Below are 72,089 nucleotides of genomic sequence, written 5' to 3'. Positions count from 1 at the left end.
TGTTTACATTCTTTTTGCTCAATAATTGGCAAGTGCCAGTGGACATCGAGTCTGTGGTACCCACCGCTGGTCTCCCACTGTGTGTAATCACAGCAAGCCGCTGGTGGCATGCCCCCTAACTGGAAGAGCTGGATCACGTATATATGTGATCTGCTGCACTGGTGCTGCTGTCCTGTAGCAGTAAAACTGCTATAATCGTACCTGAAGTAATTTCAAATAATGTTCTTTAGCAATAAACATAAATTCCACATTAATAATTATGCTACCAAAATTACTGTGTTCTGTAAATTGCCTCCAGCTTTGCTCCTGTTTCTTCTTGCTGGAGGCTGCCATTTTGCTGAGGCCCAGAGCCCCTGAGCAGCAGTAAATCTTTAGGCTGTCAGCAGATTGGCCTCTATAGATTTCAGCAAAGTGCCTAAAAAATAGAGCGCAACTGAGCATGTGCAGAGCATGGATTTTCAACAGCAAAAACAATTATTTGTAATGTTTTACATAGCTTTACCTGCAAAAGGGGCCAGCCTGAAGTGATATAGCAGGACTTAATTCTCTGACTAAAGTTCCAATTTGAATAGGTTTCACTCGGAGGGTGCTATGCCTGCCAAAAGTGACAAGGGGTTATACTTCCTGGCACGGCAATGACACATGTACAACTCCCACCGCTGCCTCTTAAGCTTAAGGGGGAGCAGCTGGGTATGAGAAAAACGTGACTCAACCATGAGTCATAAGAGGGGGAATGAGTAATAAGAGGGCTAATAAGAGCTGCAGAGCTGGAGGTGTGCCTCTGTGTGTCTGTGTAAATCCAGGAAGTGAACAGGCAACAGCTTCAGCTGCCCACAGTTAAAATGGCTGCAGCCAGACTCAGTAGAGAGAGATTTCTGCAGCATATTTGGCAAGTACAGAAACCCAGTATATATAAAATAATATGCAAAGTGGTTGGAGGGAAGCTTCAGAATGGCAAAGATGTTTTTATTACAAATTATGTGAGCAGACTGCAATTTCTCTTTAAATTATTATAAAGCATAGCTAAACTTTAATACGATTATAAAAAAAAAAAAAAAACTGGAAGAAATTTAGTTAGCATTGTTTTCAACTTTTTTCCATACATTTTTGGACCTTAATACTGCTGATTTTCTGCAGCATCTTTGCAACCTCTTTGCAAAACAAAATAAAAACTCCAGTAATGGCTGCATGGGATTTCCTAAGGCTGTTTTTTTAGATGTTGGTCAACCCAACCACCTGTACAGTGGTATGACTTTTTGAAGCTTCTGTAACATGTTAAAGTGTACATCTATTAAAACAGATCTAAATGCGATCACTAAAATCTTATAAAAGCTTTAAAGAGATATTAAAGGCTAAAAAGACACACACAGCACTGGTAAGCCCCACCCCACTCCCTCCTCACTGGATTTTGGCTGACAGGAACAGGAGCCTATGGCTCCCTCTGCTGCCAGTGTCTCCTCTGAGAAGAAGAAGCGAGGAGAGCAGTGACAGAAGTCAGGTATGTGTTTAGGGAAGGGGGTGGGTAGAACCATTGTTGGGGTGTTTTTTACTTTATTTCAGGGACTGCATTAACTGCATTCCACATGCAATATACCCGAAAGACCACAGTTCAGGGTAAAGGGCAAATTACAGCAGCCCTTTACCACATGATCAGCTGTGTCCAATGACAGCTGATCACCGATGTAAACACAAGCCGGATATCACCTTTTCTTTCCTCGTGCTGACAGCGCAAGGAGAAAAGAGAGCTGATAACCGCCTTGTGTTAAAGGGACATCAACACTGATAATCAGAGCACCGATTAGCAGTATAGTTCCATCAGTGCCCACCAGTGCTGCCAATCAGTGACCATCAGTGCAGCCTATCAGTGCAGTATATCAGTGCTCATTAGAGCAGTATACCAGTGCCCACCAGTGCTAACAATCAGTGCTGCCTATCAGTGCCCATCAGTGCTGCCTATCAGTGCCCACCAGTGCCACCTTTCAGTGCCAATCAGTGCAGCCTATCAGTGCAATATATCAGTGCCTATCAGTACAGCCTATCAATTCTCATCGGTGCGCATCAGTGCCGTATATCCGTGCCCATCAGTGCAGCCTATCAGTGCAGTATATCAGTGCCTATCAGTACAGCCTATCAGTGCTCATCAGTGCCCATCAATGCAGTCTATCAGTGCCCATCAGTGCTCATCAGTGCAGCCTATCAGTGCAGTATATCAGTGCCTATCAGTACAGCCCATCAGTGCTCATCAGTGCAGTCTATCAGTGTCCATCAGTGCAGCCTATCAGTACAGTATATCAGTGCCCATCAGTACAGTATATCAGTGCTCATCAGTGCAGTCTATCAGTGCAATCTATCAGTGCCCATCAATGCAGTCTATCAGTGCCCATCAGTACAGTAGATCAGTGCTCATCAGTGCAGCCTATCAGTACAGTATATCAGTGCCCATCAGTACAGTATATCAGTGCTCATCAGTGCAGTCTATCAGTGCAATCTATCAGTGCCCATCAATGCAGTCTATCAGTGCCCATCAGTACAGTAGATCAGTGCTCATCAGTGCAGTCTATCAGTGCAATCTATCAGTGCCCATCAATGCAGTCTATCAGTGCCCATCAGTACAGTAGATCAGTGCTCATCAGTGCAGTCTATCAGTGCTCATCATTTGTGGGGAAAAAAATGATAAAAAAACGTCACTTGGGTACGGTGTATCATGACCTCGCAATTGTCATTCAAAGTGTGAGAGCTCTGAAAGCTGAACATTGGCCTGGGCTGGAAGGGGGTAAAAGTGCCCAGTAGGCAAGTAGTTAAGGTAAAAAAAACATTTTGAACCACTTAAGCATGTAATTTGTTTTTTTTTTTCAATCTTCTCAAATCTGCAATTTTCATTGAAGGCCCATTGATGGCTTTTGATGCATTGATGCCCCTTGCATTCAATAGGCCCATTTAACGCAAGGGGCATCAATGCATGAAATGTGTCCATTGATTTTCCATGGGACCCTCAACTTGTGTCGATGGCCCAAGAAACGTTCTTGATTTATTTTTTTCCAGCATATCTCAAGGCGGTGATTGTATTTTTTGCTGCATACTTTGTGGTGCGTTTTTACTTTTATGCATACAAATGCATTGGGGTGCCATTAATATCAAAGAAGTGTGCATTACACAGTGCATACACCGTTTTTGTATGGGGCATTGTCACACATTGACACACACGGGAACTTGTGCTATAATGCACATGTATAAGTTAGTAAATGTGTGAAAGACTACCCAGCGATACTTGGTGGTCCTGCCATGAAAGTCCTTGTTCAAGGCACTTACTGCAATGGGGTGACAGCGGTTTTCTAGTCCTGCTCTTGTGTGGTCACCCTGCTACAGACAGTTATTACCACTTAAAGTTAGAGTTGTATCTGCAGGTGTTTGCTCCCTGAAGACCGCTTCACAACACAATTTCTACGTTCCAGATGCGTTTCTGCATGCGTGCTTTTAACGCGTTTTTGATGCATTCTAAATACGTTTTTTTATACGTTCTTGATACAGTTCCAGTGCATTCCAATACATTTTTGATGCTTTTTGCCACGTTCCTGTTGCGTTCCATACAGAAAAAAATGCAACATGTTCTACTTTTGTTGACTGCACTGGAATGCACTGCACTGGTGTGAACCAGGCCAATTGAAATCCATGTTAAACACAGTCCATGCATTTTTGAAGCAGAGTAAAAACGCACTGGACTGCATCTGGTGTGAACCCGCCCCTACAGATGATTTTTTAGCACCGAAGTCTGCAGTACTGACACACAGGGGTTGATTTACACACCACAAACACACACTACAGATCCGTTCCGAATGCGTTTCTGCGTGTGCGTTTTTGTTACGTTCTGGTGTGTTTTTGATGCGTTTCTGGATGCATTCCAGATGCTTTTTCTTTTCTTTTTTTTCACTGTACTGGGGTCTGGTACACTTTTGATGCATTTTTTATGCATTTGAGAGTATTCTGGTGCATTTTTGATGCATTTTACCGCATTCCAGTACAAGATGTAGGGTGGCACAAGGGTTTAGTGGTTAGCACTTTCGCCTAGCAGCAAAAGGGTCGCTGGTTTGAATACCAACCATGCCACTACCTGCCTGGAGTTTGCATGTTCTCCCTGTTCCTGCGTGAGTTTCCTCCGGGCACTCCGGTTTCCTTCCACACTCCAAAGACATAATGGTAGGTTTAAAAGTTTGTTACCCCAGGATTTCATATTCCTGATAGGTGTCTGCTGTACTTGTATGGGAAAGTATGTTATTCTCTTTGTATTGCTTCCTTTTTGTGAAATCCCTGGTGTTTCTGCCAGTTACTCTGATTTGCATTTTTTTTTAAACTGACCACACTAAGCAGGAGAACACACCATCGTAAGTTCTCTAGCAATGCTGGGAACTCAGCCTGCTCCCCTTCAATGGTCAGACTTGGCCTGACACGCCCCCCCCCCCCCCCACCCACACAGCCATTCACTGGGAAGCTCAGTGTGCTGTTGCTTCTCCTCCTCTAGCTCTTATGCAACTGAAAATGTGGTCACTTATAAAAACAAAAAAAAGGATTTATAATTATTATTCACGATTATTATTATTTACGATTTATATAGCGCCAACAGTTTACGCGTATATGTATAGAGGGGACAACACAATTACAGTACAATACAAAAGGTACAGGAGGGCCCTGCTCGTAGAGCTTACATTCTAAAGGGAGGGGGTGGTGGTACAAAAGGTAGTAGCTGCAGAGAATGATTTGATGGGGGTGGCTCAGGGACAGTTAGGTGGGTGTGAGATAGGCTTCCCTGAATAAATGAGTTTTCAGGGAACTCCTAAAGGTGGACAGGGTAGGGGCTGAGCGGACAGACTGGGGCAGGGAGTTCCAGAGGATGGAAGAGGCTCTGGAGAAGTCCTGAAGGTGAGCATGAGAGAAGGTAACAAGGGAGCTAGAGAGCAGGAGGTCCTCGGAGGAGCGGAGGGGACGATTTGGGTGATATCTGCAGATGAGGTTGGTGATGTAGATGGGGGCGATGTTGTGGATGGCCTTGTATGTTATGGTTAGCATTTTGAATTTTACATGGTGGGGTAGGGGAAGCCAGTGAAGGGATTGGCAGAGAGGGGCAGCAGTCACGGATCGATTAGTGGGGTGTATTAGTCTAGCAGCAGCATTCATAATAGACTGAAGGGGGGGATAGACTGTGTAAGGGTCAGCCATTAAGGACAGAGTTGCAGTAGTCAAGGCGGAAAATAATCAAGGGGAGAATAAGTTGCTTTTTGGTGTCATTAGTCAGGAAGGGTTGAATTCTGGAGATGTTGCGGAGGCGAAGGCGGCAGGATTTAGCCAGCGATTGGATATGGGGGCTGAAGGAGAGGTCAGAGTCAAGGATTACACCCAGGACCCTGGCATGTGTGGAGGGACCAGTGGTTGTGTTGTTGATATTAATGGTGAAGTCACAGGGGGGATCCTGAAGGAGGAAATATAACAAGCTCAGTTTTAGAAAGATTGAGTTTGAGAAAGTGGTGTGACATCCATACTGATAATAAACTTTCATTAAAATTTTTAACTGAATGGGTTGTTTTACAAGCTCATCGTTTACAATGACTTTAACCACTTGTCGCCCGCCATATAGCAACATGACATCGGCAAAGTGGTTGCGATATACTGACTGGATGTCATAGGACATCCCTTGGAGAGCACATCGCGGGGATCGTTTTGGTGTGTCAGTCTGACACACCGCAACTCCGATTTAGGTAAAGAGTCTCTGGCGGAGACTCTTTACCACGTGATCAGCCATGTCCGTTCATCTGCTTTTCCTCACTCACGTCTGTCAGACACAAGTAGAGGAGAGCCAATCGGCTGCTCCTCTTACAGGGAAGACTGTGCTGATTATTAGCGCAGCCCCCCCAAGGATGCCCACACTGGACCACCAGGGATGCCACCACTAGTCACCACCAGGTATGCCACCCATGGCCACCAGGGATGCTAAACAGTGCCCACAATGGATGCCAGTCAGTGCCAAACAATAATGGATGCCAGTCAGTGATGCCCATCAGTACCATCCACTAGTGTACATCAGTACCTATCCATGCCCATCTGTGCTACCTATCAGCCCCCATCCGTGCCACCTATCAGTGCCCATCCATGCCGGCTTTCAGTGCCTATCAGTGTCAGCTATCAGTGCCTCATCAGTGCTGCATATTAGTGCCCATCATCAGTGCCACCTTATCAGTGCCTGTCAGTCCAGCCCCATCAGTGAAGGAGAAAACGTACTTATTTACAAAGTTTTGTAACAGAAACAAAAGTTTTCGGTCTTTTTTTTTATTTGTTTAGCAGAAAATAAAAATACCACCCAAAGAAAGCTCTATTTGTGGGAACAAAATTATAAAAATGTAGTTTGGGTACAGTGTAGCATGACTGCGCAATTGTCATTCAAAGTGCGACAGCACTGAAAGCTGAAAATTGGTCTGGCCTGGAAGTGCCCGGTATTGAAGTGGTTAATTAGATCCTGGCCCTAGTATGTGTATGAATGAATGTGAGTTTGGCACATTAGAATGCAAGTTCCTTGAGGGCAGGGACTGATGTGAATGTACAACATAGTTGCCAACTGTTCCGAATTTCCCGGGACATTCCCGGGATTAGGACATTTGTCCCGAATTAATTTTGTCACGGGAAATTCGGTTTGTCCCGGGAAATTGAATTTCCCGTTTTTTTGCCGCCGGCCGCTAGAGGTCTGCCATTTTTAAGAAGACCAGAAGCTGGTCTTCAATAGAGACTAGCATTGAAGTGTGTGTGTGAAGTGCAGTGGGCGGCGCCACAGTTGGTTCAAAGTCTCCGCGCGGGTTGACAGGGGGCCAGTGAGTCTGTGGAGGATCAGGATCATGTCGGGGGCCAGTGAGTCTGTGGAGGATAATGTCGGGGGCCAGTGAGTCTGTGGAGGATCATGTCGGGGGCCAGTGAGTCTGTGGAGGATCATGTCGGGGGCCAGTGAGTCTGTGGAGGATCATCTCGAGGGCCAGTGAGTCTGTGGAGGATCATGTCGGGGGCCAGTGAGTCTCTGGAGGATCATGTCGGGGGCCAGTGAGTCTTTGGAGGATCATGTCGGGGGCCAGTGAGTCTGTGGAGGATCATGTCGGGGGCCAGTGAGTCTGTGGAGGATCATCTCGAGGGCCAGTGAGTCTGTGGAGGATCATGTCGGGGGCCAGTGAGTCTGTGGAGGATCATGTCGGGGACCAGTGAGTCTGTGGAGGATCATGTCGGGGACCAGTGAGTCTGTGGAGGATCATGTCGGGGGCCAGTGAGTCTGTGGAGAATCATGTCGGGGGCCAGTGAGTCTGTGGATCATGTCGGGGGCCAGTCTGTGGATGACGGGGGCCAGGCTGCGGATGTCAGGGGCCAGTCTGTTTGCCGGGGGCCAGTCTGTGGATGTCGAGGGGCCAGGCTGTGGATGTCGAGGGGCCAGGCTGCGGATGTCGGGGGCCAGTCTGTTTGCCGGGGGCCAGTCTGTGGATGTCGGGGGCCAGGCTGTGGATGTCGGGGGCCAGGCTGTGGATGTCGGGGGCAAGTCTGTTTGCCGGGGGCCAGTCTGTGGAAGTCGGGGGCCAGTCTGTTTGCCGGGGGCCAGGCTGTGGATGTCGGGGGCCAGGCTGTTGGCCGGGGGGCCAGTCTGTGGATGTCAGAGGGGGCCAGTCTGTCTGGATGTCAGGGGGGGCAGTCTATCTGGATGTCAGGGGGGCCAGTCTGTCTGGATGTCAGAGGGGCACCAGATGTTAGAAGGGCTGATGGGGACACCGGATGTGAGGAGGGCTGCTCTGATGGACTCCGGATGTGAGGAAGGCTGCTCTAATGGGGCATCTGATGTAAGGAGGGACTCTGCTGGGGGCACCTGATGGCATCTAGTGGCAGGCAACGTGGCTAGTGACACACTCAGGGCTCCCACTGATTTTGCATTATGGTGCGTTGAATGATTTCATTTCATATTACAATGTAATAATAGAAATAATGCTCTTCAATCATCCTGACACCATAACAATCATGGCGTGGGATGATTGAAGCGCTAACACCAGGTATTTGGAGTATCTTTATCTGCTGATTGTCAAACTCTGGAAAACACATTGCTATTGTGGTGTAGTATCGGGGGGCTGCTGTCCCTCCACCCTCCCCCCTTTCATTTTCCCTCTCCATCCAGCATTCATCTCAGACACTAACCACACCCCTTTGAGCCACGCCCCATGTAAGCCACGCCCACTATTTATGAAAACCACACCCATGTTTTGCCGCATTTTATCCTTTTCCTAGGCCACACCTATAACACCATGCCCCGCCCTCTAATTATAACACAAATCCGCCTACTGCCAAACAAGTCTCCCGAATTTTTTTTTTACAATGTTGGCAACTATGGTACAATGTACATGTAAAGCGCTGCGTAAAATGACAATGCTATATAAGTACCTGAAATAAATAAATAAAAACTGCTTTCCATGCATTTTTGATGCAAAAAAAATGCACTGGACTGTTGCAATGCAGTTACTACAGGACTTATTAAATGAGGAAAGATTCACTTACCCAATCACATGTAAGGAAAATGAAAAAACAGCAGTTTTGCTTGCACATGATTGGATGATGGACGTCAGCGGAGCTTCTGCTCATTTACTAATCTCTGGAGCAACTACACTTTGCAAAGTGCACGGACTATTTGCCTTTAGTAAACCAACCCCATAGTAAAGCATACATAGTAGCCAGCATCTGGCATCTGAGGCATCCCACATAAAGCCCAGCTGGTGATGTGTAAATGAAATCCTGGGAACCTTTGGCTGCTGTACAACATTACATTGTTCACTTAGCTATGTCCGCCTGTGTTCACTGCGATTGTCTAATCATCTGCGAAGGAATTTTAAAAGGATTTTCTTTGGCCATGGCTAGATAATGAACACGGTTAAGTGGAGTAAAATTGTACTAAGCCAGCCCCAATGTATGCTCATCATACACCTATTTATTTGGAAAGGCTCCACATCACTATATAACCAAATATTGGATGCTTACTGAGCTGTAAAATAAAGTAGATTTGTTTGTGGGGGTTGACGGCTTGACCTCGTTGGTTTAAGCACAAGGCTCTCGGTTTGGACAATATATGGGCATCCTGGAGCTCACCCCAGTGTTCCTATGTTATAGTGTCCCAACCAATAATTCCCCACAATTCTCAACTATCCTCCTATCAGAACCCAGAACCAATGTCCTCCTAAATATAAACTACCCCAGACACACAGAGGGAACTGTTGTCCAACCAAATCGTTCTCTTCCTTCCTCCTCCCAAGACCTTAGCTCCCTTGTTACCTCATCCCATGCCCGCCTCTTGGACTTCTCCAGAGCCTCTCCCATCCTCTGAAACTCTCTACCCCATTCTGTCCGGATATCTCCTGCTCTGTCTACTTTCAGATGATCTCTGAAAACTCATCTCTCTAGAGAAGCTTATCTGGCCCCCACCTAACAACTGTACATTTATTTTTTCCATCGGCTCATCCCCCACAGTTACCTTTTGTATCTCTTGACCCTCCCTCTTAGATTGTAAAACCCTTTACCCCAACACCTATTGCTAACACCCTGAAACTGGACCCCGACACCTAACCCTTACTTTGGCATTTGACACCCTACCACTTGACCCCCCCCCCCCCCACGCACACAATGCCCTCACCCTAAAACCTAACCCCTCACAGAAAACCTCACCCTAACACTTGACCCCTCACACAAAACCCCCACCTTAACACTTGATCCCTGACGCAAAACCCTCACCCTAATACTTGACCCCTCATACAAAACCCTCACCTAACTCTTGGTCCCTCACAGAAAACCCTCACCCTAACACCTAACCCCTCACACAAACCCTCACCCTAATACTTGACCCCTCATACAAAACCCTCACCTAACTCTTGGTCCCTCATAGAAAACCCTCACCCTAACACCTAACCCCTCACACAAACCCTCACCCTAATACTTGACCCCTCATACAAAACCCTCACCTAACTCTTGGTCCCTCATAGAAAACCCTCACCCTAACACCTAACCCCTCACACAAAACCCTCATCCTAAAACCAAAACCCTCCCCCTAACACCTAACCCCTCACACAAAACCCTCACCCTAACACCTAACCCCTCACACAAAACCCTCACCCTAACACTTGACCCCTCACACAAAACCCCCATCTTAACACTTGATCCCTGACGCAAAACCCTCACCCTAATACTTGACCCCTCATACAAAACCCTCACCTAACTCTTGATCCCTCATAGAAAACCCTCACCCTAACACCTAACCCCTCACACAAAACCCTCATCCTAAAACCTAACCCCTCACACAAAACCCTCACCCTAACACCTAACCCCTCACCCTAAAACCTAACCCCCTCACACAAAACCCTCACCCTAAAACTTAACCCCTCACACAAAACCCTCACCCTAACACCTGACCCCAACATATAACCCTCACCCCAACACTTGACCCCAACATATAACATTCAACCTAACACTCGATCCCTGATGCAAAATCCTCACCCTAACACTTGACTCCAACATATACTCCTCACCCTAAAACTTGACCACAACACATAACCCTCATTCTAACACATGACCCTCATACAAACCCATCACTGTAACACTTGACTACTAACTGCTAACCGCCACCCTAACACTTGAACCTGACGCCTAACCCCCACCCCAACACTTGACTCTTGACACCTAACCCCTACCCTAACTTGACTCCTCACACCTGATCCTCAACCTAACACTTGATCACTGATACCTAAACTACACCATAACACTTACCAAAACCATAAAACATGCACTTTACCCCTGCCAGATAACCCTCACCCTAATATTACATCCCCGACATGTAACCTTACCCTAACGTTTGGCCCTTCATACCTAACCTTCACCACAACACTTGACTCCTGACACCGAGCCCTTACCATAACACTAGGCCCCTGACTTTTATCCTAACACTAAACTGTCAAGCTCTAACTCTTAGTGTAACACTTGACCTCTGACCTCTACAATAACACTTAACCCTCTCCCACATAACAATTACCATACACTTGCCCCAAACACTTAACCTAGCCCCTGAATTGAGCCCTTACCACCTAACCTCCCCCCAAACCTAATTCCCCCGATGCAAATTGTGGCACCAAGTCATGAGCACTCATAACTCCTGATGTGGTAAATTTTGAAATTTTAAGGAATAATCGTTTACGAATAGTGTTTAAAATAAAAAGTCCAATAGAATGTGAATGGAGAGGTATTTTATGATAGCTGTTCTGTAGTAAATCTATCATATTCCCAGGTACAAATGTTCAATAAATGGGATGAGCCCTGGAACTTAGAAACAATGAGCAGCATTGACAGAGGTGAGTTCTGACAAATGTACTAAAGACCTTACCTACAAAAGTGTGCCTTCCACCCTGTGTTACTATAAAGGTATATGTTGGTTTACTGACAGAACTACTAACCTTACAGCCCACACAGCTGTAATATGAAGGGGGAAGGTACACCTATCTATACTATATTGCCAAAAGTATTGGGGCACCTGCCTTTACACATACATTAACTTTGATGGCATCCCAGTCTTAGTCTGTAGGGTTCAATATTGAGTTGGCCCACCCTTTGCAGCTATTCCCTTCCAAGGTGCATTTTTATATACATCTATATAGATCAGACCAACATTAGGGACAAATGAGGGGGGAATGAGGGACAGAGGGACATAGCTCAAAATAAGGGACAGTTGGGAGCTATGGTGGTAGCTAACAGTCACAGCTCTCCGCTCTAAGTAGACCGAGAACTTTCAGTGGTCATATTTCAGTCTGAAAGGCCTTGGGACAGCTGCAGCATCAGACCAATGCTGCAGCATTTAGGTAAGTATGTATGTTTTTCAAGTCCATACTTCTCATTTATGAACAAAACATATCCCTCTATAGTGTGTACTTGTCTCAATTAAGAGCACTAAGTGTCATTTCTGCCTGCTGCTTCATTCCTCTATCAGCATTAATCAATTCTGACAAGAGAAAAAAGGTGGACAGGGGAGGAGCTCCAGTACACAGCCTGTGATTGACATCCTCAGCTCTGTTCCTGTGCCTCACTGAGTTCTGCAGTGTGTAACTATCCACCCCCTGCCTTCTGAAAGCTCAAATGAGCTTTATCAATTCTGGACTTTGAACAGGCTGTAGATCAGCTGTGTATCCTCTGAGGCCAGTCACTTCACTTGGTATATGTGAGGTTTTACATCTGCATAACATAAGGAAGTTAGGAGCTCACTGTAATTCTCAACGGACTCAACGCACTTTTCTGTCCTCGCAGCAAGACAAAATGTGAAAAAGTTTCATGTATTCCTGAGATGTACTGAATATGTTTTATTTTTCCCCCCCAGACACACCAATAAGATCTTTATGGAGAATTTGGTTAAGTTTGAAAAACAAAAATTTGCAGGTTGCTTATCATTCAGATTTGATCAATACAAGGACATAAAAAATGAAGAAAATACACAATATTTTCAAAAGTATTGGAACGCCTGTACACGCACATGAACTTTAATGGCATTCCAGTCTTAGCCCCTGTACACACGGTCGGAGATTTCGACAACCAAATCCGTCAGATTTTGTCCGTCGGATTTTGTCCGTCGGATCTTGTCCGAAACTGTTGCATACACACGGTCGGACAAAGTTGTCGAAAAATCCGATCATTCAGAACGTGATGACATAATTTCGTTACGATGGGACTACATTCAGGCTAGTAGCCAATAGCTTTGATGTAGGAATTTGATCTGAGCATGCGTGGCACTTTGTCCGATCGGAATTCTCTACACATGATCGGAGTATGTCCGATCAGCCCAGATGGTCGGGAAATATTTCCAACAAGTTGGAAAATTGGGTCCGACGGAATCAGTCCGATGCATACCACACACAGTCGGATTATCCGACAACACGGTCCGATAGGACACATTTCGATGGAATCTCCGACCGTGTGTACAAGGGCTTAGACTCCATACACACTATTAGATTTTCTGCAGATTTTTGTCTTCAGATTTACCAAAACCATGTATTGCAAGGGCCTGTCTGATTGCATACACATTGAAACTATCAAGGTTTGACCTCATATTATATGGTTTTGGTAAATCTGAAGATAAAAATCTGCAGAAAATCTAATGCCGCATACACACATTTTGGTCGAAAAAAGCTCTGATGGTTTTCCCGACGGAATTCCGCTCAAACTGTCTTGCCTGCACACGGTCACACCAAATTCCGACCGCCAAGAACGCGGTGACGTACAACACGTACAACGGGACTAGAAAAATGAAGTTCAATAGCCAGTAGCCAATAGCGTCCATCTCGTAGTTGAATCTGAGCATGCGTGAGTTTTTGTGTGTCAGAATTGCATACACATGATCGGAATTTCCAATAGGAAGTTTTTCCATCGGGAAAATTGAAAACATGCTATCAAATTTTTGCTGGCGGGAATTCGGCCAGCTAAATTCTGATGGAGCATACACGCGGTCACATTTTCCGATGAAAAGCTCTCATCGGTCTTTTGCTGGCCAAAATTCCGATCGTGTGTACGCGCCATAATAGTGTGTATGGGGCTTAAAGCGGAGTTCCACCCAAAAATGGAACTTTCGCTTTAAGTGCAGGTGACCCCTGACAATCCACGTTTGGCATGTTATTTTTTTTGGGGGAGGAGCGGGTACCCAATTTTTACGGGCACCCAGCTCCCACTTCCTCCCTTTTGCTCTGCGACACAGGAAGGAAGATCACCTTCCCCTCCCTCTCTGCAATCTTCTGGGACACGTCACAGGTCCCAGAAGATTGGCTGGCCATTCACAGCACACAGCACGGCTGATGCACAGTGCGCGCCCAGCTGTGAAGCCACACCCGGGCGCCCACAGTTAGAATGCCGGCACCTTGGAGAGGAATGAGGCTTCCTGCACCCGCATCGCTGGACCGTGGGACAGGTGAGTGTCTGATTATTAAAAGTCAGCAGCGACACTTTTTGTAGCTGCTGACTTTTACATGGGTGGAACTCCGCTTTAAGTCCGTAGGGTTCAATATTGAGTTGGCCCACCCATTGCAGATATAACAGCTTCAATTCTTCTGGTCTCTATGGGAATGTTTGACCATTTACAAATTATTTATCAAAATCCTAACTGTTCAAGTGTCTGCAAAGGTGCCACATCCCGATGTATGCAAAGAACAAACTGGATAGCGGAAGGGACTAAAGCCACCAACAAACACTATGGCATTGGAATATATAAAACGTTTTTATTTTAATAAGCGTGTTAAAATTGGGTTTGAATAAAACATAACGAGGTTCAAATTATAGAAACAAGTTCTGACATATCCTATTCAGATTTAGCATAACATCATATTGATGCCCCAATATTTCGACTATAGAAAGTCTTCTTCTGGGGGTTCTTTGTGGAAGAATGCAGTGAATAGGCAAATGTTTATGTAGTGAGATCAGATTACACTCCAGTTAGTAAATTGGATATTCTGGTGATAATGGCAAGGCAGAGGAGGACACTGATGTGCCTTACCCTGTGGAGGGGTGAAAGGGGCACAGGAGGAGGAGGAGGACACTGTCACGCTGATGTGCCTGTGGACTGGAGGGGTGAAAAGGACATAGGAGGATACTGATGTGGAGAGGTGATATGAAGAAGGACAGAGGAGGAAACTACCCCCCTATATTAGTAACCCCCCCACCTTAGTGTATTCACTCTGCGGAAGGTGGTCTCTAGTCACCAGAGTGCCCCTACATCAGAGTTACTGGTATTACTCTTTACATAAGAGTCTGCGAGATTCCCCCCAAGGGCGATTCTGCAGTCCCTGATGTATGTGGGAACTCTGATGTAAAGGGAATGCGTTGGACTCTGATATAAGGATAGAGAAAAATGGACTTTAACAGCATGTATAGAAAAATATAACACATTTTAATAGTTCACATACATTAACTACATATATAGTGTACATTCAATAAAACACATTTAGATATTAAATACAAAAAGAAGGAACCATTGATCGACCCGAGAAATGGATGCCACTTGTATACTTCCTGTGGCGCTATACTTGGTATAAATCAGAAATAGCCCACACTGAAATATGGCATTCGCTATTAGGGTGTTCAAAGGTCCTTGAAGGGTTAAAAAATGCTCAACATGTTTCGCGACTAGGGTTGTCGCTTCATCAGGAGCTTCTGTATCTCTGATTAGAGAAATAGATTGCAATTAGAATAAGATATAAACATTTTAATATATAGTTATTGTAGTCTATATGCCTAACCATATATGTAAATTGTGTAAACTCACCACACTTGGTGTTGATGAAAATCTTAAAGCCCACCCCTGCTGGTGGACCACTGCTACTGACCAATGTGTTTTATTGACTGTGCACTGTGTATGTAGTTAATGCATGTGAACTATTAAAATTTGTTATATTTTTCTATACGTGCCGTTAAAGTCAATTTTTCTCTATCCTTCAATTCATTAATGTTAGAATGTGACACTTGTATTCTTGGGGTGTTTTTGATTGCCACCCCAGGGCACAGCAATCATTTTTTCTCGACTCTGATATAAGGTCATCTCTGGTCACCAGAGTCACCCCTTACATCAGAGTTCCCCCTTAGATCATAATCTGCAGCTTTCCCCTTTACATAAGAGTTCCCTTTCACTCTAAGGGGGACTCCTGCAGACTCTGATGTAAGGGGGAACTCTGTACTGGCTGGGTTATAGTAACCTGACTTTCATGTAAATGGAGAAAGTAATTTTTTTTTACTTTTGTTTAACTTAACACATTGCTAATAACACTAGCTATATGTTTATAGTTTAAATATTAATATTTTGCACTGAAAACTGTCATTTTAGGTACTTTTTTGTAGTGTCAATTTAAAATGTGTCTCTGTCAGTAAATTTCATGATTTTTTTGCCAGAAAAAAACTGGTGCCATTTGTAAATTTTAGCATTCTGCCAATAAATTTCACTTCAGGGGGTTGGCAACACTGGTTTTTATGGACCTTACTTTGTGCACTGCTCCAAATCATTTGGTGGAGGGGGGATTATGGTGTGTGGGTTGTTTTTCAGGGGTTGGGCTTGGCCCCTTAGTTCCAGCGAAGGGAACTCTTAAGGCGTCAGCATACCAAGACATTTTGGACAATTTCATGCTCCCAACTTTTTGGGAACAGTTTGGGGATGGCCCCTTCCTGTTCCAACATGACTGCGCACCAGTGCACAAAGCAAGTTCCATAAAGACATAGATGACTGAGTTTGGGGTGGAGGAATCTGACTGCCCTGCACAGAGTCCTGACCTCAAACCAATAGAACACCTTTGTGATGAATTAAAGCAGAGACTGTGAGCCAGGCCTTCTCGTCCAACATAGTTACATAGTAGGTGAGGTCCAAAAAAGACACAAGTGACAAGTCCAACCTATGTGTGTGTGATTATATGTCAGTATTACCTTGTATATCCCTGTATGTTGTGGTTGTTCAGTACCTGACCTCACAAATGTGCTTCTGGAAGAATGGTCAAACATTCCCATAGACACACTCCTAAACCCTGTGGACAACCTTTGGGGTTGCCTCCTCATCCCTTAAAACACTGAGCACATATTAATTACACAGGTTCTGTGGCTGAATTAAACTTACTTGGTGCCTTATCTGAATTACCTGAATTAAATTAGCCTCAGAACCTGTGTAATTCATATGTGTTCGGTTTTAAAGGGATGATGTGACAACCCTAACAGCCTGAAGCTGTTATAGCTGCAAAGAGTCAACGCAATATTGAACCCTACGGACTAAAACTGGGATGCCATTAAAGTTCATATGTGTGTGTACTTTTGGTAATATAGTGTATGTTACATGTACAAAATGATAGAGGCACACTTGCTCTATAGGGTGTTCATGATCATAATAGGAGGGCCAGAAGATCCAGCCACAGTGATTATTCTAGTATAGAATGATCAGGCATAAACATTTAGGCTTGTAATGGTAGAGAGGGTTGTGCAGACCACCCTGTCCCCGGCCTAATCTTAGAAGAGGCGAAGCGGTCGGCCAGGGCAATCGAGTCTGGACAACGTCTTCTGCCTTCAAGACTGGTGGGTCAGAGTTTGTATGGCCAGGTCTTAGAGGACCCACAGACACCTTTACTCCTATATCACACTATCAAGGATGACACGAACATTGTTTGCTGGTCAGAGGAGGAACCATGAGTGTTGAGTCTCCATGCTAATCAAATTAAGTGAAAACATATTTACTCTAAAGATATGGTCAGTGAATGAGTTCGCTTAGACCCAACCAGGTGTTACAGCTTACACATGGCACCACCGGAGCACGTGATAAGCCGATAAAACAGAAGATTTTCAGGGTGACAAAGAGAATTATGCACAGCGCTAATCTTTAAATGGGATCCATGCTGGTGACCATGAAGTTCAAAGCTTCAAAATCCTAAAGTACATTGGCCGATATTATCTTCTGTGAGGCCTGCAGCTTTCTCAAGGGGATGAGCCTTTGTTCAGGGTGCCGACAGCTGCATTAATATGCAAAGTTTCAAATGAAGTTACTCTTACAAACAAGGCCGCAGACGCACCTCTGCTTGGAGGAGGATTGCACTGATTGTGGCCCCCCAATGCACGCCGGCTTTGATCATTCCCCATAATCGTCCCGACTGCACTTTTCAACAGCATTTAAAGCATATCTGATGGGGCTTTTGTAAAAGTGATGCGTTCAATAAAGCCATCATTAACTAAATTTTAAAGCTGAAGTTTAATCTGCTTATACTTTGCCTTCTCCCCCCCCCCCCCCATCCTTTTTATCAAATGATGAATTTATTTAAAAAACCTTTCTAGCTTTATTACGTGCCTTATTTAGATCCAGTGATGTTATTGCGTGGACTCAGTGCTTCTCTATGCAATTCAGGCAGATCATGAATGGTGGGAGGGGCCGGCAGGATGGGTCTTATATGCAAATATCAAAATGTCTTGATGGGTTGGTGTCAGTCTGGAGGAGTGGCTGTGTTTAGGCAGGCTTTATTTACATGCAGACTCACCTAATTAATCCCTTCAGATCTGCGCTATAGCCAAATGACGGCTACAGTGCGGATCTGCTTTGCCGGGAGGCCGTCAATAGACGTCCTCCCCTTTGCATACTAGCCACGCCCCCCGAAGGGCATGCTGTGATCACCCGAGTCAATGAGACTCGGGTGATCACAGATCGGAGTAAGGGGGCGCTTACCACGTGTTCAGCTGTCAGCTAATGACAGCTGATCACACATGATGTAAACAGAAGATCGGTAATCCGTTTTTTTTTCTCCTCATACTGACAGTCGATCACCGGCTTCTGTTGAAGGGACATCGGAACCAAAGAGGAAGAGGCGACCACCTCATATGTGCCCCTCAGTGCTACCTGCCAGTGCCACAAATCCATGCCCACCTGTACATAAGTGCCAGGAATCAGTGCCACCTATCAATGTCCACCAGTGGTGCCAATCAGCACCACCTAGCAGTGCTGTCTATCTGTGTCACCTACCAGTGCCGATTATTGCCCATCACTGCCATCCATCAGTGCCCATCACAGCTATCCATCAGTGCCACCTATTATTGCCCTTCAGTGCCGCCCATCAGTGCCACCTCTCTGCCCACCAATGCCACCTCATCAGTGCCCACCAGTGCTACCTCATCCGTGCCCACCAGTGCCACCTATTAGTGCCCATCAGTGCCGCTAATTGGTGCCCATTAGTGCAGCCTATCAGTGCCCATCAGTGTAGCCTCATCAGCATACATCAATAAAGGAGAAAAATTTCCTGTTTGGAAAATTTATTAACAAAATATAAAACGGTTTTGTATTTTTTTTTGTTTTTAGCTTTTTTTTTTTAATTTTAACAAAAAATAAAAAACCCAGAGGTGATCAAATACCACCAAAAGAAAGCTCTATTTGTGGGGAAAAAATTATAAAAATTTCATTTGGGTACAGTGTTGTATGACCGCGCAATTGTCATTCAAAGTGTGACAGCGCTAAAAGCTGAAAATTGGTCTGGGCAGGAGGGGGTTTAGGTGGCCAGTAAGCAAGTGGTTAATGACCACATGTGATGCTGAGCCTCTATGATTGAAAGAACTGATTCCCAATGAAAGGGATGGAACAGAAACCGTCAGGCTGATGAGGAGTGCTAGATGATGTCGGAAGTCTTCCAGCCAGGAAATGAAGTAGGCTGTATGTGAATTGCTGCAGCTTCTAATGCACCCTGTGAGAAGCTCCCAGTGTGCAGCGAAATCAGAGTAAGCAATTTCAGTAAAGGAGAGGCGCTGGTACACCTGCGTAAGACTAAAGGTAAAACCAGCAATACATGGTTTAAAATTTGTCTGGTTTGGCAGGGACTGGCAGAGATTCAATCTGTTTATGGGTAGGCTGATTTTACCCAAGTCAATCCGCCTGCCCATACATGGATTGAATCTCGGCTGGTCCCTGCTGAACCAGACTAATCTGATTTTTTTGCATGTGATTACTGCCGGCAGCTATAGCTGCCGGCAGTAATTGTGTTCCTCTGAACAGGAAGGCTCCCTCTGCTGGCAGAACACAATTGAACTGCGGGAAGCATTCCCCCATCAACACTGACTGACTGTGGTGATGGGGGGAATCAAGCTATTTCCTTTCCTTCTACCCGTGGTGGAAGGAAAAAAAGATTGAATCATCTATGGGCTGCTTAAGGCTGGAGTTCAGATTTAAAACATATCTGCAAAGGCTGCAATCGATTAACACAACACAACCTCACCACAAACACATAAGGCCCCTTTCACACGGGCTTTTCGATCAGGTCCGCCTGTTAGTTTTTCAGGTGTATCTGATTGGACCCTCCATTCACCCCTAGGGGGCAGCGGATGTTGGCATGGACATGTCCACTGACACCCACTGCTATCCGATCCGGTCAGCGAAATCCAGATGGATTGTGACCCTATTTTCCATCCATCTGGCGGATCGACCTGTCCGTTTTTATCAGATCTCCCCATAGAGCAAAGCAGGGCTCTGACAGGTCCGTCTAAGCACAGTGAGTGCAGACCTGTAATCTGCCTACTCAGCGAGGATCAGCGGAGCAATCCCCCCACTGAGCAAAGCGGAGTCCGCCTGTGTGAAAGGACCCTAATGCAGAGAAACCCTTCCCAATACAATTAAAATATATCTGAACCCAAAGTTGGTTAGCTAGAGTTGGGATGGCTGAAGTCCCTGTTGAGTTTTTATGGGCTTTTTTTCTACTGTCTTTATCCCATTGAGAAGATTTTTCTTCACTTCCTGTCTTGGAGACAGAACAGGAAGTGAGTGAGAGAACTCTCATTTTGAACAGTAACCACTGAAACAAGTGTCCTCATTAGATGATTTTCCCCTCTAGAATCTTTGAGTTTCTCTCCTTTCCAGTCTTGGTGACATTGGCCGCCAGGAAAAAGAAAGAATGAATCCCCCCAGTAGGGACACAGACAGCAATAAAAATCTGAAGGAGCTCTAACCCCTCACCACTCTATCCAGATCTGCATTCACTTATTCAACAGAACGTCACTGTACCATCAAGGTTTGAAGTCCATTTTAGGGAAAAGTGTAAGGATTAGGTTAGCATAAGAGCTAGGAAATATGAGGTTTAGCTTAAAGAGGAAGTAAAGGCAAAAAAAAATAAAAAGCACACCCTATAAGGCAAAGGCATAATGATTTAGTATGCATAGCATACTAGCTCATTATAAATAACTTACCTGAGAACGAAGCCCCCGAAGCGGTCCTCCGTCTTCCTCTTCGCCGCTGCCATGTATCCCGGAGCGACTTCCGGGTCTCGCTGCTCCGGCGCTGTGATTCGCCGGAGACGCAATGATGTCACTCCCGTGCATGCGCATGGGAGCCGACACTCGCGGCATATCGCCTCGATCTGCGGCCTGCCCAGTGCACCTGTGCGCCGCTCTCTATGGAGAATGCGCCGTAGACAGCGGTGGCTGTCTTCGGGTAAATATCTCCTAAACCGTGTAGGTTTAGGAGATATTTCTTGGGCCTACAGGTAAGCCTTAGTCTAGGCTTACCTGTAGGTCAAAGTGGTTTGTAAGGGTTTACAGCCACTTTAAAGCAGTGGTCACCAAACTATGGCTCAGGGGCCGGATGTGGGCTTTGGTTTGCCTTTATTTGCCTCTTGGGGCACTATTCCACCAACTGACACCATCGATGGGGCACTGTTCTTCCCATTGATACGGTATTAACAATGGAGCACTATTCTTCCCAGTGAAGCCAACAATGGGGCACCATTCCTTCCAGTTAAACCAAGAATGGGGCATTGTTTATGCCCACTGCTACCAGGGCATTTTCTTCTCTCACTGGTCACAGTCCGGTCCCCCCAAAGTCTAAAGGACAGCAAACTGGCCCTTTGTTTAGAAAGTTTGAAGGTCCCTGGCTTAAAGTCTAAGTATAACCAAAACTTTACTAATTTTAACGTTTCAGATAGAGTAGGGAACTGGAAGTTAGAGGAAATCCCCCAATATGGGGTGCCCTTCATGCACGATTTCCCCTCACCTATTCTTGTTCAGGGGACACATTGAGAATGTTTAACCTCTTCATTGGGGACACAGACAACAATAAAAGGCCAGCTCTGGTCAAAACCTTTTCCTTAGTTTTGTTTATTATCACACACAGACTACAATTATTTTATTTTTTTATGGTAAATTGAGAACGAGAAGTTCACCCCATGTACTCAGCCAACACCTACCAGCCAAAACGGTAAGTTCAAGGGCTGGCCAATGTCTTGCCAAGTCTGTGCACATGATCTATAGAACACGTCCTTGAGATCCCCCCTGCTGGGCGTGTATCCTCGTTGTGTATATTGATTGATAAATACACATTTCTACAATGGTACTTTCTGTACAGTCTAGTGTAGGCACCATGTCCTCTGCTTGTTGAGGAGCTGCAAAACCCAAACCCATTCATTGTAGATTTGCATGTCTCTCCCCCAGTCAACTACTGCCCTAATACACACACATCTTTTATACCTAGGAGGATGACGATGAAAGAAATGCAATTTGGCCTTCACCACTCCAGTTGAAAGGAAAGGGAATCATGAGGAATGCCTTCAACCATACAAGGAGCAATATCCAGATCTGTGGGAGGTAGTCTCAGCACCTGTCTGACCCACCTCTAATATAAATGGGCTTCTAAACCTCACAAGGGCCCTCAAGCCTACACAAATAATATGTCCACCCCTGATCTGTATATTTGAATGTCACCCTGCACCCCTGATCTGTATATTGGAATGTCACCCTGCACCCCTGATCTGTATATTTGAATGTCACCCTGCACCCCTGATCTGTATATTTGAATGTCACCCTGCACCCCTGATCTGTATATTTGAATGTCACCCTGCACCCCTGATCTGTATATTTGAATGTCACCCTGCACCCCTGATCTGTATATTTGAATATGTCATTCCTAATTAGAATCCTGAAAAGTGGCATAGCCAAGGTCCAGTGTTTCTCAGATGTGAGGCTCCAATGTGTCTTACCTTAGAGCCGGCATCAGTAGGACCTTTTCAAATGCAATGACTTCCTAATAAAGCTAGAAATGTGTCGGTCCTCGGGCCAACCCTGAAAGTCTTGTGGGAGGGTGGACATAGGCCTTCTGGCTTGGTTCGCCCTCCTCTTTGGGGGGTCTTCCTTCGGGGGGGCCCCTACCCTAGTACCTGGGTGGGTCTGTTTCGGCAGACCTTCCGGAGAAAGGCGGTCGTCTGGCTTCGGTCAGATGGGCCATGTATTGGTACCTCGGTCCCCGTCTGGAGCCTAACGCCCTGGGGGATCAGGGTAAGGTCCTTCCTTGTGGAGGACAGCAGACACCCGTTGCACGTTTTTGTGTTCACTCTTGATGTGTGGGCACTTTTTTTGGCACCGGGTGGAAGTTTTTGGGTGTGTTTTGCACGCTATTGGCTTTTAAAAAAAATAAAAATAAATAAAGCTAGAAATGTTAACGCCATCTCTGAAAGATTAGTACTATAATGTGTTATCATGTCTTAAGGCCAAGACTGGACCATTCTGAGCTGGTCTGCAGTTGGTAGTGTTGACTTTCCTGCACTAAGAAAGAAGCGCACCTTCCTGCATGAAGAGAGGTTTGCACCTTCCTGCACTAAGAGAAAAGAGCACTTCCTGCATTAACAGAAAATTGCGCCTTCCTGCACTAAGAGAGAAGTGTACCTTCCTGCACTAAGAAAGAAGCACACTTTCCTGCAATAACAGAGAATCACACCTTCCTGCACTAAAAGAATCGCACCTTCCTGCACTAAGAGAAAAGAGCACCTTTCTGCACCAACAGAGAGTAACACCTTCCTGCACTAAGAGAACAGAGCACCTTCCTGAACTAAGAGAGATTCGCACCTTCCTGCACTAAGAGAAAATTGCACCTTCCGGCACTAAGAGAGATTCACACCTTTCTGAGCTAAGGTAGAATCACACCTTCCTGCACCAACAGAGAGTCACACCTTCCTGCACCAACAGAGAGTCACACCTTCCTGCACTAAGAGAAATTTGCACCTTCCTGCACTAACAGAGAGTCACACCTTCCTTCACTAAGAGAGATTCGCACCTTCCTGCACTAACAGAGATTTGCACCTTCCTTCACTAAAAGAGATTCGCACCTTCCTGCACTAAGAGAGAATCGCACCTTCCTGCACTAAGAGAGAATCGCACCTTTCCGAGCTAAGGGAGAATCGCACCTTTCTGAGCTAAGGGAGAATAGCACCTTCCTGCACTGGGAGAGAATCGCACCTTCCTGCACTAGGAGAGAATCGCACCTTCCTGCACTAAGAGAGATTTGCACCTTCCTGCACTAAGAGGGAATCACACCTTCGCACCTTTTTGAGCTAAGGGAGAATCGCACCTTTGCACCTTTCTGAGCTAAGGGAGAATCGCACCTTTTTGAGTTAAGGGAGAATCGCACCTTCATGCACTAGGAGAGAATCCCACCTTCCTGCACTAGGAGATAATCGCACCTTCCTGCACTAGGATAGAATTGCACCTTCCTACACTAGAAGAGAGTCACACCTTCCTGCACTAAGAGAGATTCGCACTTTCCTGCACTAAGAGAGATTTGCACCTTCCTGCACTAGGAGAGATTTGCACCTTCCTGCACTAGGAGAGATTTGCACCTTCCTGCACTAGGAGAGATTCGCACCTTCCTGCACTAACAGAGATTCCCACCTTCCTGCACTAACAGAGATTCCCACCTTCCTGCACTAACAGAGATTCCCACCTTCCTGCGAAAAGAGAGAATTGCACCTTCCTGCGAAAAGAGAGAATTGCACCTTCCTGCACTAAGAGAGATTTTCACCTTCCTGCACTAAGAGAGATTTTCACCTTCCTGCACTAAGAGAGATTCACACCTTCTTGCACTAAGAGAGATTCACACCTTCCTGCACTAAGAGAGATTCGCACCTTCCTGCACTAAGAGAGATTCGCACCTTCCTGCACTAAGAGAGATTCACACCTTCCTGCACTAACAGAGATTCGCACCTTCCTGCACTAGGAGAGATTCGCACCTTCCTGCACTAACAGAGATTCGCACCTTCCGGCACTAGGAGAGATTCGTACCTTCCTGCACTAGGAGAGATTTGTACCTTCCTGCACTAAGAGAGATTCACACCTTCCTGCACTAAGAGTGATTCGCACCTTCCTGCACTAAGAGAGATTTGCACCTTCTTGCACTAAGAGAGATTTGCACCTTCTTGCACTAAAAGAGATTTGCACCTTCTTGCACTAAGAGAGATTCACACCTTCCTGCACTAGGAGAGATTCGCACCTTCCTGCACTAGGAGAGATTCGCACCTTCCTGCACTAGGAGAGATTTGCACCTTCCTGCACTATCAGAGATTCGCACCTTCCTGCACTAGGAGAGATTCGCACCTTCCTGCACTAGGAGAGATTCGCACCTTCCTGCACTAGGAGAGATTTGCACCTTCCTGCACTAGGAGAGATTCACACTTTCCTGCACTATGAAAGATTCGCACCTTCCTGCACTAACAGAGATTCGCACCTTCCTGTTCCAAAAAATGCTCTGCAGGAAAATGCATAGATGTGAATAAGTTTCATAGAAAATAATGTAAAATGGATTGTTGTACGTTGTGGATCTTCAGCAAACACACTCCAAATCCTACTGGTGGCACACATTGGGGTCATGTGACCAGTATGGAGGCTCATAGTACCATAGAGTTGTGGACGGGGCTGTCCGGTGCAGTGTGGCTGAGCACGGTATCCATATTCATCAGAGATCTGAGCTGTAAAAGCAGAAATGAGGAAGCCGGTAGATGACTCCGCCGAGCCTGCATCCACTTGTCAGTCAGTCCAGCCCTGCTACTTAGAGGACTAATTACACTCCCATTTGTCTGGATAAGTCAGCCATTACCCAATTACACTGTAAGCTCCCTCTGTAATAGAGGCATGCCTGTACCTCCCACTGCGACTTACTGAGATCGTCTATAGGAAGCTTTGTACATGGATGCCGCTGTCATAAACATCATAGGATGGCAGGATTATTGGGTTTAGTTCTAGGACCAATGTCAGGAGTCCACATTCATGTAGAGCTAAAGACAAAACTTTGTTGTTTTTTTTGGGGGGGGGGGGGGGTATTCGTTTTGGATGGAGTGGAGAAGGTTTGGAACCCCTATCAGTTTTTATTGCTGTCTGTGCCCCTGTTAGGGAGATTCACCCCCTCTATTTATCCTGTTTACCCTTATCATTGAAAGTGAAGGAAGATCCCAAATTTTGGGTTGTCACCAGAACAGGAAAAGAGAGAAATCTCCCAATTGGGACACAAGTTCTGGGGACAACCAGGGATTCACCCTCTTTGGAGGGATTTTACTCTCACTCTTCATGGTTTGGTGATGGGACAGGAAGTGAAGGGAAATTTTCACAATTGGATAGATGCGTTACAAGGTCTCAGGTGTGAATGGGGAGCAGGGGTGTTAAATTGGGTGTTATCGCTCTCACTCTCTCATACTAGTCACTGAAAGTTCAACGTGGCACCTCGTGGCAAAGAACTCTTTGAGGATATGAAAAAAAGAATTGTTGTTCTACATAAAGATGGTCTAGGTCAGGGGTCTCCGAACTACAGACCTCCAGCTGTTGAGGAAATACACATCCCATGAGGCATTGTACAACTCTGACATTCACAGATATGACTAAGCATGATGGGAATTGTAGTTCCCGAACAACTGGAGGGCCATAGTTTGGAGACTCCAGGTCAAGGCTTTAAGAAGATTGCCAAGACCCTGGAACTGTGCTGCAGCATGGTGGCCAAGACCATACAGCAGTTTAAGGACAGGTTCCACTCAGAACAGACCTATCAGAAATCCAGCAAATTGAAAACCTTACCATGATGCTGAGAGAGCAGGAGGACAAATTTTGGAAAGTCTGGACGCCCTATATTAAATATAGGGAACAAAATCCCTAAATTACCAAAACTGAGTAATATCAAATAATCCAGTGGTGCTCATTTAGGACAAATACTGGGGGTGGTAGAGGAGGGTGGAGGGCTTAGGGCAGAATACACTGAGACCATTTTTGTTTTTTTGTTCTCATTTTCTTTGATTTGGGTAGGTAGAGGAGGAAGGAAAAGGGAACAAGGGTATAAAGTAAGCGGCTATAGAGGGAATAATACAGTAATGAGAATAACTGATGAACCAGTTTAAAGACAACATACCAGTACCATAGTAATTTATCCTTCCAAGAGGAAGATTGTGATGAAATAGGATATGTTGTATGGATGTATTTAGGTGTAATGTTGTAATATTATCCTTTTCATAAAAATAAAGAATTTATAAAACAAAATATGATGCTGAGCATGTGCACTCAACTTCTTTGATCGACCAACAGTGAGGCCTGTTCTGAGTGGAACCTGTCCTGGTAAACCGCTGTATGGTGTTGGCCACTGTGCTACAGCTCAGTTTCAGGGTCTTCTTATAGCCAAGGCCAGTGATGGCGTAGCTTAGCACCCCCAGATGTTTTGGAACTACGTTTCCCATGATGCTCACCTACACTGCAGAGTGCATGAGCATCATGGGAAATGTAGTTCCAAAACATCTGGGGTGCCAAGGTTCACCATCACTGGCCTAGGCAATCTTTATGGCAGAGCAACAATTATTTTGTTTAGATCCTCAGAGAGTTCTTTGCCATGAGGTGCCATGTTGAACTTCCAGTGACCAGTATGAGAGAGTGAGAGCGATAACACCAAATTTAACACACCTGCTCCCCATTCACACCTGGGACCTTGTAACACTAATGAGTCACATGACACCGGGGAAGGAAAATGGCTTATTGGGCCCAATTTGGACATTTTCACTTAGGGGTGTACTGACTTTTGTTGCCAGTGGTTTAGACATTAATGGCTGTGTGTTGTTATTTTGAGGGGACAGCAAATCTACACTGTTATACAAGCTTTACACTCACTACTTTACATGGTAGCAAAGTGGTATTTCTTCACTGTTGTGTGTGTGAAAAAAAAGAATGATATATATATATATATATATATATATATATAAAATAAAGTATAAAAAAAAATAAAAAAATTGCATATCAATGCAATAACACGTGTCAGCGCAAGCAAAGTGTGTTCATGTGCAAGGCATAGCGCAAGTGGTGTGTGCATGCGGCCTGGGCCATGCTTTTTCCTGCACCCTGTATTTCTAGCAGTCCATGCAGTGCACTCAGGAATCTCTCCCTGCAGACACACACATGTGACAGTTTGACCTCTGGGCAACCACATGAATGAATAACTTCCCAGCCACCGGCCCCGCCCACCATTCCCTTGTATGGAGTATCCGCTCAGTTAAAGAGCCTCAGCTCGCCACCCGATTGGTCCGGCCGCCGCTGATTGACAGTCCGCTAACTTCCTCGTTCCAAGCTAACATCAAAGGAAAGGGGCGGGGCGCATGCAAAATACAAGCTACAGCCGCCCAATGGGGGACCGGGTGCCGCCGGGCGGGGGCGTGTCGGTGGCTCCTGGGATAAAGCTCGCGTTCCCCATTGTTAAGGAGATTTAAAGGGGCCGTGTGTGCGCGGCCAGCGCGAGAGAGAGAGGCCGGGCGGAGGGACGCAGGAGGCGGCCGCGCCCCGTGGGAAAGGCCGGGGATCGTACACTTGGGAGTAGGCCTCGCTCGAGTGGATTGTCATTGGGTGAAGCAGCGACGTTGGTTGAAGATCCCGGGTACGGGGTGGGACACACACCCCGCATATACCGGACTATGGAGCCGCCGGCCGCTAAGAGGAGGTGTTCCGGCCTGAGCCCCCGCTACAAGCCCGACTCACTGCTGGATCTCAGTGCTAAGAAAGTGGCCGAGACCTGGGCCTTCGAGCAGGTAAGACACCCGGGCCGGCGAGGGGGGTGATAAGGGTGGCCGGACATCACAGATCGGACGATGTGTGGATCGGATATGACACCGACCGATCAATCATCGAACGTACTGTGTGTCCGCACCTCCCCCACCACCGATCTCTATACATCATGTCACATTATAGACAGGGGGGGGGGGGTCATGTGACCGAAAACTGTATATATATATATATATATATATATATATATATATATATATATATATATATATATATACACACACACACACTATTATATATTCGTATGTATTTTTTTTTTTTTTTTTTTTGTGTATAATTTGTAACGTTCTTGTAGTATTATGTACGTTATATACAGATTTACCTTTTTTTTTTAAACCATCATTTTTGAATGTTACAATACAATCTACATATAGGTGATGATTATTATTGATATTAGTCTTATTGGAGATGATGATGATAGTAATACGAAGGCCCCATTCACATATCAGGAAGAAGTGTTCCTGTTTTGTGTTTTTTGTGAGTGATTTATTTTTTTTCCCCACAATGCCCCTTGTTGCTCACGGGTCTGCCCATTGACTTTTGTGTAGGGTGCTCAATGCACTTATTAGTCCTGAGGCAGGTGTGATTTTTTTTTTTTCACACGCATTTTGTCACAATTCGTGTGCATCTTGTCACATGACTGTTGTGGCAAAAATCGCACCAGGTTTGGCGTGCCGTACAGGATGAATGGCACTCAAATGCTCGGGGTGTGTTTTTTGCCACGATTTTTGGGATCCTGAGCAGAATTGGTGATTCCTAATTGTCCAAGTGTGAACAGGTGGTAGTAGTAATATCAAAACTACCAATAGTGCCACCACCAGTACGTCCACCGTTACTACCAATACAACTACCACTACTACCAACAATATTACTACTGCAAATACCACCACTATACTACTAACCATTATATTACTCCTGCAGATATCGCCACTACTGCTCCTACCAATACCACTAATAACATTATTGATATTACTCTGGGCATTGCCACCAATCCCAGCGCTATTGCTACTAGCAATAATTTTATTCCTACTAATACTACCACTACTAGTAACAATATTATTATTCTGGACAATACCACCACTGTTAATCCTACCAATACCACCACCACTACTACTGCTAACAATATTACACCTGCTAATACCACTACTCCTGTCACTACTACATACAATTTTACTCCTACCAGTACTACTAACAATATCACTCTGCCATTACCACCATCAATACTACTAACAATCTTACTCCAGTCAATACCACCACTAGCAGCAGTAATAATATAGGTGCTATTTATTGGTGGTAGTAGTGGTATAGGTGCCGTTATTGGCAGTATTATTGGAGGTTGTGGTGGTATTGGTAGTATTGATAGTAATTGAATAAGTGGTGGCAGCATTACCAATATGTAGTGTACAGAATTACTGTGACATTCAAGAAGTAGAGGAGTGTGTGTGTGTATATGTGTGTGTGTGTATATGTGTGTGTGTGTATATGTGTGTGTGTGTATATGTGTGTGTGTGTATATATATATATATATATATATATATATATATATATATATATATATATATATATATATATATATATATATATATATATATATATATATGTGTATGTATATATATTCACTCAGTGTATTATATATTTCCTAATAGTGTAAAATTTTAATAGTTATGTAGGGTTGTGTTTTATCATGTACAGAACTAATTCAGATACAAGATGACAATATCTTGTGCATTTATCATGTGATTCATGAAGAACTAGTACAATCGCTATTAAAATATAAACTTTTTTTATGTTTCACTACATAAAGTTAATGGATTTTATTTATGTACTTTTTCTTAAAAAAAAAAAAATTTGAATAGTTACAATAATTATGTACTCTACATCTAGTCAATGGCATTTACTACAAATGGTAAAGGAGGTATATAAATAGTATGTGTAGCTTGGATGTTGATCATGTGATCAATAAAGAACTAATATGGCTACATCACGTTGTATGGTGTCAGTTTTATGCCTTCTATCTAGCCAGGGCCTATGTAACGATACATATATACACATGGATGGGTTGGCAGCATTTGTTACATTGTAGAGAATTGGCTCAGTTCCCAAATCCTCCACAAAAAGTGAAGTATCTTTATTTCAGACATGTGACTGTCACTTCACACCTCATTGGAGTCCACTGAAAATAACTGTCATTCTGTCCCCTGGTGTGGGAGCTTTGTGAGTAGAAGCGGATCCTTGTAACCCATGTATCAGTATGATCAGTGTGAGGAGTTACTAATGTGTCTGTTATATAATTTTTCTTATTATTTTTATTTTTTATTTTTTTATATCTTTATCCTAATTTTTTGATTTGCTATACCAGACTTTATTCATATTTATTATTATTCAATTCACCTGATTGGCTGTTATCATTTTTGTATTTCACATGACAATTTTTTTTTATTGTCTATTTGTTTTTTTTCCTTTAAAAATTGGAATGTGTACCTACTCCTGTGATTGGGGCTGGATTCAATGTTTCACCCTCTGATGCTTTTAGCTATCGAAATCTATGGAGATGTGTATTGACCACTCAAAGACCCTTGATGACATTTGTTTTTTAAAATCAGTATTTTTGCGAGGAAAAAAAGATATAGATATTACATTTTTATTTCTAGCAGAGACCCTAGAGAATAAAATGGAGATCATTTTAACTTTTTTTTTTTTTTTTTTTTATTATTTAAAGACTAATTTTATTTCTATGATGTTATGCTGAATAAGTAGAGACCTAACATGTCATGCTTTAAAATTCCGCACACTCATGTGATGGCAACAAACTATGGTACATAGAAATCTTCATAGGCGACTTTTTTTTATTATTTTTTTTATTTATTTTCCCGGTTACCTGTTTAGAGTTGGAGGTCTAGTGCTAGAATGATTGCTCTATCGATTGCGGCGATACCGCACGTGGGGTGCGACTTGTGTATGCGTTAACTTCTGAGTGTGAGCTTGGCGGGCCGGGGATTTTTTTTTTTTTTTTTTATAAGCTTGACAGGTCCTCTTTATTGCAGAGGACCTGTCATGCTTATAACCCCCCCCGCTATGCCTAGAAAAGTGGTCCTGTGGTGAATCCGATGCCCAGACCACTTTATCAGACTCTGAATTGCCCGCTGTTTAAAAAATATATATATATATATACCAGGGTTATGGCAGTTAGAGAATTATTGATGACTTTAGTGATCAATCTCTCCACCTCCATTAGGATTAATTGATCTATAAACAACTATTGTAAGTTATTGATTACATCTGTCTCCACCATGTGGTCTCATCTGATCACTCAAAATACAATGGCGTTTATGAATAAAGTATCTTGGTGCTGCCGATTTTGATGCAGAGCAATTGATCATATGCCATCAAATCCAGTCTAAATCAATTGGAAAGGAAGTTGTGGCTGACTGTTTGATCTGATCAAATTGCACATCAGATCATATAATCTTTCATCGGAGCCCAGGCACACAGGTGCTGATCTAACCCCCCCCCCCCCCCCCCCCCCCCTTATACAATGGTGTAGATTAGAATGTGACACTCGGCAGGGAGTAATGTGTGTCCTGTGTGCTATTTCCACACGCTGAGACTTCTTAGTGAATTGATGTGTTTGTTCATGTCATTGTGTTGATCATAGTATCGTCATGACCTCACCATTCCTCATAACGCTCCACCCTCCCCGGACTCTCCCGGCATGCCATCACCTCAGGAGTGTCTGTCACCTGTCGCCTTCCTCTACACCTGTAAGGATGCCGCTGGGCAATTTCACCACGTAGGGGAGATTGCTGATCCAAAATTAATTCTCCTGCGCTAAATCTGGCGACCCAGGGTTAGATCGGTCACATGGCTGACTTGTACAGGCGTCAAGCCAATGCGGCTACAAATGAAGGAGCTTGTAGGAAACAGTGGTTAGTTTGTTGATTGACCGCTGCTTGTGACCAGTGGGGATTGTGCCACGTTCAGCAAGTAATCACTGGTACAATACCTTTTTTTTATTTTTTTCTTGCAGTGCAATTTGAGCAAATACAAAATGAATGGGGCTCAAATCACATGTCAAAGTCGCATGTTATATGAGCATGGTGACTTCAGCCTGGGTTCACACAGGAGCAGTGCAGGAAACCGCATGCAATTCAGACAGGAATCGCACCACATTTGTGTTCAGAGCGCATGCAGTTCTTTGCAGTACAACTTAAACCTATTCATTTTGTGTGGGCTCAAATTGTACCGCAAAGGTATCAGTTTTGGGTACTGGAGCACTTGCACGAGAACTCTGTATCTGCACCGATATCGGTGCAACTTTTTTCTAACGATCCCCATCCAGCGTGGCCCCGAACATCCATTTCTGGGGTCCCTCTGCGACTTGCGGCTCCTCCCCGCATTAGATAACCCCCTTGGAGAAGTGCTCTTCCGAGGTTGTTACCTTGCAGGCGTGCTCCCGAGTCCAGTATTCGTTGTCAATAGAGGCTGAATGCAGGACTAGGCCCTGGCGCATGTGTCGCTAGATTTGATTGACAGCAGCACAGCAATTTGCTCCCGCTGTTCTCAATCTATCCAATCGGGAGCCGTGGAGAGGGGGCGTACCGACAAATTCAGGGCTCAGGTAAGTATAACGGGGGGCTAGGGCACTGCTGATTGCAAGGTGTTTTTTTTTTTTTTTTTTTTCTTTCTTTCACCTTAATGCATCCTATGCGTTAAGGTGAAAAAACATGAGCCTTTACAATCCCTTTAAAGTACGAAGCCAGAGGTTCAGCATGATAGCCAGGCACCTGACATTTTCAGAAAGCCAGCCAGAACCACTCCCACATTTGTTTAGCGTGGAGGTCTCCTTGCAGTATTTTTGATGCACTCTTCTGCCATTTTGGGGGGCTTTCCCATGCCTAGGTCAGTTAAGAGTATTGAGATGGCTGCAGAGGAGCTGCTTTCATGTCCAGCAGTGCGACTCCTAGTGACTTGCCATTGAAATGTTAATGGAATACCGGCGAGGAATATATCGCCTGCTCAGTGTTGGTTCATGCAGTGTTGATTTGCATGTCCTTTACCTCAACACAGCAACGGCTGCCCTGTTTGTGCCAAAAGGTGTGCTGAAGTGATCCTTCACATGAGGATTTGGGGAAAAACTCTGGAGGGTTAGGAGTGTCCTTTACAGAATAAAGTACAGCTATGACCTGTTCTTGGATTTACCTCATAAAACATTCACAAACTGCTGTGAAACCCAAATTATTATTATAACAAATTTAAACATTACATTATAGACAAGGCCAAGCTTGTCTAGCTTGAAATGGGTTACTATTCCTGACAGGTGTTTTTTTGCCAGACAGTACCTCCATTGATATGGTTTCCCTCCATTTCCTTTTCTGGTCACACAACAGGAAATGAGGAAATCTGTACAAAGTGAAGGGAAATCCTTTCCTCTACAGGTGTCCCCATCAGGACTCTGCCCGCCACTTCCTATTCCAATAGCCAATGTAACCTCTTTTGGATTTCCTGTCACCAGGACAAGTAGAGATGATAAATCTCCAATTGACAAAAAGAAAGAAGCCAATAAACATTTTCACCCTGTTTGTTCAGTCAAAAAAAAGGCTGGGATTTGATCTTTTAAAGCAGAATACCAATTTTTACTTTATGTATTGAAGGGGTGAAAAAAATATTATAAGAATGTACACTTGCACAGCTCTTCTAGGGTGCCATTCACACTTGCCATGCAACTTTGGACATCAAAGTTGCATGAGAAATCGTTCCCCAGGTTTTTCAATGACTATTCCATATATATGTGCGCCCTAAGTGCAGTAATTCATGCACTACTTTGGTCCACTTTTAGTTCAACTTGAGGGCCATAGACTTCAATGTTGACCCTCAAGATGCATGAAAAAAAGTACCTGAATTTTATACAATGCAACAGTTGTCTGTCATCATTGGTCAAAACCAACGTCGTATCCAAGTTGCACCTATCCAAAGTTGCACTCCAAAGTCGGCACAACTTTAAAGTCATGCAAGTGTGAATGGAGCCTTAGTGAAAGTGTCTACCGCCCTATGAAAAGCAACCTGACCGTCTGCTGATTCTTGACTGACTGGTGTTTTTTGTGTGGTAAAAAAAGTGTATGTATATTTATATATTATATATATTTTTTTTTTTCTCATCTCCCAATGGGTTTTTTGTATAGAAATACCTCACCAGTGTAAGTCATGTGTTTTTAGCTCACGGTTGCTATTTGGTCCATCTGACAGGTGGTGATGCCTGTCGTACTCTGAAAGCCAAGTTGTAATTGCTATAAAGCAAAGCATTCATGGCATGTGTACATCCCTGACAGGCTGCAATGGTGACTTGGGGATGCTTTCTGGCAGCCTTCATAAAAGGACCTGTAGTACTGCCAAAACTGAGCACCACAGACACAGCTTTACGTGAGCCATGCACAGTTGACAAGGAACGTTGCCGCTCCGGTGACGGTCAGTCTTTCACTTTGAGAAAAAGGTCCAGTGGTGCCCCCGAACATCAGTGCGAGGATGTCTTCTGCACCATTTTAGTTGGACTGGAATGGAGAATGGAGTTATACTGGATAACTTTGTTTTTGGAAAACTAGCATGTGCGCTCACGTGATGCACAATGCTTTACTTTCTGAAAGTGAGTTACAATGATCAAAGGCCTTGCCTAATGTGTATCCAATGGTTAAACAATTGTCAGGTTTTTGCTTATTTTTGTTCTTGCTGTGCCCAATTAGCAGGGCTGCCCCTTATTTCCTGCCCCAGGAAACAGGAAGTGAGTAGAACCAATCTCCCATGATAGAAATGGACTCCCCCCCCCCCCCCCCCCCCCCAAACTTCCTGTGCCCATAACATTCAGCAGGACGGAGTGAGTGTGAATCGCTCCAGTAGGAGCACAGGCCACAGTATCAGGGCTTCTAACCCGTCTATTGCTTGTGATCAGGATATTGAGCAAACTGTCTCCATTGGGGGCAGATACAGCCATTTAAAGCTTAACTCCAGATATGATTTGTTTTCTATTTCGTCCAATTAGAGAGCATATTGTATTCATTGAATTAAAACAAGATACAAGGTGTGCTCTAAATCGGGGGTCTCCAAACTTTCTAAACAAAGGGCCAGTTTACTGTCCTTCAGACTTGAGGAGGGTTGGACTGGAAGTTGAAAGTCTTGATGCCAGTGGGCATAAACAAATGTTCCATCTTTGGTGTCGGTGAGAGGAATAGCATCCCATCAGTGTCAGTGGGAAGAATTGTTCCCCTTTGTCATTGGGCGGTTTTCTGCCCAATCTCTCATTGGGAGGAATTGTGCCCCATCGTTGGCATCAGTGGATAATGGTGCCTTAAGGGCCAGGTAAAAACAAGCAAAGGGCCACAGTTTAGAGACCACTGCCACTAGATGGCAGTGCCAAGTAACCACCTGTGTTCAGAACCTGGAGATCAAGGTTATCACTGTAGTAATGCCAACTGCTCAGTGATTATCCACTTCCCTAATGGGCTCTCAGGAATGGAATATGCTGGACCAATGTGACTGTGCAATAAACAGCATACCTGGACTTGTATACATATCCAGGTATGAGATACACACTCACTATAACTATATAAATAGAAAGGTGAGGGCTTATTGCTGCCGGTGTCCATAAAAGGGAGGTCCCCTTACTTCGTTTTGGTTAGCAGATGTAATCTCTCCAGCAAGGACACACATGGTGTTAAAACACAGAGATCGGAACCATTCCACTTGCTATCAAAGACCAAAAGTTACATACTGGGTTAGAACTTATTTCAGCCAGTGAACTTGTAAAAGATCGTAAGTTGGAGGGTAAGGATAACGGCCAGTCAGCTAGCATTTTCAGGTCAACCGTGGAAGCCCCTGTCTTTCCTTATGAAGAGTTTACTAAAGGGACTTTGAATTTTAGAGCAATACATGTCTCAGAGGTTCTGGGACTTTATACTGGTCATGTCTGGAGAGTCTTGGGACCACATACTGGTCATGCACCAGAGACCTGTGAACCGCCAGAGACCATATACTAGTTTTATTGCAGGAAAACTGAGTACCAGTGATCAGAACTGACGTATGGTGGCTCACAAGGGGGGGGGGGGGGGGGCTCTACATGTGATTGTAGTTTTATTTTTCTTTTTTTTTTTTTTTATCATGTATAGAGGATTCTTGTTGTTTACTAATCAAGATTGCATCTCCCTAGGTGGAAGAACGGTTTTCCAGGGTCCCAGAACCCGTCCAGAAACGGATCGTGTTCTGGTCATTCCCACGCAGCGAGAAGGAGATCTGCATGTACTCCTCGCTAGGGTACCACCCTCCAGATGGCGAACGTGACTCTCGGGTGCCCTTTAACCGCGGCCTGCAGCTCTTCCAGTCCGGAGCAGTGCAACGAGTGCTACAAGTCGGTAAGTGTTGACACAAGCCTGCCAGAAAGTCCTGTTCTTGCCTGATCCTGTGTTCGCTGCCCCCCTGCCTCAGTGACTAGGCTTTTATCTGGTGTACAATGAGTACAATCTGTTATTATTGTGCGGGCTTTAGATAGCATTCACCATGCCTGCATGTCCCTCAGGGGCCCAGCCATGCTTGCTGATCAGGTTTAACAGAATTATTTTGAACACAAACATAGGCCTCTGTATAGCAGGTGCCAAGTTTTGTCTGTCTGTGTGCGTATGTACACGAAAGCAGCTTTTATTCACATACAGAATGCTGAAATGCTTGACTCTTCTATCAATGAACTGCATTGTCGGATCTTAGGGTCCCACTTTGGTTCCGTGTGACACCCTGGCAGCCAAGAGCAATAGGCCGGAACCGCAAGTGTCTGGAGGCTGAGCAGTTGCTGTTGCCTTTTAATGGTCTGTTTTTTTTGGTGTTGGTTTGGCACTTTACACGGCTAGTATTGGCTAATTGGTTTCTTGTAGACATCAAGAACTTTTGCTTCCTTCGGAGACATGTATACAGCACAAGCATTAAATATTTCCAGGTTTCCTTGCTTTTATGGGTTCGTTCAGACAGTCAAGATGTACTGCCTGGATGAGGGCTCCTTTTTTAATGTGTATTTAAACGCAAACCTTCATTTGGGGTTTTTGGATGATGTGTAGAAGGGATAACCCCCCCAAAGTCATGTTTTTGATGCTATCTGCTTCTGATGATTGGGGCTGTGGGGGAGAGGGTGTCACACTTTGTCCTAGTTGGAGAAAAGCCAAACATTTGAGTTGTCACCAGAACAGGAACAGAGGGGAGTTCTTCCAATGGTGTCACTTGTCCTAATGACTACATCTGAGGGCTTTTACATTTAATTTTGGAGAGATGGTCTCTAACTTCTGGTCCTACAGACACAACAGGAAGTGAAAGGAATTATTCTTCTTACTCTTAAAATATACTTGAATTGCCCAGTGTTGGCAAAGTACAGGTTCATGTTCTAAAGAAATAGTATAACCACTTAGGATTTTGGACTCTAGTTTTCACATTGGTGTGTGTTGTGTAATGCATTATTACAACACATAACGCTCATTATTAATGGGGAAAGGTGAGGGCTTCTTATTGCTGCCGGTGTCCATAAAAGGGAGGCCCCCTTAATTCAGGTTTGCTAAGCAGGAAGGGAAGTGAGATGTAATATCTCCAGCAAGGAGACACAACGCTAAAACTCAACATTGACCCTTCATTCAATTCTAGTTTACAGCAGTGAGTTGTGTACAAATGCTAACATGCTAAATTTCTACGCAGCGTACACGTATGGGAATTTAACATGTGCCTTGTTCACACCAATCTCCTGGATGTGGCATAACCCTATGTCTCTGAATACTCGCCCTATATCCTGTAATTTGCAATTAGGAAAGCAATTGTTTACTATCTGCCCTTACAGTGATCTAGCAATGCATCGCAAGGGACATGTGAGCAGGCCCCTTTAGGCTCTGTGATAGCATTTCCCCAACCTTTCTACCTTAGAGGAACTCTTGATATTTTTAGGTCTTGGAGAACCCCCTGCTAAAGTTAATTCATAGTTCGCCAGTGTGGAGGCTTGGCCCTCCCATAATGGTGGTGGCCAGTTTTGGGAATGTTGGGAAGAATTCTGCCCCCCCCCCTCCCCCAATGGTGGTCAGTGGGGAAGATTGGACCTCTACTTATGTTAGTGATCACAATGGCTACAAATGGCTAACAAGTACATTTGTGTCCATGCGGCAGGTTCTGCCAAGTGGCATTGAACCAGGAACTATGTAGGCACCATCAGATAGGAGGTTAAGGAAACCCAACCAGAATTCCTAGGAACCCTGGGGTTCCTCTGGAAGATGCTATCCTGTAGAGCAGGGATCTGCAATTGGCGGACCTCCAAGCTGTTGTAGAACTACAAGTCACATGAGGCATACAAAGACTGAGCCAACCACAAGCATGACACCGACAGACATGATGGGACTCTTAGTTTTGCAACAGCTGGAGGTCCGCTAATTCCATATCCCTGCTCTAGAGTCTAGATTTTAGGATAGTATCCTCCAGAGGAACCCTGGGGTTCCATTGAAGTCTGGTTGAAGAATGGATGCTCCTATATAGTTCAGGTACCACAACACATGAAACGTAATGCAGTGTACATGCATAGTAGATTTATTTATAGTGATTGCAGGAGTAATCGGGATGGTTTCACCTGTAACTGTCCACACCTGACATTGCAGGCAGTGACTTGTCATGCAGATGACAGTTGGTGACAATTATCACATCACACCAATTTTATTTTCCCTTTTGTCCGTCTGACTCAGTGGCCTGAGAGCTGTGGCTTGCCCAGGCCTGTTGCCCTGTATTTAGTCAGTGGGCACGTCTGTGCATGTGCCAGAGCTCTGCAGGAACCCAAAATACGATCTGCCTAGATTAGACGTGATGTGTGTGTTGAAGAGCCCGGTCACACAGGTTGTGGCAGTTTGTGAATCCCCAACAGAAAATGTAACATCCGTATTTGTTCTAAGTATTAAATACCAATTCTATGCTATTCTTATGCATGCCTGCCCTTCTGAATCACACAGGATTGAGGTTTTTTAAAACCATACTATGTATAGTATGTGCACTATGTTGGTGTAAATGCACCCAACCTGTGGAGGCTGTTTGACTTTAATATTTGGTACATGTATAGCACCGTCCATTTATGCAGCGCTTTACATTCTGAGACCAATGGAACTCTAATAAAATACAAGGGGAAAATTTTCCCAAAGCCTGGCCACATGAGCGACCATGCCAATTTACAAGGCTTTCTTGGGCCCCTTTAGTAGCATAGTGCAGTGATTGGACTGTTTTTCTAGCTCATTGCAAGTCTGTTATACTTGCCATACGGGTGGCCTTTTCAGCCAGCTTTTGATTGCTAATGCAATTTAAATTTGATTTGAAAGAGCAGTGCTTGCCATTAGCAAATTCGACTAGCAGATTTTAAATCTATAACGCTGATATAATGGATTTACTCTTACTTGAAAAATAGTTGAGAATTGAATAAAAATCCTTTAAAAATAAAAATCAAATGACTGCAGTTTTAGCTCTATAGTGGCCATAGGTTTGCTGGTGTTTCTTAGAAACTGACAGGCGGGGAAATATCTAACCTTGATGGGTGCCATTGGCAGTACATTGACCTTTCCTCTCTTTTGCGTTGGGCCTGGCACACTGATAGGGAGATTTCATTAAAGTTGCTAAATGTTTGTACAATATTGGTGCCTTTGAAACACTCAATATCACCCTTTTAGGAGTTCAGCCTAATAATTGTAATACTCAGAATTGCAAGCATTGCTAGAAATTATTGGGCCCTCTATAACCACCCATTAACCAGACAGTGTGACCTGGCCTGTTATTTAATCTCCAACTGTTCAGCCAGGCTATTTGTACTGCTGATATACAGATGGCCACTAGAGGGAGATTTAATGGACCAATTTTGGATTTACAATTATAAAAAAAATATACCATGATACTAGAGATGCACCAAAATTTTGCAGAAAATGGCACTGACAATGCATGCTATTGCTGCAATTTTACTATGCTTATAGTGTTTTTCATAGGTCACATGACTCAAACGGCATCAAACTTGACGTGTGTAATTGATGCGTTCTTGCTGCGTTTTTCAATGCATTTCAACGGGGAGGTGTTTTGTTTTTTTTTGGTGCGGGGCTTTTTATTTATTTTATTTTTTTATTTTATTTTTTGTACTGACTAAAAATGCAGCAAGCAGGATTTTCAAAATCACAATGGAAGCACAACAGACCATAGACATTTTAAAGGGATTTTCTTGTGTTAAAGGTGACAATAATATCATATTCGTTAATGGCTTCAAAATTTTCATTTGGCGCACCTCTACATGATGCATTAGGCATTTAGTAGTGTAAGAGTTAAATCGGAGAATTTGGGTGACATTTTTAAAAACTGCGAATGTGTTCAAGTTTAAAAAGAAAAAATCGGGCTGTTTACTTGCCTTTCTGGTGGCCATGCCTTCTACTTTGTTTCCAGTTCAGCAGCTTCTACCAGTCTCCGTCTTTACAGTTTGGGAGTGTTGGATGCCTGCATCCCCTGCCACACACTGTAGTGCTATTCTCTAACCCCCTACAGGACTGGAGAAGTCGGCAGTGATGTTAGATGGTGGAACCATATTATGTGGTTGGCGTATGTTGGCATCAAAAGCCATCTTTTATTTATTTTGTAACCTGACCGATTCCTTTAAAAGCTATCCATGCCTCCATGCCACAGCTGTTACAATTTTTATTTATTTTTTCTATTGGAGAAGTATCACCTGATGGACGATATAAGGTGGCAGGTAGGGTGAGAAGAATGAAGGACTGATTTGCTTGTGTTAGACCGGCCTGCAGCATTTTATTTTTTGTGTTGAGGCAATTTCCCCATTGTCAGCAAATCTATGAAGATGCCAGACACCCCTCCCCCCCCCTTATCCCCTGCCTATTTGGGTATAAGTCTTTATTAGGATATCAAACCTGAAAGACTAATCCTTTTTTATTCATATTTTTTTTTTTTTGTTTTGTTTCCCTGTTCTCTGCATGGACGGACCCCCCCAGGGAGCCCCTCCCTCATTCGTGATTGTGTTTTGTATACAGCAGATAAAAGTCTCATTGACAGAGAGGGGCCCGAGGCGTGTGACTGAGGACAATACCAGGCTGATACCCAGTCCGTCATGCGTCACAGATCCCACACATGTCCTGACCGTGGAGACCTGAGACAGACTGAGAGCCCTCAATGGCTTTATTGAGGGCCCAGCAAGCCTGCGCACATCGCTGCCCGGGTTATATTACACTGGATTGAGCACTGGCTGGCTATTGGCAGTAGTTAATAAGATTATATATATATATATATATATATATATATATATACTCCCAAGTTCTTTTTATTGACTCTTCTATCAATGAATTGTGGATGTTTTGGTTTAAAGAGTTCCTGACTCTGTGCCCATTATGTAGGGTTTCCACCAAGGTTGGACAGGATGTTCTAAAGAACATGTTCACAGTAACCCCTTTTCTCACATTACAGAACTGCCTTTCTTTTGTAGATCTATGCATTCAGTCACTTGACATTTCAGAACTGTAGAAGATGTTGGTGCTGGAACCTGGTAGCTATATGTCATTGTCTCCTGAACGTGTTGTGACCAGGGTTGGCATGGTGAAGTAGGTCCACTTGGGCCACCATCTCAACATGGCCTATTAGTACTGGTCTAATTCAGGGGTCTCCAAGCTGGGCCCCTTGGGCACTATTTTCACCCACTGATGCCAAGAGTAAGGCATATCCAAACCACCCCCCCCCCCCATTTTTACCAATGAAGGGGTAGAATTCAATGAAACCAACAAGAGGGAGTCCTCACTTGACACCAAAGATGGGGCATTGTTTATTCCCACTGACTTCAGGACTTTTTCTACTCCAAATGACCACAGTCTTTGTTTGGAGACCCCTGGTTTAATAGTAGTGCCCCAACTATCCTCCTCCATGCTCCCATTCTTCCTTTTTTTTGCATTCTCCAAAATTATAAAAATGAAAAGGAAAAATCATATAGGGCTATCCAAGATACACTAAGATGGGCATTAACAACATGGTTTCCAGGAATTGTGTGGAAGAGTCAATACACATACGACTTGGTCCACCCAACTCCAACATGTATTCTTTGCATACTCTGTGATCATGTGAAAACTGCCCCGTTACATAGGTTGAAGAGAGAAGTCCATCCAGTTCAATGAAAAATAAATAAAATGATCATATACCCTAAGTTGATCCAGAGGAAGCGTGGTACAATTTGTTGCAGCAGGGGGGGGAAATTCCTTCCTGAAATTTTATCTATAAATGTCAGTGCCCAGTTATATTTACATCTAGGAAATACAAGCCTCTTTTTAAAGCAATCTACTGAGCTGGTGAGAACCAGCTCTGGAGTCTATTCCACTTTACAGCTCTTACTGTGAAGAAACCTTTCCGTATTTAGAGTTAAATGTCTTTTCCACTTTTCTGCTTTTGTGTCTGTGATGACCTTTAATATTCACTATATGCACCCCTTATGTATTTGTACATGTTCTTATTCCCCCTTAATCTCCTTAAGAGGAAATACAATGTAAGTTCCCCATAGTTGAGCTCCATGTCTCTTATCAGTTTGGTTGCCCTTCTCTGCACTTTCTCCAGTTCCCCGATATCCAATAGTTATCTATAGTTCCTCTAGGGCAGGTATATGCAATTAGCGGACCTCCAGCTGTTGCAGAACTACAACTCCCATGAGGCATAGCAAAACTCTAACAGCCACAAGCATGACACCCAGAGGCAGAGGCATGATGGGACTTGTAGTTTTGCAACAGCTGGAGGTCCACTAATTGCATATTCATGCTCTAGGGGAAAAAATAAAATGTGCCCATGTTTAGCCCTGCATTGGCAGATATTTTGTCCGCTTGGGGTAAATGCCTGCTCTTGCAGCATTTATTGGAACATTTCTCAAGGAAGATGAGTTTTCTAAAAGTTGCATTAAACTGCAGCAGCTACGGGTTTTTTTTTGTTTTTTTGTTTTTTGTCACTTATGCAACTTTTTTTTATTTTTTCCCCCTCTCATGGCTTGCTAAAATCGCATGCAACCAGAGCCTGCTCTGTTCTGTATAGAGGAGTCATGATTACCTGTCCCCTCCCCCTCCCCTCTTCGTGTGCATGAGAATTAGGTTAGGGGGAGCTTGTGAACAGATGGGAAGCGGAAGGTTGGTTGCACCGTACTGACCCCTTTTGCTGTTATTGTAGTGGATGATAAAATTGGTGTCATGACTCCTCCCTCTGCTGATCATAATCAGGAGTCCATCTGTGTGCATCCCCAGCCCAATATGTCTGCCTATTCTATAATTGTATGTCGATGGCAAGCCTGGGGTTTCTAAGGGCCTATGAATTTTTTAGACCTACCTGCGTTTGCATGCAGTGCCTAAAGTGTATGTGTGTATGCTACAGTGAAGGGACAATTGTCTCCTAATTTAGGATTTTTCTTTTTGTTTACCAGGGGCTGATTTCTCTTTTGGATGTGAATTCTCACCAACCAGTAATTAGATTATGCTAGTGGGAAGCTCAACACTGCTCAATGGGAGGTTAATGAGACAGAAGATTAGGGAGGGGACCGATAACCAGCAAACAAATGGTCTTTTATCTCCTCGCTCCTATTGTTGTATTCACTTACATATAAAGCATTTGTAGTCCTGTTTAGATTTGACTTTGGGTTTGAAACTTTAGCTGGCCATAGATGAATCGAGAGTCCATAGGAACTGGCTGAATTTTGAGCCATATTTGGCCAGTCCTGTTCAAGAAAAGGTCAGCCTGGTGATTGACTCCCCTCGAAAGGGACTATTGGAAAATGTTGTGTTCGATCAGCACATGCAGCCAATCGACACCCGCTCAACAGAAGTCCATCTAAAATGGGTAGTTAAAAATCTAGTTAAAATAACATGATTCTCCCCTTCTTTTTTTTTTTTTTTTTTTTTTATTGTTTGCTTCTAACTTCCTCCTCTTCTCGCAGGGTTTCACCTCAGCGGATCGGTCACAGAAGCAGGAGAACCAGAGCGCACCTACCAAGTATCTATTAGTTTTGACAGATGCAAGATCACGTCTGTCAGCTGCGGCTGCGAGAACAGAGACATTTTCTATTGTGCGCACGTGGTGGCGCTGTCCCTTCACCGCATCCGGAGGGCACGAGGGGTGGAGCTGAGACTTCCTATATCGGAGACTCTGTCCCAGATGAACAGGGACCAGCTTCAAAAGTTTGTGCAGTACCTGATCAGCGAACATCACACAGAGGTGCTGCCAACCGCCCAGAGATTAGCAGATGAGATCCTTCAGCTGGGATCTGAGATAAACAGAGTGCATGGTAAGATTTGGAGCTCCTTGCAGGGAAAGGGACGGTTTCAGAAGGTCACCATCTTCTACATGTCTCGCTTTATTCTGAATGGGACTTGCTCTTGTGCTCTCTGAAAAGAGCTTGCAATATATTAGAGCTGCCGTTTACTGACTTGGTTTTTAAGGGCCTAGGCTCTGGGGCCCTCACTTCAATTCTGACTTTGTTGGTTAGGTAGTCCCTGCCCTGGAAAAGCATGGGTGCATCCAGGTGACCTAACCTGGCCATCTACTTATTCCTAGTAGGTGACTAAGTAGAAGGAAGGATCCAGCGATGGCCTGTCCATTAAGGGGATCAAGGGTGCTGAAAGGACAGGCAATCCTAATGGATGCCTAGGAGGAGGGAGGAGCCGCATGGCAGAAACTGAGCAGGTGAGGACATGAGAGCCCCTAAGGAGAGGACACAGGAGCTGCAGCCCGCCACTAAAGCCGAGCAGGAGAGGACACAGGAGCCATTGCCCGAAGCCCGCCCCTGGAGCTAAGCAGGAGAAGGCACAGGAGCCCCTACCTGCTGCTGAAGCAGGAGAGGACACGGGAGCCTGCCCACCACCTAGATGTGGTAAGTTCTGGTAGGGAGTGCAGTAGCCCAGAAAAAGCAAGCAGCTGCCACTGGAAGGATCACAACCTTGAAGCCTACATCTTTTCATCGTCAAAGCCAAGCAATGACCACTCTAGCAATTCCCTTTTTAAATTCCATCTAAAGCCTTATGACTAAAATGATCAGCAGCCCGTTTTTCTGTATGTACACACAGGGCTTAAACTTTCAAGTCCTGAGCTACTAGCTAGGCCTTAAGGGTTACTTGCCACCAGTTGCCCCACCCAACCCCTACCATGCCCTGCCCCTGTACACGCCCTCGTAAATTCTCATGAAATGACACTTGAATATTTTATGCAGAATTAAGTTTAAACTAATAACTTTATCACCCGTGCCCATCAATGCAGCGTGACCAGTGCCCATTAACGCAGCCTCGACCGTGTCCATCATTGCAGCCCCACCAGTGCAGTGGAAGAGAGCATGGAGGAAGATGAGAGCCGGCTTGATCAGAGCGGAGTTTGACCACTGTAACAACTTGCATTACAATTGCAGTCTGCGTGCCCCCACACACTGCCCCACCCTCCTGACTCCACACCTGTGACAGACAGAACGTGCTCTGGCATTAGAATGGCAGTCACAGGTGTGGGGTCAGGAGGGCGGGGCAGTGTGTGGCGGCGCGCGGACTGCAATGGTAATGTAAGCTGTTACAGTGGGCAAACCTTCCTCTGTGATCAAGCCGGCTCTCCTCTTCCTCCACGCTCTTCCACTGTAATCCGGCTGCCCTCTGTTCCTCCACACTCTTATTCTGGGAGAATGGCTCCCATTCATCCCACCTGATGGCGGTGCTCGCTCCCAGGCAGCCCAGCTCCTCGCCAGTCCTCATTTACAAGTCTGATAGATGTATATGTATGTAAAGAAGTCAATTTCATTGTTAGATTGCAAAACTGACATCGCAGCGGTTGTTCCAGGAGATAAAAAAAAATAAAGTCCCATTTTTCTATATACCCCTGATGTAGTACCAGCCAGTATTACTCTACATGGGTTATTCAGCTAATCTGCAACATTAATGGGAGACTGCATGGACATAGAATACTGTGAGCGAGCATGCGCTCTACTCATTGGATTATCTTTTCCGCTGTGATTTGTATTGCTCTGTATTTGGAACAAGAGGACACAGTTGAGTTTGGGTAGCACTTTTGTATTTCTAAATTAAAGCGTGTGTTACCCTAACAAAAAATGGATCCTGTTCCTTTTTAAACAATGTTATGCACTATACAGTGTAACTGTCACTTTTTTTGACAGCTTGACTTAAATGTAAAGGTGGAGAATAATTCATAATTTATAAAGGACTGGGGGGGAAATGTATGTATGTATGCATACGCACTACATGTACCAGAATAAAAATATTCCCTGTTTTGCTGTGGTGGCCCTTTAGGACTTGCAGTCAGTACAGGAACTTTCTGTGGAATGATCATGGCCAACATTTTTATGGAGTGTGGTGGTATTATAATCCAGGAAAACTTATTTCATGTTTTATCTAATACGCAATAATCTTTCTGCTTTTTAGGAGCCCCAGACCCCACTGCTGGTGCAGGTCGAGAAGACGATAACTGTTGGCATTTAGATGAGGAACAAATTCAGGAGCAAGTGAAGCAGCTTCTGTCTAATGGAGGGTATTATGGAGCCAGCAAGCAGCTGCAATCTATGTTCAATAAGGTGAGCGTTACCATTTGTGGTCTAGGTATCCTTCTCAAACTTTCCTTGTAAAACAATTTTTATACTGTTGCCTAGCAATAAAAATTATAAAACAGTTTCTGGGGCGTGGATGATAAAGCATCACACAGATCAGCCCATCCCGCTGTTGCCTTCTAACTTGAGAGCTGTTAGTGCTCAAATTGGAAGAGGGATCCGCAGGACTGAGTCAGTCCGATATGCTTCATACCGCTGTGCTGACGAGGAACATGCAGATAGTGTGAGCATGGATGTGTCCAGTCAACAGGGTGGAGAGAGGACAACATGGTATTCCATAACTGTATGTGGTTATGCACTTGGCTGCATATTGTGGCAGGGCTGTGTAAATCAAATGGCTGGATGGACAGAAATCATTTGGCAGAAAGTGTTTTTTGTTTTTCCCGACTATGTAGCTGTTTGCACGTAGTTTTAGCTTTTAGGAAAAGTGTGTGTGTGTGTGTGTGTGTGTGTGTTGGTGTCATGTGGGGTGTGTTTGTTTCTTTTATTTTTTTATGCCCTGTATAATGTGACATGCCAGACATTCATAGGTCTGCATTGATGAGGTTTTTGCATGTCCTGTTGGGTTTTAACTTTTTTATTCCTTTTTTTTTCTTCGCCACCAGGTAAGGGAGATGTTAAGGATGCGAGATTCCAATGGCGCACGCATGCTTATTTTGATGACAGAACAATTTTTGGAGGACCCTCGTCTGGCACTCTGGAGGCAACAGGGAGCCGGCATGACTGACAAATGTCGGCAGCTATGGGATGAACTAGGTGAGTTGTGCCTCATCTACATGGGTCTAAATACACTGGAATGGAAGATGACCCATGTTTGGCTGGATTTTATGCAACCATTTCACCTAAAGGATTTCTGTATTCTACATGTAGCTCCTATTTATACTCCTTGTTTTAAAGGAAAAAAAAGTATCTCGTACACACCAGCAATAGATCAATTGATTAAAATGGTTAACTTTTTTTAGCCCCGGATCGCAATGCTGCAACTTCTGCATGACTTTGAATTTAACATCCCTGCACGACTTATTTGTGGCTTGCATACGGCTTCTTCAAAGCTGAGTTCTGTAGGGGGGTGGGGGGGGGATTAAAGTCAGCAGCTACAAATACTGCAGCTGTTGATTTTTAATAGATGGACACTTACCTGTCCCAGACACCTGTGATGTCTGCACCGGAAGCCGGTCTCTCCCTCGGCTCCTGGGTGGAGGTGCCGGCATCTTCGGTAAGGGAATCAGGAAGTGAAGCCTTGAGGCTTCACAGCCTGGTTCCCTACTGCACATGCTCGAGTCGCGTGCGATCTCGCTGGTCCCTGCTGTCTTCTGGGACGTGTCTCCCAGAAGACGGTGGGGGCCGGACATTGCGTAGATAACCGCGGATTCTGAGGCTATCTATGCCTGGAAGTGCGAGCAAATACCTGGATTATACAGGTATCTGCCCCCCCCCCCCAAAGTGCCAAATGTGACACTGGAGGGGGGAGGAATCCAAAAAGTGGAAGTTGCATTTTTGGGTGGAACTCCACTTTTAACAGAGGTCAATGCAAGTCATGCTGACGTCTCGCCAAAAGTAGCGCAGAAACGGTTTTCAAGTTCTGATTAGAATGGCTCCATTGCCGTTCATGGGGCGCAACTTGTTATGCGATGTTGAATGCTCAAGTTGCAGCAGTGTGAACCCGGGCTTACCAAATAACTGCCTATGCAGATAAGGGGCGTCTGTAAATTAAAACAAAAAGCTCTGAATAATGTCCTTGCTATAGGTGTAGGCCATTTACATTCTTCCTGAAGCCTGGCCTAAAAATAAAATCTGTTTGTCTTCCTGCACCGGCCTTGTTGTGAAGACACTCTTGGCCATTACTGCTCAGGAGCGAGCTCTCAAAACCCCACGTGTGTGTGTTTCACAAAGTCCTTTGTCGCAGTATCACAGAGCTCGGTGATACTGCAGCAGGAAAAAGGGTGCACGTGGGTGACTTATCTGGGAGTGTCTTGGATATGTCCTAGCAACTAGGCAGGATGAGATAATGCCTTCTGTGTTTTTCAGCCAGGCTATGGGAAGTATGCCTGAATTAAAGTGGAGTTCCACTCGTTTTTCAGCTTAAGTCCGCAGCTACAAAAGTGTAGCTGCTGACTTTTAATGCCTACTCTCCTGTCCCACGGTCCAGCGATACGACACCGAGCTTGCAAGTGTGGGCACTTGGCTGCGACTGTTTGCGGCTTCACACCCGGGTGTCAGCTGTGCATGCGTGAGCTATGCTGCGCTGTCCTGAATGGCCCAGCAAATCTGGGACCTGTGACGTGTCCTAAAAGATGAGGGAGAGATGGAAGCGTCTAGCCCCCCCATGGCATGTTAGGGGGTTAGGACTCCTTAAAGCGGAAATTACACTTTTGGGTGGTACTCCACTTTAATACCTATAGCAAGGGCAATTGACTACATACACTTTTTTTTTTTTTTTTTCTTTTGGTAAAGTTCAACCAACCATTTTAAAATATCTATGGGTCTGTCTTCTACAGCTATAGAATGGCTCATGATGGCAGATCTAAGGCTGCAATGAACAATGGCAAATGCATTCCTGTTATGCCACTCAGCATACTGTATACCCTTTACATGTTTCTTTGCATTATGTATTTGTGAATATTGCATTCATTTTTACCTTTTTTATTTTTTTCTCCTCGGTCAGGTGCATTGTGGGTATGTGTGGTTCTCAGCCCACATTGCCGTCCAGAGGAGAGGGAGTCTTGGTTGCAGTTGCTCCGACGATGGAACGCACTTGACATTTGTCCTCTGGAAGAGGGGAACTATTCCCTGGATGGACCAGGAACACAAACAATGCCACAGATTTCAACTGCAGGACAAGGTATTTCTACGTGTGCAGGATGTAATGTGTGGAGTAAAAGTTAGCATAGGATTCTCACAAAGGCTAATCAGACACAAAATCTTAGATCATTTTATACCTGTATTGGTTTGGGTTTATTTTGGGGAGCAGCTTGCTTTGCAGCGAGCCTTGATGGATTGAAACCTCAAGCTGCTTTCTGACAAGGGTGGAGTCAAGGCTTTAAATTATGGGAATTCTGTAAACCACCAACTGAATGATGTAAAAAAAAGACGAGATCGCCATCTGTTGGACATATAGAAGACTGCAATACATTACATATTTAACCCTCAAAGGTGTAATATTATATAATTAATTTTTTAAGGCTGAAACAGCATTGTTGCAGATGGCACATTTAAAAAATAAATAAATAAAAATATATTTTAGCAATGCACTACCCTATGTGCTTTTTCTAAGTATGGGGTTCAAATGGGTGTTTTGATTACCCTTTGTTTTTAAAAATTCAGCCAAATTCAAAGTTAAAGATTGAGTTCAGAAAAGAGGCCCATAATTAACTTCTGGGGTTGAATTAACCCCTGTTGGGGGAGTGGCTTGACTGGATCCCGGGCTGAGGCTGTAATTTCACATATTCCCGGGGTCTTGCAATGATGTGTGGCACATAGGGCCTTGTTGTATAATTAGAGTTGGGATGAGCTCTGTCCTTGCCAGCACTCAGCAGTGTACTACAGGAAAGGATCAAACTGGCGCCTTGAGCGGCACCCCCTATTTGTTTGGTTATCAGGACAGAGGCAGTTGCATTTTCACAGGATTGTGCATCTAGAGAGGTTTAAAGGCTAAAGATTAGGTAAAGCCTAAAAGTGACGATTTGCAGTTAATTTTACCCCATATGTCTTTGCCTTGCCTGCAGCTCCGGGACCCCGTCAGACGGTCTTTGCCCGGGCTTTGAAGGCTGGAGAGCTGCGCTGGAATGACCCCCACCTACAGAAAGTGCTGATCGGAGAGACCGCTGCTTCAGGAGCCGGTGTAAAGAACAACACTGACAAGCTGTCCTATGACCCTCAAGGGCGTCCGCTATGGCTTGGAGACCATTTCCCTGTGGCCTGCGCTCGTGTCGACGCACTTCGGTCCCACGGGTATCCACAGCAGGCTCTGAGGCTGGCTGTCTCTGTGGTGAACACTATGAGGCTTCAACGGCAGCATCAGATGGAGGGGCTGAAGCAGCAGAGGAAAGGTGAGAGGGAATGACCAATGGATGGTAATTCTGACATGGCACTAACACACTAAACACTGGGCACATGCTATATGGAAGGTGGACTTCTGAACTGACTAGTTTTTCAGTGACCTCATGCCTCTGGGTCTTCCCATAATGCACCTCATAAGCCTATCATGCCATCTTGCAAAAAACACCATCCAGTATACATCACTTTTGTTCCAATTCCTGTTCCATAGCACCAATTAGGGATTGATCCAACCTCCACCCTCTAATTTTGTCTGAGCAGATGTACAAAAGGCAATTTGTGGGAGGTTTCAGAAAACTCAAGCTGTGGGTTCTGTCTACAGGCCATTCCTTTTTTTTTTTTTTTTTTTTTTTTTTTTTTTTTTTAATCTGGCCATAGACTGATTAAAATCCAACTGGTTGAGCAGGTACATGGATCGAAATTCATCTGGTAAGGTTGTTCCTGCTTGACAGTCGACTTCTGTTGAACAGGAATATTGGGGGGGAAAAGTTTGTCGCTCAGTGGCTGCAGCTGCTGATCAGTGTGGAGAAGTCCTGTTTGTCAGAATACAATGGGGAGCATTCCTCTTTCCACCTCACTTGTGTGGATTGGGGAATCTGCTGATAGAGTAATCTGTGGGCAGTTTTCAAGATGTTTTTGTGGGTTTTTTTTTTTTTATTGGTATTGGAACATTAAAGGGATTGTTAAGTGATGTTTGTTATAAAAAAAAAAAAAGTTATACTTGCCTCCACTGTGCAGCTCGTTTTGCACAGAGTGGCCCCGAACTTGCTCTTCTGGGGTCCCTCGGCGGCTGTCTCTGCTTCCTCCCGCAGGTGCTTCTCACGTTCATGCGAGCTCCCTCGCATGGTGAGAAGCCTCTGCGGGTGCGCTCCCGTGATACAGCCGGCGGCTATAGCCGCTCGCTGTATCACACGGCCCCACCCCCGGCTCTCCGCGTCAGTGGATGTGATTGACAGCAGCGCGAGCCAATGGCTGCGCTGCTTTCCATCCATCCACTCCAGCCAATCAGCGGCCAGGCTGAACGGTGGAAAGGACGTCGGGGGACGAGCACGTGACCTTCGAGGGGTGAGGTAAGTAAAACGGGGGACTGGGGGCGCTGGGACTGTCAGATGTTTTTTCACGTTAATGCATAGAATGCATTAAGGTGAAAAAACATTTACCTTTACAACCCCTTTAATAAAGTTCCTGATGCACTGAAAATAAGCAACCTTTGCTATACATGATATAGTGATGGATTTCTAGTTAATATTCTGAGATTTGGAGGAAGTTGTTCAATAAATTTTTGATTGAAAGCCCTCCTACTGGTGCTTCGTTTGGTTTCTGAAAACCACATTATACTTTCTCAGGTCCACCTCTGATCGCCTTCTTTGCTTTTAGAACTGCAGATGAAGGGTAGCACCACTCTTACCAATCTGGAGGGCTGGATTGGCCACCCACTGGATCCAATCGGCTGTCTCTGCAAGACCTTCTTAGAAGCCAGTTTGCCCGAAGATGAAGCACCAGCGCCGTTCCCAGGTAGGTTGTTTTTTGGAGTGTTTCCATGAGATAATAAAATTCATAAAACTTTGATATGGAGTTGTGACCTCAGATAAATAGAATTGAGTTGGCTGATATCGGAGATCTTTTCGTGCATCTTCATTTTTTTTTTTTTTTTTTTAGAGCATGCTGACACTGTTTGTTTTTCAGAAATAGGCGGGGAGCAGAGGAAGGTTATGTACCAACATGTCCCAGTTCTTGGAGGATCCCAGTCTGGAGAGTCTCTGCTTTGCTTGGCACTGGAAGTGGCCCTCATGGGCTTGGGGCAGCAACGAGCAATGCCGGAGGGACTCTATGCACAGGACAAGCTGGTGCGAAGTGAAGAACAGATCATTGGCCTGCTGGGAACATTGGAAATGGGAGAGAGGCTGGTGCAAGTCCTACGGAAGCAGGCAATGCTGCTTTTAGAAGGTATGCATTAAAACAGTGGTACAAAGTCTGTCCTTACGAGGGATAAGTCTTTTGTGGTGGGCCTTTCGACATGCATTAGGCCATTATGGGGTTGATTTACTAAAACTGGACAGTGCAAAATCTAGTGCGGTTCTGAATAGAAACCAATCTGCTTCCAGGTGTTTTGACAAAAAAAACTTTACTGAACAAGCTAAAATTAGAAGCTGACTGGCTACTACGCACAGCTGCACCATATTTTACGCTTTCCAGTTTTAGCAAATCAAACCCTATGTAAGCTTTTTCCTTTTTTCAAGAGTGCCTGATCCAACCAAAAGTGGTGATGGGGGGGCTAATGGGAGAGTAATATCTTGGCGTATTTAGTCCCTAAACTTGAAACTTAGATAAAGGTGTGTTTGTGTGTTTTTTTTTTTTTTTTTTTTTTTTTGTTTTATATTGTATTGTATTGCTTTGTTTGAATGCATACTAAAGAGTTTTTTTTTTTGTGTCCCAAGGTGGTCCATTCAGTGGTTTCGGTGAAGTGATCTATAGAGAGAGCGTTCCCATGCATACATTTGCTCGCTTCCTATTTACTGCTTTACTTCCGCATGACTCTGACTTGGCCTATCGCGTTGCTTTACGAGCTATGAGGTGAGTGTGATGTGCAAACAGTGACTGATCTGTCCTTCGCTGCTAGTCCTTTCATGTGAGTGACTGTTTTAATCTCTTCTCTGTTCAAGGCTGCCTGTGCTGGAGTCAGTTCTTCCTCCTCATGGTTCGGACATTATGCCGTTGGACTCCATGCTGACCAGTCGCTTTCCCCGCTGGTTTATTTTGGGCCATCTGGAGACACGCCAGTGTGAGCTGGCATCAGCCATGTTGACTACCGCAAAAGGTAAATTTGCTGATCGATATCCACACGTGAGCTAAAATCTTGGTTTATTTAGTTTCTAGAGTGCCTTGACATCAAATGAGGTGGTCCGTTTTTACTGCCCAGACAGTTGACTCCACTATTTTCAGTTATTTAAAGTGGTTGTACACCTCCAAACATGAAATCTTAAAGCATATCCCTCTATAGTTTTCTATAGTGTGTGCTTGTCTCAATTAAAAGCACTAAGTGTCATTTCTGTCTGCTTCTTCGTTCCTCTATCAGCACGAATTAGGTCTGACAATTTTTGCTGACACCAAGTGATAAAAGGTGATGGGAGGGATCTCCAGCAGATTGTCGGCCTCAGCTCTGTTCCTTTTTGTTATTTGTGTCCCTTGCCTCCAATCAGCTGTCAGAGCTCTGGGGAGTGCAAGTTCAGCTCTGCCCCCTGCTCTCTGGAAGCTCAGACAAGCTTTATAAATTCTGCACTTTGAACGTATGTAGAGAAGTTAAGACTGCAGATAAACCGGCAGAACTTTTCTAGGAAGATTTGTTTAATCTGTGTATCACCTGAGGATAGTCCCTTTACGGGGTATGTGTAAGGGTTTACATCCACTTTAACTAGAAGTGTGGTCTGATGGACTGAACCAATGAGGCACGCTGCTGGTCATTGTAGGTGTCCTTATATTTTAGTGATGCTTTTACATAACTTTCAATCAGTAGCTCATTCTCTTCTTTCCTCCTCCACAGGAGATCCTAAGTGGCTTCACACAGTCCTGGCCTCCATCCAGCAACATATCCACTCCCCAGCTCTGCTCTTCAAGCTGGCCCAGGACGCTTGTAAGACTGCAACACCCCCCAATTCTCCTCCTGACACCACCCTGCTGAACATCTCTCTGGAGCTGGGATTACAGGTGAGAGGGCAACATTTCTGAAGCGAGAGAATTATCAGGATGTATAGTATGGAGCTATGATGTCACTGGTGTAAAATAACTAGAACTGTAGTAGCTATGGTGGTCCTAAAATTATGGCGGATCCAGAAATGTATGTTAAAGCAAAAGGCCTCAAAAGACATGTTAAAAGTCAGTAGACTGCCATTGAACTCCTTTTAAAAATACCAGTTGCCTGGCTTATGCTCATCCAAAGGCTTTTATTTCAGAATTGCTGACTAGTGACACCACTATTTCAGCCAGGCAAATATCTCTATCATCTAGATCTCTATCATCTTATTTTTTTCCAGCTATCCACTTGGCAGGTGTAGAAAGCAAAACATAAGGTCCCCTTTTCATACTGGCGGAGCCTGCCAGCACAGCAGGGGATTTATTTGCTGATCCCCACTGAGTAGGTGGCTGACAGGTCTGTGCCTGCTCCACTGATGCAGAGTGGACACGGACACAGCCCACTCTCCTCTATGGGTTGTCGGATGGAAACAGGCCGTCTATCCAATCGGATGTTGGTGGGTGTCAAAGGACTCCTGTTCGTTGACATCAGCTGCTCCATAGAGGGCAATATAGGGGTCTGCTTGAAAAATTGGCAGGCGGACTTGATCGGTCTGTCTAAAAGAGGCCTAAATGCTTAGATTTTGGGTTAGTGGTATCCATTAGTAAAGTGTAACGATTGGAGCTCTGCGTTTTTTGTGCATTTTAGCCACAGTCCCATAGACTTTCTATTATGTTAACTGTTTTCTGAAAGTGCACCGATAGTCCTGCATGACCCGCTAAAGTCTGAGACATGCCTGAGCCCGGCTTCACACTAGAATATGCTGCGGAACGCACAGGAGGGCTGTGCGTCCCTGTTCCCCATTTCACGGACGAATCGGGCCCAATTCTATGCCTGAATTCGGCCCTGAAACGGAGCCAAACACGCACACGTTTTTTCTGCAGTGCGCTCCGCAGCCGCCCCGGCGATATGTGAACCGGCTCCATAGGGAGCCAGTCACATTCTCCTACTATGAGAATTGGATGCGGGGAAACTCTCATCCAATTTGCATAGGTGTAAATGGGGGTGGCAAAACTCACAAAAATCACGCATACACCCATGCTGTGGACAAACCGCAGTGCAGACATAGCTTAACATCTGGGGCGCAGTAGAGTGCTTGGAGTAGTTTTGAGACTGATGTCTTAACTCGTGTAAAATAAAAGAACGAAGTCGTCTCCTTCAAAGCAGTAGTAAACGTGTTTTTTATTTTTATTTTTTTTTATTTTTTTTGTTTGTTTTATCCTGCAAGGCAAAGTCATAATGTGCTAGTATGCATCGCATACTAGTACATTATGTGAAACTTGCCTTAAAGCGAAGTCCTCCAGAGACGTGCAGTCGCTGCTGAAGGTGCTTCCATCTTCACCTGGTCTTCCTTTCGGGTTCGCGGACTCGGGCTGTGTGAATGGCCAGAGTAACGCTGGCGTTCATGGCACAGGGCACTGCATGGTATGCCATTCCTTCAGAGCGCATGGGCCAGTGATGTCAACAGCTGCATCAAAAATGAATATCTCCCTAAATGGTGCACATTTGGGAGATCTTTACTGTACCTATATGTAAGGCTATAATAAAGCTTACCTATAGGTAAATGTCATGCATGGGAGTGTACTCCAGCTTTAAGATCTGAACCTGGTAAAAAAATGCAACTTGTGTGAGCAGTGCTTTCCTGTCGGACATTATTTCTATTATAAGAACGCTCTTTAAGCTAAATAAACTGCATGCTAATGAGATTTGTCCCATTCAGGTTATGAGGATGACATTGACCACTCTGACGTGGAGGCGGAGGGAAATGGTGCGTTGGCTGGTGTCGTGTGCCACAGAAATTGGTAAGAGGCTACGATGGTTTTTATGCATGGCTTTACCTTTATGTTCAGTGCGATGATCATAACTGACACCTTTATTCTCTCCATGTCTTCTCTCCAGGGGCACAGGCTCTGATTAGCATCATGCAGAACTGGTATACCCTCTTCACCCCCATAGAAGCCACAAGCATCGTCGCTGTGTCCTGTACATCCCCCGCCACCCTCCTCCGTTTCAGCACGGACCCCAGACAACGAGAAGAACTATGTTCGTGTGCCCGGGCGCTCGCCCTACAGTGCGCCATGAAGGACCCACAGAGCTGCGCACTGCCTGCTCTGACTCTGTGCGAAAAGGACCACACATCATTTGAGGCAGCCTACCAAATCGTATTGGACAGTGCCAGCTCTGGCCCTGGTGCCCACTCTCACCTGTTCACCGTTGCCCGTTACATGGAGCACCGTGGTCTGCCAATGAGGGCATTTACCCTTGCAACGCTGGCCCTATCCAACCTAAACATTGGCTTCAGCCAGGACTCCCATCCAGCAGTCAGCGACGTCCTGTGGGCTTGTTCCTTGGCGCATTCTTTGGGTAAAGTGGAGCTGAGCACCGTGGTGCCCCTAGTGATCAAAAGTGTACAGTGCGCACCAGTCCTCTCTGACATACTACGGCGTTGTAGCCTGGCCCCTCCTGGCTTAGCCCAGTCTCTCTCCGCTGCTAATGCCTCACGGGGCAGAGGAACCGGACCCCGGGCTGATAAGCCTCCCCTCTGCCAGCTTCTGGAAGCCGCCGTTGGAGCATACATCAGCACCACGCACTCCCGTCTTACACACATCAGCCCGCGCCATTATGGTGAATTTATAGAGTTCCTGGCCAAGGCACGAGACACTTTCATGTTGGCACCAGACGGGCACCGGCAGTTTTCCCAGTTTCTGGATAATCTTAAGCAGACTTACAAGGGGAAAAAAAAATTAATGCTTTTGGTAAGAGAAAGATTTGGCTGAGCAAACAATGAAGGCGATTTCCACCGTTTTAAAAAAGAAAATAATAATAATAAATAATAAAGACTTGCTGCTCCCCCACCAAGGGTCCAGGTAAACGAGTAGGGGAGAGGTTCCTCATACCTCGTATCTCTCCATTGGACAGACCTTCCTGCAGGTGGAGACATTTTTTATTTAGTTTTTTGAAGGAAACTTAATTTTGAAGAAAATCGCCTGGGATTTCCGGGTGAAGTTGTGCTTCTTTTTTTTTGTTAAATAACTTATATTTATTTATAATATTTGGTGAAACCTCTCCTCTTCCCAACTGCAGGAACTAAATCCAGTCTGTGGCCCACTTTGACATTTTATGTATTTAACATAGAAATCCTGTGTACCCTACAGCACAGGAGGTGGGCGCATTCGTGTGCGGGACAGTGGAGCGATCTGCAAAGAGCAGAATTTATATATTTATTTCTGAAGGAATCTCTGTATTAACTTATTAATATATAATTTTTTTTTTTGTATGATTAAGTCTGTAATCTAATCAAGCGTCTTTTTTTTTTTTTTTTTGTTTTGTTTTATACGTGTTGGATGCGAAACATCTCCACCGCTTAACTCCAAAACGCTGCAGCTGATCTATAGCGTAGCTAAGCTTTAACAGGCTTGAACCAAGTATTAAGCCAAAGGCAGCCATTTTGTATGACGCTGGCTTTGAATTTTTTTTTCACGCAAAAACAGGATCGGCTCATGCCCGATGGGTATGGGCACTGGTCGTTTCCCATTAGTTTTGTCACTTAAACATGAAGTAGCTTGGCTATACTGTGAGTCATGTTTAGTTATCCCTTCACAGATGTGCTGGATCTAGCCTGAACCCACAAAATGGTCACTGATGCTTGGGCCGGTATTTTAAAGTAGAACTTTCATGAGCATTAAAACAATTAAATACATTCACATCTAAACCTCTCTATTGGCTTCTCCATTGAACAGCTATCAAAATGTGAAGAAAATCTTTGGTTTTCCAATGCCTTCCCTGACAGAATCCCAATTTGGGAGTGTTACTAAAGCCTATTCTGTGTGCGCACCTGACAGGAGTGCTGTTGCACCTTTCCTGTTTGTTTTTCCACGGGCTTGACTAAATTTGCCACCTGGCATTCCAGCTTTATTGGTTGCTAGGGTGCAGGCAGCTGATCTGTGTCATTGGTTGCTATGGTGCAGGAGGACAGGCCTCACACACCATGGAGACACTGCCTGCATCCTAGCAACCAAGGACACTGTCAGGATGCAGGCAGCAAGGCCTATCAACCACTGAAGATGGCTTGCCAAGTGGTGGATCAGCTAAGCCTATCTCTGCTTGCAAAGACCAAGGGGTGTAACAGGAGAACCAATGGCCTTCCTTCCCCTGCATTCCTAGCAACGGCATGTGTTACTGAAAAACGCCTGGTGTCCCAGGCAAGCGTCCTTCAACAAATATTTCCCTGCTGGGTGCATGGGATGGGAAGACAGTGATGGGGCCAAAATCCTACGTGCACCTTGCCACATGGGGGACAGGAGCAACTCAGAATGTTTGATACTTCTTCTTTAATGGGCACTTATGTTCGATTAGACTTAAAGAAAAACTAAAACAAATGACCAAAAAAGCAGAATACCTTGTAATAAGGTAAACTTGTCATTCCAAGTAATCTTGGGTGCATACGTCAGTGAGAGGCCATTTTGTGGCTCAGTTATGTCCTCATTTGAAAGGCTGCATCCTTGTACACATTGTTTTAAGACAAAATGGCTGCCATCCATTGAGAGTAGGCCTAAGGTGATCGCCTCCTAATTCCTGTCCTTCCCGTTGTATTGGAACAGCCTGTGTTTTCCGTGGAGTGGCAGTAGATCGGAGATTGATGGTTGACCAAAATTTGCTGTGAAGGTATTTCTGGTGGTCAGCTTGCTGTGTATATTACTCTGTGTGTATGTATATGTATTAACACTGACGGAACCACCCCATGTTATTAGACCGTTCAGGATAGGGAGAAATCACAGGAGACTGGCTAATTTTAGTCTCGGTAGCACTGAAAACTGATTTTTGGAGGGGTGACCTTGCTTAATACCTCAACATCCTCCTCTCATTTCCAAATCGCTTAGATATAATATGTCGCTGATGATATAACTCAGGAAAATACAAGCTGTCCATTTGGTATCTCCACAGCGCTGCACTCTACTTTTTTTTTTTTTGCTTTTTTTTCTGCCATTCCTCGGGGGAGGGCCTCTACACTTCTCTGCCCTCCCCCAAGTTTCCCTCAAATGAAGGTTTAAATCCCCTAATATATGAAAGCGACTCACTGATTAATATAATTTTGTCGGGGAGGGAGCTGATCTATTAAAAATGATGACTTTATTGCTGTTTTATTTATTGACTGCTCTGTAATACTTTAATGACGACAAATACATTTTAAAGAAAACCTGTGTTCTGCTGACTTGTGATTTCTCTGGATTCTGTGCTTCTGCTGAAAAGCTCCGTGATGATCTTTATGTATAGTGTAGTGATAGAGCTACTGAGTTTTTTTTCCCAAGAAATCTTTGCTTCCTAGCAATGGTAGAGCTGCGTCTATGGGGGAGATTTAATGAAACTGGAGCAGCTGTGCATAATAACCAATGGGCTTATTTGAACCCTCTGAAGTTAGAAGCTGGTTACTATGCACAGCTGCGCCAGTTTTAGTAAATTTCACCTACGTTGACTAGTAGGTACTTAGACTTGGTTCACACTTTTATGCCGTTTTTGGCTTTTGATCCGTTTCTGCAGTGCCTTTTGCGTTTTTTTTTAAATGCAAGTTGCACTAAAATTGGAGCAAAAAATGCACTACATGCTTTTCAGCAGATTCTCCATTGAAGTCTATTGAACCAAAAATGCACCATTTTGCTTTTTAAAGTCTGGCCCTTTCCAAAAATGCAGCCGCTTAAAGAAAAGCATATACACCAGGGGTTGACAAATTTGCTTGGAATCTAGGAGCCAGCTAAAAGTTAGGAGCCAGGTCCGTGACGGCGATCTGGACCTTTCCCTGGTCTGACATGGAGACGAGTGAGGGGAAGATAGCGCCGCCCCCCCGTCTCCAAGTCATTGCCCATAGCTCTTAGAGGGACATTTTATTTGTTTTATTTTTTCAAATGACGATTTTTTTTTTTTAAATTGCATTTTAGTGTAAATATGAGATGTGAGGTCTCTGAGCCCAGATCTCGTATATAAGAGGACCTGTCATGCTTTTTTCTATTACAAGGGATTTTTACATTCCTTGTAATAGGAATAAAAGTGACACACTTATTTTTTTTCACTGTTCTTTTAAAAAAAAAAAAAAAGTTAAAATAAGGAAAAAAAATGTTTTTTTAAATGCGCCCTGTCCCGCCAAGCTTGCGTGCAGAAGCGAACGCATATATGAAAGCCATGTTCAAACCACACATGTGAGATATTGCCGTGATCGGTAGAGTGAGCAATAATTCTTGCCCCAGACCTCCTCTGTAACTCAAAATGTGCAACCTGTAGAATTTTTTTTTTTTTTTTTTTAAACGTCGCTTATGGAGATTTTAAAGGGTAAAAGTTTGTCGCCATTCCATGAGTGGGCACAATTTTGAAGCATGACATGTTGGGTTTTTTATTAAATTATTTTTCCCCAAAAAAAGTGCGCTTGTAAGTCCGCTGTGCAAATATGGTGTGACAGACAGTATTGCAACGACCACCATTTTACTCTAGGGTTTTTAGAATAAAAAGAAATTTATTTATACTTGGATAGATATCTATCTCCATTAGCATTGCTGGTTGTAATTCCAACGGCCACCACAAGAGCGCCAGATTCCAGAAGGAACCATAGGATCACAGAAGGCCTCAAAGCCGGGGGCTCAATTACCGGCGGCGTGGCCCGACACTATCACGCTGGGGGAGGGTCCACGGAGACAGGATACCCCCAGCTGTGCTGCCCCAGGCGCCAGGTTGCTAATTCTAGTCGCAAATGCGACCTGGCGCCCGGGTTTTGTCGAGCCCTGATATACACCATTACCAAAATTATTGGGACACCTGCCTTTATACGCACATGAACTTTAATGGCATCCCAGTCTTGGTCTGTAGGGTTCAATATTAAGTTGGCCCGCCCAACCTCGATGAACCTTGCTTTGTGCACTGGTCCAAATCATTTGGTGGGGGGGGGGGGGATTATGATGCGGGTTTTTCAGGGGTTCGGCTTGGGCCCCTTATTTCCAGTGAAGGGAACTCCTTAAGGGGGTCAGCATACCAAGAGTATTTCATGCTCTCAACTTTGTGGGGACAGTTTGGGGATGGCTTCTTCCTGTTACATGACTGTGCACAAAGGTCCTTAAAGAAATGGATAGTAAGTTTGGGGTGGAGGAACTTGACTGGCTTGACCTCAATCCAATAGAACACCTTTTTGGGATGAATTGGAGCAGAAACTGTGAGCCAGGCCTTCTGGTCCACATCGGTGCCTGACCTCATGAATGCACTTCCGGAAGAATGATTAAACATTCCCATAGACTCATTTCTAAACCTTGTGGATAGCCTTCCCAGAAGATTTGATGCTATTATACCTGCAAAGGGTGGGACAACTCAATATTGAACCCTATGGATTAAAAGCCTTTAAAGTTTGTGTAAAGGCAGGTGTCCCAATACTTTTGGTAATGTAGTGTATATGGAACATGTCCCATAGGCAACAATGTTAAATGGACTAGTGCTTTTCTGCAAAAAGCATGATACCTGTAGCTGTGAACCAAGCCTTCTATCCCCCAAAACAATTCAAGAGTATCTGTTCCACCCCATCATCCATGTGTCTGCATGACTAACGGCAGCTCTGTGATTCACAATGGAGGGTGAATAAAGCCTGGCTTTGTGAAACGTATCTACATCCCTTTTGGCCAAAACACATCTGTTGTATGAGCAAATGAATAGGCAGTTGGTCATTGAAGTGGATATGAATCCTTCAATGACGGCAGATGTGTTGCTTGAGAGAATTACAACTCCAGGTCCTTGCACTACATAGTCGAAGGTAAGTCTAATGTATGGCCAGCTTTTAAATGATCTTTAGGTGTGGTTTTTATTTAATTTTTTTTCCCCCTCTTGTGGATGGAGTAAGGAATGGTTAAATGGGGGGGGGGTGGCAGTTTTCCCACCCCATTGGGGAGATTTCCCTTAATGTCCTGTAGATCGTGGGAGATAATCCCTCCTTAGATGTCACCCAAACGAGTGTCAGATTGGAAATTTTTACCTTCATTCCTGGCCTGGTGGCAGCTCAAAACTTTTGCTTCATCTCTTTAAACTGGACATGCACATAGACATTCTCTCTTCTCCAAGAAGGTGGGAGGTGGCAACAAGGCCAACTACTGAACATCAGGAACTGGCCCCAATTAGATCCATGTATGGCCAGCCCCAGTGATCATTAGAACATATCTAGGGCGAATCTTGCCAAAAAGGACACAGCCCTAAAAACCTGACAGGGTTTCTATCCCCTTGCCACTCTCTCCAAACATAAATTAACATTTTGGCTTTAGAAACTCTTTTGGGGCCCTGCTTCCATTTTTCTTGCATGCTTTATACTGGTAGTGTGAGGTGGATGAGGATGCTATTTGATCCCCTGCTGAGTTTATACATTTGACTACTGAAATGATCAGTCTAAAACTTTAATGGTAGGTTTATTTTACCAATGAGACAGAATATCAAATATCCAGAAAAAGGCCTTTCAAAAATTATACATTGATTTGCTTTTTAATGAGTGAAATAAGTGTTTGATCCCTTATCAATCGGCAAGATTTCTAGCTCCCAGGTGTCGTGTCTACTGGCAATGAGCTGAGATTGAGTGCTGCTAAAGAGTGCTTATAATCTCAGCTTGTTGCCTGTATAAAAGACACCAGTCCACAGAAGCAATCAGATGCCAGTCTCTCTGTCGTGGCCCAGACTGAAGGGTCCATGCCAGCTCTTCCCTTGTGGAGTTTGAATGATCATGAGACTGGTGAGGAATCGGCCCAGAACTACATGGGAGAATCTTGTCAATTATCTCAAGGCGGCTTGGACCATAGTCTCCAAGAAAACAATTGGTGACTTACTGTGCTATGAAGGACTGAAATCCTGCAGTGCCCATAAGGTCCCCCTGCTCAAGAAAGAAAAGGGACATGCCTGGCAGAAGTTTTGCTAATGAACATCTGAAAGATTCAGAGAACTGAGAGTGTTGTGGTCAGATGAGACCAAAATCGAGCTCTGTAGCATCAACTCAACTTGTCGTGTTTCGAGTAGGAATGCTGCCTATGACCACAAGAACACCATCCCTACTGTCAAACATGGAGGTGGAAACGTTATGGTATGAGGGTGTTTTTCTGCTAAGGGGATAGGACAACTTTACTGCACCAAAGGGATGATAGACGGGGCCATGTACTGTCAAATCTTGGGTGAGAACCGCCTTCCTTCAGCCAGTGTATTGAAAATGGGTCATGGATGGGTATTCCAGCATGACAATGACCCAAAACACACGGCCAAGACAACAAAGGAGTGGCTCAAGAAACACAATAAACACTTCAATACAGGGCACTTGTTCACTACCTGGCCCAGACCAATTTTCAGCTTTCAGTGTTGTCGTACTTTGAATGACAATTGCGTGATCATTCTACACTGTACCCAAACTGAATTTTTATCATTTTGTTCCCACAAATAGAGCATTATTTTGGGGGCATTTGATCACCTCTGGTATTTTTATTTTCTGCTAAACAAATGAAAAAATTGGGGAATTTTTTTTTTTTTGTAACTGAAGTTTTCTCCTTCACTGGGCACTAATGAGGTGGCACTGATGTACTAATGGATGGCAATCAGTGCTAAACAATAATGCCTGCCAATCAATGATGCCCATTGTGGGAACTAATTGCCGTCCAGGGTGGCATACCTGGTGGTGACATCCCTGGTGGTCCAGTGTGGGCATCCTAGGGGGGGCTGCGCTGATAATCAGTACAGACCCCCCCATCGGAGGAGTAGCCGATCAACGGCTCTTCCTGCTTACATCGTGATTGGACACAGTTGCTCACATGGTAGAGGGTCTCCCTCAGAGGCTCTTTACCAAGATCAGATTTGCAGTGTGTCAGACTGACACACCGCAACAACGCTTGCTGCGATGTGCACCCCTGGGCATGCAGCGGCTCAACATCCTGGCGATGTCATATGACGTCTGGTCAGGATATTGAAACCATTTTGGCGCCATCATTTTTGCTATAGGGTGGGCGGCAAGTGGTTAAGGTCCTGGAGTGGCCTAGCCAGGCTCTAGACCAGTGATGGCAAACCTTGGCACCCCAGATGTTTTGGAACTACATTTCCCATGATGCTCAAGTACACTGCAGAGTGCGTGGGCATCATGGGAAATGTAGTTCCAAAACATCTGGGGTGCCAAGGTTCGCCATCACTGCTCTAGACCTTAATCTAATAGAAGATATGTGGAGGGAGCTGAAGGTTCGAGTCATCAACCGTTCGCCTCAAAACCTTAATGACTTGGAGCTGGACAAAAATCACTCCTGAGATGTGTGCAAACCTGGTGGCCAACTGCAAGAAACTTTTGACCTCTGTGATTGCCACCAAGTACGAAGTCATGCTTTGCAAAGGGGTCAAATACTTATTTCACTCATTTAAAATGCAAATCAATTTGATAACTTTTTTTTTTTTTTTTTTTTTTGTTCTGTCTCTCCCTGTTAAAATAAACCAACCATTAAAATTAGATTGATAATATCTGTCTGGGCAAACATACAAAATCGTCAGGGGATCATATATACTTTTTTTTTTTTTTTTTTTTCTTCCCCCACTATAGCTTTGAGGGCTCATTCACATGTGCATTGAGCTGCATAGATTATCACAAGGACACAGAAAATATTTATCTTCTATGTATTCCTGTTAACACCAAAACACTGCATTGGGGTGTTTGTTCTTATGCACACGGGGTGTTTTGCCCAGTGAATCTGAATGTCTTTGCTCCTGGGAGGAAAAAAAACACTCAAAGCTGTGTTGTGCAAACATGTTTGGGCATTCATTCCCTTGGTCAGAATATTACATTTATTCTGGCCATTGGAATGAATGCTCATGTGCTGAAGTGCGTCAAGTGCTTTTCTGCTACCAGTGTGTGTGTGTGTGTGTGTGTGTTGTTTTTTTATTTTTTATTTTTTTTTTTTTTTTTTTTTTTTTTTTTTTTTTTTTCTTCTTCATTTCTCTCCCCCTTTCTTCTTCAGCCTCTAAACACTGATGTGTGAATGAACGTTAACTTAGAGGGGTGTTTGGCAGCAGAAATTAAAAACGCACCAAATGCTGGGCAAAAGGTGCCTGGGCACACCTTAATCCCTACATGGGGTGCCGATTCTCCCTCCTGGCCTAGCCGCCCCCCTTTAAAATGAACACTGTGTCCGTTTTATAACTGAAGCATAAAAATTTTTTTTTTTTTTACTATGCTTTAGTTTGTGAATGAACAGGAAGTCGTTCACCATAGAGTACTTCCCACTCATTCACAGTACAGGTGCATCTGAGGCTGCAGAGAAAGGCTTGTGTGTTTTTGAGCTTTGGGATGCACCGAGCTATGACTAAAGGCAAATATACTGTGCACTTGGCTCCAGAGCTTAGTAAATGAGGTAAAGCTTCACTTTGCACAGACTACCCAATCACATGCAAGGGAAGAAAAAAAAATGCACACAGTGAAGCTTCACCTAATTTTCTAAGCACTGGAGCCAAGTGCACAGTATCGTTGCCTTTATAGTTGCATTAAATCAGCCTCACTATATTCCATTCCAATATTCGGCTCTATCCCCCAGGAGCTAGCTGAAAAGAGTGTGACTTGTTCCTTGCCCAGGGTTCAAAATGGAGATAGATGTGTAGGCTAGGATGCCCCTGACTGAAAGGTGCTATACTTGGCAGGAACTATTGTTAGAGTTGAGTGGGGAAAATTGTTTGACTCGCTTATTTGGTTGTTATATTTCCCTATGTACTAAATTACTCACTTTCTGTACTTTTCTCAGGAGTATACACCTGAATCTACACACGCGGTCATTTACAAAAGGAAAATCCACTTTGAACTAAAAGTGAAAAGTGCACCTGAAATTGCACTCGCTGTAGATCCGAGGGGGGCATGTAAGGAAAATAAAAAACAGCATATTAGCTTGCACATGATTGGATGATAAAATCGGCAGAGCTTCCACTCATTTCAGATTTACAGCGACTACGCTTCCAAGTGCAATTTCAAGTGCACTTTTAGTTCAAAGTGGATTTGCCGTGTGTGTATATATTTATTTTGTGTGTATATGCACGCACGCGCTCACAAAAGTCAGTACACCCCTCACATTTCTCTAAATATTTTATTACGTCTTTTCATGTGCCAACACTGAAATTACACTTTGCTACCATGTAAAATAGTAAGTGTACAGCTTGTATAACAGTGTACATTTTGCTATCCCCTCAAAATAACTCAACACACAGCCACTGGCAACAAAAGTGAGTACACCCCTAAGTGAAAATGTCCAAATTGGGCCCAAAGTGTCAATATTTTGTGTGGCCATTATTATTTTCCAGCACTGCCTTAACCCTCTTGGGCATGGAGTTCACCAGAGCTTCACAGGTTACCACTGGAGTCCTCTTCCACTCCTCCATGATGACATCACAGAGCTGGTGGATGTTAGACCTTGCACTCCTCCACCTTCCATTTGGAGATGCTCAATAGGGTTTAGGTCTAGAGAGATGCTTGGAAGGTCCATTGCTTTCCCTCAGCTTCTTTAGGAAGACAGTGGTCATCTTGGAGGTGTGTTTAGGGTCATCATGTTGCAATACCGCCCTGCGGCCCAGTCTCCGAAAAGACGGGATCATTCTTTGCTTCAGTATGTCACCGTACATGTTGGCATTCATGGTTCCCTCAATGAACTGTAGCTTTTCAGTACCAGAAGTACTCATGCAGCTCCAGACCATGACACTCCCACCACCATGCTTGCCTGGAGGCAAGACACATTTGTACTCCTCACCTGGTTGCCACCACACACGCTTGACACCATCTGAACCAAATACGTTGATCTTGGTCTCATCAGACCACAGGACATGGTTCCAGTAATCCATGTCCTTAGTCTGCTTGTCTTTAGCAAACTGCAGGCTTCCTTCTGCGATGACAGGCATGCAGACCAATTTGCTGCAGTGTGTGACCTATGGTCTGAGCACTGACAGGCTAACCCCCACCCCCCCCCCCCCGCTGCAAATTATCAAATGGGAGGGCCAGGTGTACACCAGCACGTCTATGGGCTTGTTGGACATTCCCATCCAAAACCATGGCCATTAACATAGTTATCCTACCCCTTGTGCAGCTATAAGGCCTGATTCACACCTATGCATTTTTAGTGCATTTTGCAGATTTGCACTGCAGTCTATTTACCATGGTTTCCTATGCAACACGTTCTGTAGTGCCAATCAGCAAAATGCAAAAAGCACTAAAAATGCATAGGTGTGAATCAGACCTAAGAGCCTCTGTTCTTCTGGGAATGTTTCCTACAATACTTTAGTGTGTCTGTAAAGGCCCATACACACGATCAGACTTTTTGACAACAAACATGCAAATTAGCTGTTTTGGAGCAACATCCGACCATGTGTATGCTCCATCGGACAAACTTTTTTGGTTTTCATCAGACTTTTGTTGGCTGTGCGAACGGACAAACTTTCTGACAACAAAAGTCCGATGGAGCAAAGTCTGATCGTGTGTACAGAAAACCATAGGACTTTTGTACAAAGTACAAACAGGCATGCTCAGAACCAATGCAAAAGATCAGACAACAATACAGAAGTTGACCAAAGGTGGTGGTAAAGAGCAGAAAAACCACGTGATTTGGTGAAAGTTGGCTGAAAAAGTCCTGTTGTGTGTATGCAATACAAGTTCAGGGCCGACGCCCTTTGTACAAAAATCCAAGGGAAAGTTTGTACAAAGTCCTATCGTGTGTATGAGGCTTAAGAATGTGTGCCCATTTAGGCAAAATAATGTTTTGTGAGGTGAGGTATTGATATTGGAAGAGAAGACCGGGATCACAATCTAGTTCATCCCAAAGGTGTTCAGCAGAGTTGAAGTCAGGACTCCTTAGGCCAGTGGTCAACAACCCCTGTCCTCAGGGCCCACTAACAGGCCAGGTTTTATGTATTGCCTTGGGGAGATGCAGACTAGATAACTGCAATCACTTAGCAGCAAATGATATCACCTGTGATGTATTTTGGGGTATCTTGCAAACCTGGCCTGTTAGTGGGCCCTGAGGACAGGGTTGATGACCACTGCCATGGGCCACTCGTGTTCTGCACCCCAAGCCATCAAACCATGTCTTTATGAAGCTGGCTTTGGGCACACTCATGCAGGAACAGGGCTGGTAGTGCCCAATTGCGTAAAAGATCTTAATGTGCTGCAGCATTAATGGTATTGTTCACTGGAAACACCATCCTGGTCATCCAGAGGGGTGTCTACATACATTTGGCTATATAGGTAGGGGTTAGGATCATGGGTTTGTTTGCTTTTTTTGGGGGGGAGGGAGGCCCTTATAAAGGATGCATCCCCCCCCCCACCCCTTTTTGCTGCAAAAAATGAAATAAACCCTGTTTTCAGCCTATAAAGCATTGCAACCTCAACAATCGCACTTGTGTTCCACTGAGAACTACAAATGTGCCACAAGGTAGTCGCACTACCACTGGGGAGAAGACCCACCCAGCCTGCTTTTGGGGGGGCTGCTTGTAACCATGTTATATGTTGAATATGGTGTCCTGGCAGGGTTAGGCTTTAACACATGACAAAGTAGACACAACCCATTAACATGGTGCACCACAATGCCTGGCATGTGCACTGTAAACGGCACATAGTGTGAAGAGGCTCCAATAATGTCCGAGACATGAAGCGAAGTCACAAACAACTTGTAGTCATATCAGCATATCACTCCTTTCCCAGAACTGCTGCTTTAGAGTACAGATACAGCTCCACAATAGAGATATTTATTCTAAGATGTAGTATAATGAGGGAGCTATGGCAGCAAATATGAAATGGGATATGTAAGTTCCACAAAGCACCAGCAGATGGCAGAGCAGTCCATGCCATGGCACAGAGCTTTTTGTCTATGATCCAATGTGACAACTGTTCTGAATTTACACTGTGTGCTGAATCCCTCAAACCATCATTTATGTCTGGATTGATGATAATCTTGCATCTATAGATGCAGAAACATCGATTTGACCCACTAACAGAAAATTGAACAAACATTCTTATAAATGAAACATTTTGGATGAACTTCTACTAGTGTATGGTCAGCCTAACTCAGAAACCATTATTGTAGTTTATAGAGGTCCTTTACCATATACAATAGATGGCCATTGGAGGTGCAAGCATTTAATCACCTTCAGGCAGCTGTGGCCATACACATGAAGATTTGCCTTTGTCTCCTATTGGTGATCTAGTATCAGTGGGCACTAAAAGGCTTTGTATAGAGTGACTAGTACAACTGAGGCTTAGGTGAGCAAGAGCATTGCCAGAGGGCTCAGTATAGAGTATGGGTTTGTTTGCATGAAAATGATCATGGACTGTGTCCTCTAAAGGGCCTCACAATGTAGTCTACATCCTCTTGTATTACACATAATCTTCTCATTGGGGTGTGCACAGTAATTCTACATACAGCTTTCATGTGTAGGATGCCCAAGGCCTGCCTTAGAAGGAAGAATTGTTAAAGCTGTACAGATGGACAATATACAGGAGAGGCTTTACAAAGCCTTTGTGTATCTGCCCATTCAGGTCTGAGCTACATACAGCTCTATCTAGCAGGACAAGAAAGCAGATTTTTTTTTTTATTTTTTATTCCCTCTGCTCAAAGTCAATGTTGGGGGCCTATTCACATTTGCTAAAACCTATGGCAACTGGGTGGTGCATTCCCATTCCGTGTGGACGGATCAACCCCCATGCACTGTACAGTATACCCATAACACACTACAATGCATGCATTAAAATAAAAAATATATATATCCAATCTGGTGTATAGGAAGGACAGTCATAAAAGCACCACCTTAGCCATGATAGGATTTGTAGTTTCCACCCAGCTGAAGTGTAAAGGTAGAATCCTAGAGAAGGTAGCCTCATATAGAAGGTAGAATGCTAGAGCAGGTAGGATCCTATAGAACGTAGCCTTCTAGAGAAGGTAGGATCCTATAGAAGGTAGTCTCCTAGAGAAGGTAGGATCCTATAGAACGTAGCCTCCTAGAGAAGGTAGGATCCTATAGAAGGTAAAGATCCTATATAACAGGGATATGCAATTAGCGGACCTCCAGCTGTTGCAAAACTACAAGTCCCATCATGCCTCTGCCTCTGGGTGTCATGCTTGTGGCTGTCAGAGTCTTGTAAGGCCTCATGGGACTTGTAGTTCTGCAACAGCTGGAGGTCCGCTAATTGCATATCCCTGCTATAGAAGGTAGAATCCTAGAGAAGGTAACCTCCTATAGAAGGTAGAATCCTAGAGACGGTAGCCCCCTATAGACAGTAGAATCCTATAGAAGTTAGTCTCATGTAGAAGGTAGAATCTTAGAGAAGGTAGCCTCCTATAGAAGGTAGAATCCTAAAGAAGGTAGCCTCCTATAGAAGGTAGAATCCTAAAGAAGGTAGCCTCCTATAGAAGGTAGAATCCTAAAGAAGGTAGAATCCTACATCAGGCAAGATTTGAGACTACATTCCCTTCCCAAAACCCCATTAACTGGTCTACTCAGTGCCCAGACATCTACAGCGTGCTGTTAAAGGAAGAGATTCTACACTAGGGTAAACATGGCCCTTTCCAAACTTTTTTGAGACAAGTTGCTGCCTTCAATTTCAATATTTAAAAAAAAAAATGCTTTTTCTTAAAATGGTAAATTTTCTCAGTCCTGTCACATTTGATATATTTTCTGTTGTGACTAAAATATGAGTTTATGAGATTTGCCAATCCATTGCATTCTGTATTTGTGAAGATTTTATATAGCATGCCAACTTTTTTGGAATTGTATATCCACTTGCCGACCGCGCACTGTACACCTACTGCGTCTGCACAGAATCACATATGTAAAACGTGTGATTCTTCTCTTCCCGGTAGGGGGCATGCTGCGATTGGTCACGGCATAGGCCGATCAGTGGGTGCCAGCCAAGGGATGTCCTCTGGCACCCACTGATTGTTGAGAAAAAGACAAAACAGAGCTCTGCCTATTTAAACAAGGCAAAGCTCTGTCCTGTCACTGTGGATGTGCTGGATTTGGTTTCCTGCAAAGGGAATAAAATCCAGCACATCTCATAATGAAAGCAACTCACAGTAAACACAAAAACACTAGTTAGGCACACATTTAATTCTTCGCTTGCCCCTGATGTTAACCCCTTCCCAGCCAGTGTCATTAGTACAGTGACAGTGTGTATCTTTAGCACTGATCACTGTATCTGGGCAGCACAGTGGTGTA

At 44.4% G+C, this 72,089-nt stretch overlaps 1 protein-coding gene across 1 annotated transcript; it reads left to right on the top strand.

Moving 5' to 3' along the window:
• Positions 1-28,033: 28,033 nt before the first annotated feature.
• ZSWIM4 (zinc finger SWIM-type containing 4) lies at positions 28,034-60,078 on the top strand. The gene is made up of 14 exons (XM_077470454.1): positions 28,034-28,367; positions 36,596-36,797; positions 44,378-44,725; positions 46,854-47,002; positions 47,641-47,791; positions 49,701-49,877; positions 50,761-51,084; positions 52,469-52,606; positions 52,778-53,038; positions 53,530-53,665; positions 53,755-53,909; positions 54,633-54,796; positions 56,602-56,683; positions 56,781-60,078. The coding sequence occupies exons 1-14, from the start codon at positions 28,254-28,256 to the stop codon at positions 57,656-57,658; spliced, it is 3,279 nt and encodes a 1,092-aa protein (XP_077326580.1). The 5' UTR covers positions 28,034-28,253; the 3' UTR covers positions 57,659-60,078.
• Positions 60,079-72,089: the final 12,011 nt, after the last annotated feature.

The sequence above is a fragment of the Lithobates pipiens genome, unplaced genomic scaffold, assembly GCF_037356315.1.
Source record: "Lithobates pipiens isolate NorthernLeopardFrog02 unplaced genomic scaffold, aLitPip1_a1.2 Scaffold_8, whole genome shotgun sequence".
Classification (NCBI taxonomy): Eukaryota; Metazoa; Chordata; class Amphibia; order Anura; family Ranidae; genus Lithobates; species Lithobates pipiens.
Note: the sequence above shows the minus strand (reverse complement) of the source record. Positions and strands in the feature narration are given on the sequence as shown.

Coding starts and splice junctions, on each gene's coding strand:
- ZSWIM4 (XM_077470454.1), top strand. CDS start 28,254: ATGGAGCCGCCGGCCGCTAAGAGGAGGTGTTCCGGCCTGAGCCCCCGC. Junction 28,368..36,595: donor AGACCTGGGCCTTCGAGCAG/GTAAGACACCCG, acceptor GCATCTCCCTAG/GTGGAAGAACGGTTTTCCAG. Junction 54,797..56,601: donor CTCTGGAGCTGGGATTACAG/GTGAGAGGGCAA, acceptor TGTCCCATTCAG/GTTATGAGGATGACATTGAC.